Source organism: Schistocerca serialis, chromosome 3 (genome assembly GCF_023864345.2).
Source record: "Schistocerca serialis cubense isolate TAMUIC-IGC-003099 chromosome 3, iqSchSeri2.2, whole genome shotgun sequence".
Taxonomy (NCBI): Eukaryota; Metazoa; Arthropoda; class Insecta; order Orthoptera; family Acrididae; genus Schistocerca; species Schistocerca serialis.
Window position 1 is genome coordinate 192,419,337 of NC_064640.1, and position 72,089 is coordinate 192,491,425.

The window sequence follows — 72,089 nt, forward strand, 5'->3', positions numbered from 1 at the left end:
GCCAGGAGGGTTATGGGAATGTCGGATAAATTCCCACCTATGCAATTCATAAAAGCTGATGTTGGTAGGAAGAATCCAGATGACACAGGCTGTGAAGCAGTCATTAAAATGAAGAATTTTGCAATGGGCAGCATGCCCAGCAACTGGGTGGTCCAACTGTTTCTTGGTCACAATTTGTCATTGGCCCTATTGGCCATTTATGCGGATAGACAGCTTGTCGGTTGTCATGCCCACGTAGAACAAAGCACAGTGGTTGCAGCTTAGCTTGTAGATCACACAACTGGTTTCATAGGTAGCCCTGCCTTTGATGGGATAGGTTCTGCTTGTGACCAGACTAGAGTAAGCGGTGGTGAGAGGATGATGGAACAGGTCTTGCAACTATGCCTATTACAGGGATATGAGCTGTGAGGCAAGGGGTTGGGAGCAGGGCTTGTCTACGGATGGACAAGGATATTGTGTAGGATCGGTGGGCAATGGAATATCACAGTGGCAGTGGTAGGAAGGATAGTGGGTAGGAAATTTATGATTTCAGGGCATGATGAGAGGTAGTTGAAACTCTGGTGAGAATGTGATTCAGTTACTCCAGGCCTGAGTGTTACTGAATCACAAGGGGTATGTTCCACTGTGGCCAGATGGTGCGACTTTGTGAGGTGGTGGGTGTCTGGAGAGATAAGGCATATGAGATTTGTTTCTGTACAAGATAGGGGGCGTAATTATATTCTCTGAAGGCCTCAGTAAGGCCCTGGGTATATTTAAAGAGGGACTGCTTGTCACTACATTTGTGATGGTCGTAGGTGGCTAGGCTGTATGGAAGAGACTTCTTGGTATGGAATGGGTGGCAGCTGTTGACATGAAGGTATCACTGGTGGTGGGTAATTTTGATATGGATGGAGGTACTGCTGTAGCCATCTTTGAGGCAGAGGTCAACATCAGAAAAGGTGGCTTGTTGGGTTAAGGAGAACCAGCTGAAGTGAAAGGGGGAGAAGGTGTTCTGAAGGAATGTGGTTAGGGCAGGGGCGGGCAAATGTTGCACGCGGCTCATGAGCGCACAGCGCTGCCCGTGTGCTGCTCGCGTGCAATCGTCGACTGGGGCAGTGGCGACAGCCGGCAGGTTGCGGCAGTGTAGTACCAGGCTAAGCTGCAGACGTTGATGCGTAGCGACCACTACGTAGTCAACGTTGTATTTCAAGAACCGGAAAATGCAGAGTGAAACAAGGATACGGAGAAGTGGAGATTTGCTATGTTTTAAAAAGTAATGGGAGAATCACTTTTTCTTTGTGCAAAAACGTGAAAATTCAAAATGTTTAATATGTGGCAGTATTCTCGCTGGTCAGAGGAAGTTTAGTATTGAAGGCCATTATAACAAATTTCACAAGGACGAGTACAATTTATTGTCAGATTCTGAGCGGATGGGGAAATTGACTGAGCTTAAGAAGAGCGATCTGACAATACTAGATGAATCTGTCGTAGTTGCTGTGGTCACGAGAGATCTGCGACTTCCTTTCGTCATGTCTCTCATGCAACTGATTTAACATTTTATGGAGCACCGTTTTCAATTTTTCAGGACGACAACAATAATAGCCCAGTGGTACGAGCTTAATATAGCGAGAGCTGGAAAACCATTTGCTGAATTAGTAAGTGTCGGTTAAGAGCAAACATCAGTGGTGAAAATTTAAGTAACTGCTTGCGTTTGTCTGTATGCAGAAATTTTGTTCCACTCCACCTGTGGTAATTAAATAAAACGTACCTTAGGTAATAGGTACTCTTTCAAACCATGATATCCTTCAAGCACTACTAGTACTAATCTTATTCCTACATTCAATAAAGCAAGCCAGGAAACAAAACGCATTGCAGAGGAAGGAGCGGACAGAAGGTATGGTGGGGAGGAGAGATAAGCGGGTGGCCAGGTTGCCCCTTTGTGCACGCAGAACACCTGTTAACTGCACGCGTGCAAGTGCACCGCACACGTGCAGGATTCCTGCCCGCCCCTGGGTTAGGGTATCCTCACCCTCAATCCAGATCACAAACATGTCATCAATGAATCTAAACCAGGGGAGGGTTTGGGATTCTGGGTGTTTAGGAATGATTCCTCCAGATCACCCAAGAATGGGTTGGAATAGGATGGTGCTATGTGGGCGCCAATAGCCGTACCCCAGATTTGTTTGTAGATGATTCCTTCAAAGGAGAAGTAATTGTGTGTGAGATGTAGCTGGTCATTGTAACCAGGAAGGAGGTTGTAGGTTTGGAATCAGTTGGGCACTGGGAAAGGTAGTTTCCAATAGCGACTAGCCGATGGGCATTAGGGATGTTAGTATAAAGGGAGAGGCATCAATTGGTATCTTTTATACAGGAGGGTAGATTTAAGGTGTTGGTCTGCTAGAGCAGAGATTCTCTCAGTGGGGGCCCAGTAATTGGCCACAATGTGGCATTCTGACTGGTTGAGTTTATCAACTTTATAAAGCGTGTAGAAGGCAGGAGTGTGGGGAATGGTAGGATGGTAGTTGTAAGGGGGGATATGGACTTTGTGAAGAGGATCTGGGAGGGGACTGATGATTTGAGGATAGCAGTGGTCATGTTTGTGTGAGCTACATTTGCATGAATGTATCTATTTCAGAAGAAGGCTTTCTGCTTGAATGCTTACGTTTTTAGTTGCCTTTTTGTTGTGCCTGTCTGCAACTCAATTTCTCTGCTATATGGTGAGTAGCAATCTATCCTTTCCACAATATTGTCAACAACATTACAAAGCAGAAATAGTGAGAATTGTACTTGGAGACCGCTATGCACAAACCATTAGCTTCAATATTGAAAGTTATAAGGCCAATAAACTGGTAAGCATTCATGAGAGCAGATTTTAGTGTTCAGAAGATTTAAATATTTAGAAACTATTTAAAAACAGAATCATGATAGCAAATTTATGATACTGGAAATATAGTTGACAAATTTAAGATCTTTATAGATACAATTAAATATCATTTTGATGTAGCATTTCCACTTGCAACTAGGAGGTCAAAAATCATTCACAAAAAAATGGATCATTACAGGTATTAGAAAATCAGCCACAGAAATGATTCCTTTATAGAATAACTAAAATGTGTCCCACAACATCTGAATTTGATAGGTATTTTAAAAACTGTGAAACAATACACAGAAAGGTAATACAAAATGCCGAAATGACGGAAAATGACAGCTACGTGAGAAATGTAGCCAGTAAAATGAAAGCAGTTTGTAATATTGTAAAGAAAGAAACAGGAAGCAACAGAACTAAAATTAGTAGCAGCCAGTTGAATAACAATTCACAAACTATCAGCAAACCAAATGATGGAACTAATATGTTTCACAGTTATTTTGTGAATGTAGCAGAAAATTTTGTAGAGCAAAATGTCACCCATAAACATCACACACAAATGACATGGACAGTTGATGAGGTAGATTACACAATATTTCTCATGTCAATTAATACACAAGAAATACAGCAAGAAATTAAGCTTCTAAAATCAAAACATTCATCAGGAATAGATAACATAGTAGATTTTGTAGTAAAAAAAATTGTAGACTTAATTTCTGAACCACTGACCTATCCTGTGGACCTGCCCTTGTCAACTGACAACTTTCCGACATGCTTTAAAATTGCTGAAGTGAAACCACTACAAAAATAAGGAACTCACTAAGAGGTGTCAAACTACAGATCTGTTTCTTTGCTGTCTGTATTTTCAAAAATTTTAGAGAAACTTTTTTACAAAAATTGTATAATTTCATAAATAAATGTAATATACTAATAGAATCATAACATGGTTTTAGGAAAAATCACTTGACTGAAATAGCAACCTTCTCTTTCAGGTAGTAAAGGCTACAGCAATCAAGTAAAAATGCTGCTATGCTCCTTACTGATTGAAATGTGTACAGTCACTAGGCACAAATGTTTGCCTATGGATTCAAATCTGATAAAACCTTTTCTTTTATGTATGAAATGCTGCAAGCCCTAAATAGGAAGGAACTTACCCTGAGCATATTCCGAGACTTATCTGAAGCATTTGATACAATCAGCTATGATAAATTACTTGGTAAGATTCAGAATTGGGGTTTTAGTGGAGAGCACAGAACTTGATTAAATCATACTTCTATCAAAGAAAACAGCTCACAGAGATAACACATGAACTAAATGGGACAGTCAGTATCCATCAGTCAGATTTATTATTGGTCAAACATGGAGTTCCCCAAGGTTCCATTTTGGGTCCACTACTATTCTTACTATATGTAAATGTACCAATTTGTAGATGACACCACCATCTTAATTTCATTAAGTGATAAATATTCCTTTGAAAACAGCCTTAAGGCCATCACAAAGAGTATAGTAGACTTGAGTAAATGGGACAAAAAATCAGAAAAACATAAAGTAAAAAATTTCTCGGTATATGGATGCAACAGAATATGAAATGTGGTACACAAGTAGACTGCATAAACAGAAAACTGAGCAAAACATGTTTTGTAATAAGAGTACTAAGGAACTGTATATCATATAATAATCTCAGGACCATATATTTTGCTTATGTTCACTTAATATTTAAATATGATGTAATATTTTGAGGAAATTGTGGAGCAAGTTTGAGATCATTTAGATTACAGAAAAAGATTATTAGACTAATGGAAGAGGTAATCAAAAATTATCATGCAAGCCACAATTTAAAAAAAAAATACTACCACTTCCTTGTCTTTAGATAGCATAAAATGTAATTATTATAAAAGAAAAATTAATCAGTAGCAGTTGATGCATCACTCATAATTATTTTTCACACAGATACCTTAAAAGACAAATAAATGATGTAATTTACAATAGACAAATACAGCATTATTACAGAAAGACATACTCCACCCTTGCATCACACTGTACAATGCATTACCAAAATCCACAAAAACAATAATAGATAGAAACAATTTCAAATCAACAGTGGAGGTTTACTTAGTGAAGCACTGCTTCTATATAGTAAGAGAGTATCCAGTGAAACAAACCTCCAGCACCAATTAAGACTCTTTTGTAAAGTGTATACACTAATAGGACACATTCTGAGACATCAAGGGATCATCAATTAATACTGGAGGGAAGTGTGAAGAGTAAAAATCATGAAGGAAGACCACAAAATGAATACAGTAAGCAGATTCAGAAGAATGTAGGTTGCAGCAGTTATTCGGAGATGAAGAGGATTGCACAGGATAGGTTAGCATGGAGAGCTGAATCAAACCAGTCTTCAGACTAAAGACCACAACAGTAACATAGAATAATAAAATACAATGCAATATAACCTTTCGCTAAACTGATGTACGTAAAAATTTCAAAGAACGTGTATACCAATTAAGAAATGGTCCAATACCTTTCGTATGTTGTACAGTCCTAAATTCACAAGACCAATAAATGAATAAAATTGATCTATGATACTGCTACCTATTTATTGTATTTTAATACCTAGAAAACCTTGTTGTTATGGTTGTTTATGATGACGATGAAGAAGAGGAAGAAGAAAAATAATTGAGGAATTTATTTCCACATTCCACAAATACATTTTAAAAAGATAACAGATTGTATACAAATAGTAAATACCTTGCTGAGAAGCACTGAAAAGTATTATGTGTCAGAGTTGGGTATTTTGGTCCACTCTACCTCCTCCAAAATTGGTCAAGCCATCACTACGCTGATTTTGTCTTTGGAATGGAGATGTTCAGATTGTATTCTCTGGTTATTGTAGGTTATTTTCATTCTGACTAACAGTTACTTGGTCTTCAGCAAAGAGCAATGTATGAACATCTACATTAGGAATTTTAAAGTGTTTTATTGCCTGTAACCAAAGTTTGCTTACATCACTGCTCCTGTAGTAGTTCTTAAGTTAAGTTCTGTCAAAGTTGTTTGTGCACTGTTATACAGTTATTAAATTTAGTAGTTTTCAATGGTGACTCATGCTGTTTATGGTGAAATAACAATTTAATAAACTTATGGAAACACCATGCCTGATGGCTTGTTCCCTGTTGAACTGGAAACAGGAGTTAACAGCAGAGGAGGGATGTGTAGGATAATTGAGGTGGACTTGTCACTATCTCTTTTTGGAAAGGAATCTTGTATTACTATAAAGTGCAAATAACCACAAATATAGGAATGGAAGTGTGCTAGTCAGATATTGGAGAAATTATAATTATGTATTAATACCTTCAGATGCTGACAGGCGTTGATATATATCAACGGGAACAGGTGAAAATGTGTACCCCGACTGGGACTCGAACCCGGGATCTCCTCCTTACATGGCAGACGCTCTATCCATCTGAGCCACTGAGGGCACAGAGGATAGTGTGACTGCAGGAACTACCTCATGCACACTTCCCGCAAGACCCACTTTCTCACCTTATATGTCCACACACTACATTCATACTGTCCCTACCCAACACACTCATTATTCATGGAAGACATTCTTACCAAAACCCATAAGAATTCAGGTAATATATGTGCATCCACACAGAAGAGGAAGGTCATGGCTGGTATTGCCAGAACTATAGTGGCTATGTACGCAAAAAACAGTATTCCATTTGCGTCCATAGACATATCAGGACACTGCACTGAACAGATATTTGAATGTTGTGCAGTGGTAGTTGAATTTAGTGAAACTACACTTCTAATTGTTGTTGTTTATAGGTCCCCAAACTCTGACTTAAGAGCATTTCTGCTCAAGCTAGAGAGGGTTCTTGATTCACTTTGTAGGAAGTACCATAAACTAGTTATATGTGGTGACTTCAATATAAATTTTGTATATGAGCAATGTATGAACATCTACATTAGGAATTTTAAAGTGTTTTATTGTCTGTAACCAAAGTTTGCTTACATCACTGCTGCTGTAGTAGCATGGAGAGCTGCATCAAACCAGTTTCAGGACTGAAGAAAACAACAACATATGATGATGCAAGAAAAAGGATGTTGATAGATCTCCTAAATTCATATGATCTGATGCAGACTGTGTTTTTTCCAACTAGGGTGCAGGGGAACAGAAGCACAGCCATAGAAAATATTTTTATTCATTCTTCATTACTAGATGGGCATTCTGTTAGTAAAAGCGTGAATGGCCTTTCAGATCATGATGCACAAATTTTAACACTAATAGGCTTTTGTACTCAAACTAATGTCATATTTAATTACAAACTATGTAGGAAAGTTAATCCAACAGCAATAGGGAGTCTTTTTAAACCTTTTCAAGGAACAAGAGTGGCAGGATGTTTATAGTGCCTATAACGTAGATGATAAATACAATGCTTTCCTTAACACATTTCTCATGATCTTTGAGAGTTGCTTTCATTAGAACATTCTAAATGGGGTACTAGCAGTAATGGGCAGCCCAGGTGGCTGACTAGTGGGATAGGGATATCATGTAGAACAAAGTGGGAATTACATCAAAATGTTAGAAGTAGTCACAATCAAGCTACAGTAGCCCATTTAAATAGTATTGTAAGGTTGGCGAAGCAATAGGGAGTCTTTTTAAACCTTTTCAAGGAACAAGAGTGGCAGGATGTTTATAGTGCCTATAACGTAGATGATTCAGTTTCAGTTTCAGTTTATTGAGCACCCGTTTTATCATGTACAATGATATGGGATTTGTCATATGTTACATACAGAAAAAAATATGAATAACAACATATTATGTAAAAACTATCAGTGAATAATCTGAATTAAATATATGGGCAAAACAATTATAGCTTACATGATATAAATCTGTAACAATATAGGACACAAATAGGTTACATATATTTGGTGTATAATGGACAGCAACAAGAAACAATGATTATAACACTCTATATCGACAGATTAATTAATTTTTGTGTGTACATAAAAGAGTCTACCCCACGACACAAGTTTGTATATGAGTAACTTATAAGATAGGTGAAGGCACGCTATCTTTCTTAAGAATTCATATATTCACTAACACTGTAAAAACTATTACTGATTAACATTCTTTTGAGTTCACTTTTAAAACTGCTCAGCTGCTGAATCCTTTTTATTTTTAAGGGAAGAGCACTATAGAGAATTTTTGGGTGGTATATTGCACTCTTGTTGTATTGGGCTTTCTTATGCACTTCTCTGTGAAATTCATTACTCTGTCTTGTTGTATAGTCATGGAACTCACTGTTTAAAGAAGAAAACTGGGGGTGAGACTTCAGAAAGCATATATTTTCATAGATGTAAATGGATGGAAGAGTCATGATTTTATATTCCTTGAAAATTTCCCTACATGGATCTCTAGGTGCAGCTCCTTTTATGATTCTTATCGCTCGTTATTGAATAATAAAGGAGTGTTTTGCCTGACTTGAATTGCCCCAAAATATGACACCATATCGCAAAAGACTATGCATAAATGCATAATATGTACACAATACTGTTTGATCACTGCAGCAATTTTTGAGCATTCTAAATACATAGCAACATATACTTAACTTTTTAGTGAGCACATCTATATGCTTGTCCCATTTTAGATGCTCATCTAACCAAATTCCTAAGAATTTTGTATTCGGCGTTTGTAGTATATTCTGTTGGCCTAGCTTCACAGTTATATTGGGCTTCATATTATTTGAAACATGTCTGTAATTCATCCATAATGTTTTTCCTTCATTCACAAATAAACTGTTGTCCCTGAACCATTTACTTGCTTCAACTGCTGTTGTTTCAATTTTGCTGTTAAGGTCAGTCTCATTCTGAGCTTTAATAAAGAGACTTGTATCATCAGCAAAAAGTACACAATCAGCTTGTGTTAAATAGTTTGGCAAGTCATTTATAAAGATCAAGAACAACAGGGGTCCCAACACCAATCCTTGGGGCACCCCATAACTAACTTCCTTATAACCAGAAAAGTATGACTTTCCATCATGAACTATTTCTACTTTCTGGGATCTGCCAGATAAATATGACTTAAACCATGCATGAGCAGTACCACGGAGTCCATAGCAACTAAGTTTTTCGAGCAGTAGTTTATGATCAATAACGTCAAAAGCCTTTAATAAATCTAAAAAGACCCCACAATTTACTTCATTATTATCAATGGAATTTAGGACAAGTTTTAGAAAGTTGTATATAGCTGTTTCAGTTGATCTATTCTTTCGAAAGCCATTTTGTTCATCGACCAATATTCCACTTTTTTTTTAGGAAAGTAGAGAGTCTTCCATACATTACTCTTTCTATAATTTTTGAAAAACAAGATAACATTGATAAAGGCCTGTAGTTTTTTACATCATACTGATCACCATTTTTGTATAATGGTTTTATAATTGATTGTTTCAGCTTTCTAGGGAAAGTGCCAGTACTGAAAGATGCATTAATTATATCTACACGAAGAGGAGAAATATATCTGCTGTGTTTAATGATTTTGTCTGGAATGCCATCGGTGCCACAGGATAATTTATTTTTTAGTTTGCTGATGGCATTCTCTACCTCATGTACTGTTACAGGATACAAAAACATTGTTTCGGAATTCAATGTGATGTTATGACTGATGTCTGTACTACTTTGGGTTTGTATGAGGTTTTGAACTACACTTGTAAAATGACAGTTGAATATATTGGCAATTTGTAATGGATCATTTATAGTTTTGTCCTCAGTTTTAATAACAATGTTGTTTCTTACTTTGCTTCTTCCTAAGTTACTATTGATCACTTTCCAAACTGATTTCATTTTTTTGTTCCCATTATTTCTACTGATATATGAATCATTATTTAACTTTTTTGCTGCAGTGATTACTTTCTTGTATAATTTCCTATAACACTTAACACGTTGTTTCAAAGCAGGATTTTGCCTTGCTGATTTACTTAATATTCTGAGTTGCTCTCCAGATTTTCTTATGCCCTGTGTTATCCATGTTTTAATTTTGCCTTTTACTTTCATTTTCTTAAGGGGAAAAGCAATTTCAAAGTTATGTTTGTAATCAGCTAGAAATGACTCAAACTTAATGTCTATACTATCATGTTTATCTAGATCCCAACTTGTATTTTTTAACAAGGAATTAAAAATCCTAATGTTGTCCTCATTAATACATCTCCTGTGGATGTGTTTCTCACTTGGCCTAGAGTTTTTACAGAGTACATTATTTATACTAAGTTTTAGTGCTTTATGATCAGAGAATCCAGTGTCCATCACTTCTACAACATTGTCTAGTTTATGTAAGTCAAGAAATATTTGGTCTATTATTGTTTCAGAGTTCTTTCCATGTCTAGTGTATTCAAAGATAGTTGGTGCTAAATTATGCGAACAAAAGACATTGGTCAATTTTGTAACATTTAAACAGTTGATTTTGAAGTTGACATTGAAATCTCCAAGTACAATAATGCTTTCTGTAGAATGTCTTAACTCCCTAAAAAGACTTTCAACACTGTCCAAAAATTCCATAAAATTACCTGATGGGGAATGGTATACACACACAATAATTATTTTAAGGTCTGTTAGTTTGCAAACGCAATATTCAAATACTTTTTCAATGTTTTTTAGCCTTACTAAACTTGATTTCTTTATATTCAATTCCTTGTCTGACATAAATGCATGTTCCTCCCCCTTTAAAAGTTTCTCTACTGAAGCTACTAACCATTTCATATCCTGTTATTCTGGCAGCAAAAGCTTGAGTTTCTTTTAACCAATGTTCACATACACATAAAACTGAAACATTCTTTAGTTCATCAAGCAATGCTTTCCTTAACACATTTCTCATGATCTTTGAGAGTTGCTTTCATTAGAACATTCTAAATGGGGTACTAGCAGTAATGGGCAGCCCAGGTGGCTGACTAGTGGGATAAGGATATCATCTAGAACAAAGTGGGAATTACATCAAAATGTTAGAAGTAGTCACAATCAAGCTACAGTAGCCCATTTAAATAGTATTGTAAGGTTGGCGAAGAGTTCTTGGGCTTCCAGCCGGGTGGCGGTGCCTTCAGACTGCGACATTTCAATGAGTGACATACTTGTCATCTTCTGGCGAAGTGCCGAGACTTTGTGGATGCCGGTCCTTTTATACCTTTATATATGTCACTCGTTGAAATGACGCAGTTTGAAGACACTGCCACCCGGCTGGAAGCCCGAGAACTCTTCGCCAGCTGTATACACCGGGAAAGCATACATTCACAGTATTGTAAGATGCTTAAAAGTGGTATCAGGAAGGTAAAGAGTATGTGGTATGCAAATAGAATAGCTAATCCACAAGATAAAATTAAAACCATATGGTCATTTGTGAAGGAAGTGTCTGGTCAGCAGCACAAGGTCGATGATATAAAGTCAGTTCACAGTAAAACATTTCTGTTACTGACAAATCAGATATATGTACAGTATTTAATAATCATTTTCTGAGCATTGCTGGTGAATTAAATAAAAATTTAGTTTCTACAGGAATTCATATAACGTTCTAGGCAAATGCCTTTCCGAGATTGATGTCTGAAATACTCCTCTGTGATACAGACAAGAGGGAGATTGAGTCAATAATTAAATCACTGAAGACTTAGGACTCTCACGGTTATGATGGAGTGTCTAGCAGAATATTAAAGTACTGTGCTGCACATGATAGCCCTGTATTTAGCCATATTTGTAATTTTTCCTTTACGAATGGTCAGTTTCCTGAGTGATTAAAGAATTCAGTAGTAAAGCCGCTTCATAAAAAGGTAGAAAGAGATAATGTAGATAATTTTAGACCTATTTCTATGCCATCAGTGATTTCAAAAGTTATTGAAAAGGTTGTGTATTTAAGAATAATTGATCCTTTTATATCACACGATTTGCTATCAAATGTACAGTTCGGGTTTAGAAGTCATTTAACAACTGAAAGTGCTATATTCTCTTTTCTCTGTGAGGTACTGGATGGGCTAAACCAAAGGTTTCGACTGCTTGGCATATTTTGTGATTTAACTAAAACATTTGATTGTGTTGATCACAAAATATTGCTCCAGAAGTTTGACCATTACAAAATACGGTGAGAAGCTCACAATTGGTTCACCTCTTACTTTAGCAGCAGGCAGCAAAAGGTCATTATTCACAATGTTGATAACAGATTTGATGTGGGGTCTGAGTGGGGTACTGTCAAGTGTGGGGTGCCATAAAGATCAGTTGTGGGGTCACTCCTACTCCTTATTTATATGAATGATATGGCCTCTAGTATTACGGGTAAGTCTAAAATATTTCTGTTTGCTGATGACACTAGCTTGGTAGTAAAGGATGTTGTGTGCAACATTGGCTTGGTTTCCAATAGTGCAGTACATGACCTAAGTTCATGGTTTGTAGAAAATAAACTAACGCTAAATCACAGTCAGACTCAGTTTTTACAATTTCTAACACACAATTCAACAAAACCTGACGTTTTAACTTCACAGAATGGACATATGATTAGTGAAACTGAACAGTTCAAATATCTAGGTGTTCAGATAGATAGTAAGCTGTCATGGAGAGCCCACGTTCAGGATCTTGTTCAAAGACTTAATACTGCTATTTTTACTATTAGAATGGTATCAAAAGTGAGTGGTCGTTCGAAACGAAAATTAGTCTACTTTGCTTATTTTCATTCGCTTATGTCATATGTTATTATATTTTGGGGTAACTCTTCCCATTCTAGAAGGATATTTTTGGCTCAGAAATGGGCAATTCGGGCAATAAGTGGTGTGAGTTCACGAACCTTTTGTCGACCTCTGTTCACGAGTCTCTGTATTTTGACATTGGCCTCTCAATATGTATATTCCTTATTGTCATTTCTTGTTACCAATATTAGTTTATTTCCAAGAATAAGCAGCTGTCACTTGGTTAATACTCGGCAGAAATCAAACCTGCATTTGGACTGGACTTCTTTAACTCTTGTGCAAAAAGGTGTGCAATATACTGCTGCATCCATTTTCAATAAGCTGTCACTTGAATTTATAAATCTTAGCAGTAATCCGCATGCTTTCAAATTGAAACTGGCGAGTTTCCTCATGGGTCACTCCTTCTATTCTGTCAAGGAGTTCCTTGAGAGATTAAGCTGATTCTTATTGTATTGCTGACAGCGTTTACTTAAACTTATGGACTGACTTTTTTCAGTTTCATGAACATTTATTTTTATCTGTTATTACTTCTATGTTGTAATTTCATGTACTGACACATTCCATGACCTTGGAGATTTGCTCCTCAATTTGGTCCTATGGAACTTGACGTGTAAATAAAGAACAGACACCATATCCATATAAGTAGATATTGGAGAAGTTCACGAATAGGAAGGATAACAACTTGTACTAAAATGGATGGGAGAAACTTTGGAGTTGAAGATGAAAACATGAACCTTCATGAATCTGTGAGACTGAGGTTAATAGGTTGGGCCACTTGCTTAAGTAATTTAGTACAAGAATATATGATCTCTTATAGATGTCTTTCAATTACAAAGTATGACAGAGAAAAGTTGTATGCACCAGATTGAATACACTCACTGTAGACATGATGAGAGTGAAAGACCAAGAAAGAAATAATGATCTGAGCTGACAGTGTTAGTATGTAATTGGGACCTCCTCATATTCACATTTTGGGGGTACAGGTAGGTGATTTGTAGTGTTCTACAAACAACTTGCTGCAGTAGGAAGTAGGTCACTGGAATTGTCTAAAAGTTTACTGACTGACCATCAATATACTGAATCAACTCAGTTGAAGGTATCACTGACTACTTACTTAGTTAGCTCTTTGAGACGTAGTTAGTGACCAATGATAAATGCTCAGTGAATAGATAAAATGTACACTGGAACAATAGAAGAGTGATACCTCATTAAAAATGGTTGGAAAGTAAGATAGAACTAATACTGTCAGAGTTATGTGGCTAAGACAACTCTCTCCTCACCAGAAGCAGAAAAACAGACTAGATTCAGTGACATGACAGTGGAGTAAACAATGACAGGGGTGGGCACAAAAACAAACTGCAATAGTCTGCAGTGACAGCTGGCTACCAGGGTCTCACCAGCAGAATGGACAACTGCAGATGCTCCTTGTCAGTAGCTTAAGAAACTGAGTCACTGACAAGTTTTCCCTACTCATCTTTGTTAGCCATGGCTAAGAATAAACACTCTCTACATAGAGTAGCTAGGAGGAAATCTGGTTAGAATGGGTCAGTGTAGTTTCTATTCTCTGGATTCACCACAATGTATTGACTGACAGTAAATGAGTAGGTTATTACCTTAATTCTGCATGAGGTCTGCTATCTAACTTTAGAAAATGTAGACACATTTAGGACAAATGTTTATGATACAAGTAACATCTGCCAGGCCTTTGTGGGAACAGAATGAATGTTTGTGCTCACAACTGTGCCTTTACATGTCCAAATAGTGGTCAATGTAGCAAAAGTATAACCATAGTCAAGAAAACAACATTGATCCAATTCACTAGAGTACGTGCAACACAGAGGCACTGGGACATGTTCAGTTAATGTGTCCAGGCCTATTAAAATGGTAACACATGCTAGTGTAATATCCACAATAAGAAATTAACCAGAAAACACTGTTCAGTGCCATTGCTGAATTGGCTAAGAAAAGGATTTAACAATATTGTTACAGGAGATACTGAGTAGCAACATGGTGTAGTGGTTATGATACTAAACTGTTGCATTGAAGGTCATGAATTCAAAACTTGCCTGGAGTGTACAATTTTAATTTCTACATTCAGTTCAAGTACATTCTAGAAGTATCCACAAATGTCAAGAATCATTGTACTGGAATGTTCTGTAGCTGTATATATACTGCATGTGTTCTGGCTGCAGGCAGTTTCCACCGTGCTCTTGTATGTGTAGGTGCTGAATAAACCTTTGTTAAGTGAAGTTAGTGTTTGTCATTCATCTAATTACACCTTCTTCTACATGAAATTATTCTGGTGGAGACCCTGGGTATTGGAACTTATGATAGCGCACATTATCGATGCCACAGTGCCTCCCATCAGGCCATGACAAAGCCGTCGTTTATGTGGCGAGAAACCTGAGTTCAAGCCACATTCAACAAATCGCAATGTATCAGAGACAGAAGAAGAAGAGGATGTTATGATGACAGCAACTGTGTGCCATCACATGAGACTTCCTTCTGGGTTCTCTGACGATGATGGCCAAGGTCCAAACAAGTGGTTGAAGGTCTATGAGCATATAGCCAAATTTAACAAATGGGATGACACCATATGTTTGGATAACGTATTTTTATACTTGGAGGGTACTGCCAAGCAATGGTATGAGAACAAAAAGCAGAAGTTCACAAGCTGGGAAATATTCCAGGTGGAACTGAGCAAGTATTTCGGCGACACACAATTGCAGAAGTGCAAGGCTGAAAATAAATTAAAGTGCAGGATACAGTATCCAGGACAAACTACAGCATCCTACATTCAAGACGTCTTGGAGCTGTGTAAAATAGTGGATCCTAGAATGAAGGAAGAAGATAAGTTTGCACATCTCATGAAGGGTGTTGCTGAGGACATGTATCAAACCCTACTCCTGAAGGAGGTTTCGACAGCAGTCAACTTCATAAAATGGTGCCATTATATCAAGACAATGCATCAAAAAAGAACTACACGCAAGAAGTTTGAAAGGCTTACAAATGCCGTATTGATGTGTGTGATGGAGGAAGGAACTGATTCCACAAGTGTTCTTTGTCAGATAGTGAGAGAGAAAGTTCAGAAGGCACTTGGATTGCACGGTGAGCAAAAAACCGAGGCGCTTCAAGAGGTCATAAGGGAGGAAGTGGAACAGACATTGAATCCAATCTCTCATCTATCATTTCCCTTTAAAACAGTGAAAAAGTCATGACCCAGGTGAAGTTATGTTCCTACAATGCCTCATGAGGTACCTGTTTGGGCACCAAGGAAGATAGATGTCCAGAGGACCCAGGATAACCAACCAGTGAGTTTCCACTACGGACGACCAGGACATGTGGACTGTTGCTGAGAAAGGTGGCGGATATTTGATTATGCCCATGCCTGAAGACAGCAGACTGATCTTAGCCGACACCAACCCCTGGATGACGAAGATGAACAAGAAGATGTGAGTGCAAGACGACGTAGGTCACCATCACCGCAAGCTAGCCGCTGGAGAGGACGCTCCCCAACTCGCCGATCAAGGTCTCCATCACAGTTTAGAAGCTCCAGCCGATCACCTAGCTGCCCCAACCTGGAAAACTAAAGGGTGTGACCTTCCTTGGAGGTGAGGCCGCCGAAGAGAAAAAATCTCCGCCGTCGATCACCACAAAAATGATAGGAAACTATGTTGATATCCTTATGGATGGCCGACCAGCCCAAGCTCTTGTGGACTTTGGAGCACCATATTCAGTCATTTCGGTGAAGTACCGTTGCCAGTTGCAGAAAACCGTATTTGTCGATAGTAAAACATCTCTGCTGAAGGTGGCTAATGGGAAATATGGAAAACCTACAGGAAGATGTACCATTTGTGTGGGTATAAGTGGCCATACACAGCCCTTAGAATTCATCACCTTACAAGAGTGTAGTCATGACGTCATACTCAGATGGAACTTTTTGAAAGCTTCTCAGGTAATTATAGATTGTGGTCGCTCAAAGATTATGCTAGACGAGATGAGATACTGTGGACAGGAAGATGCGCATCCGTGTGTTTGGAAACTATGTGTTCTGGATGAAGTGATCATTCCTGCAGTCAGCACTAGAAAGGTAAATGTCACATGTCATGCCATGCATCAACCCATGGATCTTGTAGTGGAATGTAAGAGAAGCATACCACTCAAGAATAACCTGGTCATCCCAGCCTCTGTCATCTCGTTTAAGAACGGATTCAGTGAATTGTGGATAGTTAACTGTCACTGAGAACTGCAGATCCTTCCAAGATGAATGTGCTGAGCAAACAGTGAGCCGTTAATTGAAGAACAGCTGAGCGTCATAGAAACCTCCCATGCCGAGTCTGTGGGTGAAATTAGCACTACCACTACGAGACAAGCTCGACTATCGCCAGACCCCATGAAGGAACAACAGGAGAAGCTGCTTGCCATTCTTCAAGAGTTCTCTGAATGCTTCAATCCAAATGTGAAGAACAAATTAGACAAATCGACAGTGAAGCACTGGATTAGCACTGGATACCATCAACCAATGAGCCAGAGAACTCGTCAAATAGTTCGCGACAAGGTAGAGAAAATGATGAAGAATGACATCATTCAGCCTTCGCAGAGCCCATGGTCATCACCAGAGGTCCTCATCAGGAAGAAGAATGGCAGTTGTTGCTTTTGTGTTGATTACATTAAGCTTAATAAGATAACTAAAAAGGACGTTTACCCTCTTCCACAAATTGACGATACACTAGATTGTCTGAAGGGGGCTAAGTTTTTCTCAGCCATGGACATGTACTTGGGACACTGGCAAATCGAAGTAGATGAGGCTGATCGTGAGAAAACTGCAATCAGCACCCTGAGTGCTTGTATAAGTTTAAAGTAATGCCTTTTGGTTTGCATAAAGCACCGGCAACTTTTGAACGGATTATGTTCTTATTGCCGTCATTTTATCAAAGACTTTTGTATCAAAGCCAGGCCACTCCAAAAGTTGTTAAAAGCCGATGCTAAATTTATCTGGGGTGGTGCTCAATAAGATTCTTTTGATGTGCTGTGAAAAGCTCTGATGACTGACCCTGTACTTGGTCTGTATGATGAGAGAGCACCTACAAAGTCACCTGAAGTGAAAGATGTGCCTTTGTCATTTAGGTGACATTTGATGAACATGTAAAAAGACTGAGAGCCATTCTTAAGTGTCTCCAACAAGGCAGACTGAAACTTAATCCAAGAAAGTGTCTCTTTGGAGCAAAAGAAATCAAAATACTTGGACACCTTGTGTCAAACGAAAGTGTGCATCCAGACCCAGAAAAGGTGACATCTATAACGGAATTTCCTATTCCTAAAAGTATTAGAGATGTGAGAAGCTTCCTTGGATTATGTTCTTATTGCCGTCATTTTATCAAAGACTTTTGTATCAAAGCCAGGCCACTCCAAAAGTTGTTAAAAGCCGATGCTAAATTTATATGGGGTGGTGCTCAACAAGATTCTTTTGATGTGCTGTGAAAAGCTCTGATGACTGACCCTGTACTTGGTCTGTATGATGAGAGAGCACCTACAAAACTACACACAGATGCCAGTGGGTATGGGATCAGTGCTGTTCTGGTGCAAATTTCGGATGGAAAAGAGAAGGTTGTAGCCTATGCTTCTAGGACACGTACAAAAGCTGAGAGAAACTACTCAACTACAGAAAGAGAATGTCTTGCTGTGATATGGACCATGTTCAAATTTTGACAGTATCTCTATGGAAGGTCATTCACAATTGTTATAGACTATCATTCACTTTGTTGGCTGACAGGTCTCAAGGACCCAACAGGACGACTCACCAGATGGGTACTACGTCTTCAAGAGTATAACATTACCTTAGTGTACAAAAGTGGAAGAAAACACCAAGATGCTGACTGTCTCTCAAGAAACCCTGTGCAAGACCATCAAGACTTTGATGAAGATAATGCTTGTCTCACTGCACTCCAGGATCTCTCTGCTGAGCAGAAGGACACCAAGATATCTCAAATTATGCTTGCCTTAAATTGGTCAGAGGATGTAAAAGGACAATTTAAGGTAGTTAATAGATTACTTTGCAAGAAGAAATTTGACCCGCTTGGAAAGAGGTGGCTTCCAGTGATTCCCAAACACATGTGCTCAAATGTTCTACAGAAATTCCATGATACACCTGAGGACAGACATTTCGGATTTATTAACACCTACGATAGAATCCACAAGAGATTTTTCTGGCCAGGTTTATTTAGGAGTGTCTGTCACCATGTGTTGCACTGTAGAGAGTGCCAGAGGAGAAAGGCAGTTCCTCAGAAACCACCTGACTGACTCATACCAATTCCACCAGCCAAAACGCCTTTCCAGCATGTAGGGATTGACCTCCTTGGACGATTTCCAATGTCTGCTTGTGGCAATAGATGGATTATTGTTTGCACTGATTATCTGTCATGCTATGCCATTGCAAAAGCTGTGAAAAAAGCCGAAGCATCTGAGGCAGCCAAATTAATCATGGAAGACATTATATTAAACTACAGTGCCCCAAGGTCGTTTTTTATGGATCAAGGGAAAGTTTCTCAATCGAATCTTGTGACAGAGATAAACCATTGGTGCAACATTACTCATCACATGATGACTGCCTGCCATCTGCAAACTAACGGACTTACTGAATACCTTAATAAGACCCAGGCTGACATGCTATCAGTGTTCATCAATGTTGAGCAGAGCAACTGGGATGGGGTGCTACATTTCATGACGTTTGCCTACAACAGCACCAAACAAGACACCACAGGATTTATGCCATTTTTCCTGGTGCATGGGCACGAGGCGACTATGATGATGGGCACTGTATTTCTGTTACAGTCTGATGACGTGGATGAGGACTTCAGCGGCCAGGTGTTAACCAGAGCTGAGGAAGCTCTGCAGTTAGCTTGACTCCGCACGCTGCAGGCTCATGAAAATGATCGCCAAAGGTATGACACAAGCCACCACCCTCTTGTCTACCAGCCTGGTGACCTTGTCTGGATCTTCACTCCTGTTCGGAAGGTTGGTCTCTCTGAGAAACTCTTCAGGCGCTACTTCAGTCCTTATAAGGCTGTAAGACAGTTGTTTGATGTTACTTATGAAGTTGAAGATTTCAAGACCATGAAAGATCAGAGATATCATCCACGTCCTTCAAATGAAGCCCTTCAAGGTTCCTGCCATCCAGGGTAAATTAAAAGCTCCAGCGACACGCAGTAACCGGAAAGGTGACAAAAAGTGTAGCGGCAAAAGGAGTTCTAAGAAGATCATTGCCAGTGCAGGCATCAGTCATCAGGAGTCAGGGTATGCAGGATCGATGACTCGTTCCCGGACTAGGACGACGTAATGCCGAGACGCTGTTCTCTTAAGGAAGAAGCAATGAATGAGAAGAAGATGAGTAGCAATGTGGTGTAGTGGTTATTTTACTGAACTGTTGCATTGAGGGTCGTGAGTTCAAAACTTGCCAAGAGTGTACAATTTTAATTTCTACATTCGGTTTGAGTACATTCTAGAAGTATCCACAAATGTCAAGAATCATTGTACTGGAATGTTCTGGCTGGAGGCAGTTCGCTCTGTGCTCTTATCTGTGTAAGTGCTGAATAAACCTTTGTTAAGTGAAGTTAGTGTTCGTCATTCATCTAATTATACCTTCTCCTATGTGACAATATTTCTAAACATGGCCTAACAATGTTATAATTATAACATAGAAGAAAATGGTGCATAACTGATCGCCACACACAGTTTACATTGTTTAACTTCAGTTAACTTCAAGAGAAGACTGTCATGACTTTACACTCTAGTGCACATGCCATACATTATCACCAAAATAACATAAAATAGTAAATGAATAACATGGAAAATACAGTAGAACATAATGTCAAAATAATAAGATAACCGCAACTTAAGTACATAATAAAAAGTTGTATTGCAAACTGACTTGAGCAATAGACTTCCCATAGCGTGATCATATTAATCATGGCATATTTGTACCCTTCACATTTGAATCTTGAACTGGCAGGGCTATTCTTAACCTTTTCCTTCAAAGTGAGTGTGTTGACAACACCTCAGTGTTAATTCTGACATGGTGTTAACTGTTGGTGTGAGTTCTCCTCAAGGGTGCTGCTTTCCCTTGTTCCTTCCAAGTACCTATTATCTGATTATTAAGTGAAAATGGATGTGATGTGATGTCATCATAAGGTCCACTGTTGCATTCATTAGAACTGTTCCCTTATGACTTACCTGCAATGAAGGCCCTTGTGGAGTTGATGAAATTGTCATGCAGCAGCAGTCGCTGGTGACTGACTTACCAGCAGTGACACTGACTTCATGCTCAATACCTTCATACAGATTGCCACAAATATCAATACCATAACTTCTTTTATTTATATTGTTTAACATTCTGTTATTGACCTCTAGAATTTGTGACATAGTCTTAGAAGTGGTTACTACACACATCAAAAAAATTTTTGGATCACCCCTGTTCCCAAAACTCCTTAAGATAGACATTGACTGTGGTTATTGTATCACAGCCGCAGTCCCTTCAACTATTCAGAGATGTCACTAAACCTGGCCAAAGATGTGAACAACCATGCATGAGGAGCACCTATTAGACTGAGGGGCTCTGACAGCCAATCAGTTCCAGTCATTCCGCCAGGAAGAAGGTACACAGCTCATGTTGTCTGCAGTTAACCATGCCATTCACATGGTTCGATCACATCTGCATTGTTACTTTGTGCCAGGAAGGACTCTCGACAAGGAAAGTGTCCAGGCATCTCAGAGTGAACCTAAGTGATGTTGTTCAGACATGGAAGAGATACAGAGACACAGAAACTGTCGATGACATGCCTTGCTCAGGATGCCGAAGGGCTACTACTGCAATGAATGAATGCTAACTATGGATTATGCCTCAGGGGAACCCTGACAGCAATGCCACCATGTTGAATAGTGCTGTTCATGCAGCCACAGGACGTCGTGTTACAACTTAAACTGTGTGCAATAGGCTGCATGATGCACAACTTCACTCCCCACGTCCATGGCGAGGTCCATCTTTGCAGCAATGACACCATGCAGCACGATACAGATGGGTTCAACATGCTGGATGGACCACTCAGGATTGGCATCACATTATCTTCACCGATGAGTGTCACATATGCCTTCAACCAGACAATTGTGGGAGACGTGTTTGGAGGCAACAGGCAACTCAGTCAGGCTGAACAGTTTAAACACATTGTCCAATGAGTACTGCGAGGTGGAGGTTCCCTGCTGTTTTGAGGTGGCATTATGTGGGGCCAACATACACCACTGCTGGTCATGGAAGGTGCTGTAATGGCTGTATGATATGTGAATGCTATCCTGTGACCAATAGCACAACCATATCGGCAGCATATTGGCGAGGCATTCATCTTCATGGATGACAATTCGTGCCCCCATCATGCACATCTTGTGAATGACTTCTTTCAGGATAACAACTGTGCTCGACTAGAGCGGCCAGCATGTTCTCCAGACATGAACCCTATTGAACATACCTGGGATAGACTGAAAAGGGCTGTTTATGGAAGACATGACCCACCAACTAGTCTGAGGTCTACACTGTATCACCGTTGACGGGTGGGATGATATGGACCAACAGTGCCTCAATGAATTTGTGGATAGTATGCCATGATGAATACAGGCATGCATCAATGCAAGACGGAGTGCTACTGGGTATTAGAAGTACCGGTGTGTACATCAATCTGGACCACCACCACCTCTGAAGGTCTCACTGTGTGGTGGTACAACATGCAATGTGTGGTTTTCGACAGCAATAAAAAGTGCAGAAATGATGTTTATGTTGATCTCTACTCCAATTTTCTGTACAGGTTCCAGAACTCTCATAACCGAGGTGATGCAAAGCAATTTTTTGATGTACAGGTACAAGTGAGTCACAAATGTTCAGTGTGTTTCTGTAATAGTTTATCAATAGCCATTAAGGTGATGGATGTACAAGAATTGTAGTGGTAACTTGTTTTGTATTCAGATATACATTTGGTAAATGGATAAACTGAAAATTTCTTATGTAAGGGTAGGTACTCCTATTGGAACAGGCTACATTTTATTGCATATTCTGTTGGTTGGTTGGTTGTTTGGGGAAGGAGACCAGACAGTGAGGTCATCGGTCTCATCGGATTAGGGAAGGATGGGGAAGGAAGTTGGCCATGCCCTTTCAAAGGAACCATCCCGGCATTTGCCTGCAGCGATTTAGGGAAATCACTGAAAACCTAAATCAGGATGGCCGGATGCGGGATTGAACCGTCGTCCTCCCGAATGCGAGTCCAGTGTGCTAGCCACTGCGCCACCTCGCTCGGTTATTCTGTTGAGATGTGAAGTGACTTTTGCTGCCTTAGGTGAGTGAAGCTCACCAACTAAGTGCTCACCAAACCACATACAGCATGAGTAACTGTTATGTGCCCTCAAAGTTCATTACAGTCTGAGTGACATTCTAACCAGCCTGCACCAGGCAGCGGGGGAGGGACATGGGGAGTCAGTAGTGTGTCTTACATGCTGAGTATCTAAATGTGTGTGCGCCAACGTGGGCCAATAATGATTCTGTGATTGTGTAAGGTCAGAGTTCAACTTATTTTCACAAGGTAAGTTTGCAGTTGGATGATATTGTCAATAGCAATGGAGAAGTGTTCCAGAGAAGCAGAGTCTCACAGGAAAAAATAATGCAAATTTGCATTTAATTCAGCATCAAATTTGGTATGCCTTAAATGCACAGTAGAAACATATTGCCATAGTTTCAAAATCAGATAATAATCACAAATAAAGACAAAACACTCATAAACAATATTGTTTTCCCTATTTGTATCCTTGCAAACAACGCATATTGTTGTTAGTAGTCACTCACAGGATGAGTGACAATGTTGTGTTACTGTCAAGGGCTTAAAGCTAAAACAGCAACTTTCACAGTAGTGATTATAAGCAATGAAGTCAAAATTAAGTGTAGTGGTTTGTGTCATTTCCTAAAGCCTTCCAAGAAACAGACATGAACCATGGAATACATGGGCAGCACAGCAAGCAACACTTCTTAAGGGGGCAGTGGATGGTCTGGCTTGTTTCATCTGTAGCGTGCACATATGTGAACTGTTTGGTCTGGCCCACAGGCATTTATTTATTTATTTATTTATTTATCCTGTGGATCACATATTGTACAAAGTACACATGATATAGGACAAGTCATTTTTCTTAACAAATATGTAGTTTGGAGAAAAAAAATAGGCAATGGACTGCCATTTAAAAAAATGTACACAAAATTGTTCGTTGATGAATATAGTAACTTCACATACAGAGAATACAAACAATTTACATGGGGAACTAAGAAACATGTAGGCAATGTAGTGCTACTTTAAATTTACACAAATAATCACTGAGATTACAGAATAGTGAAAATGTCAACTGGAAACACAACAGAAGGACAATGTCATTTAAAAACTACATTAAACATGAAATTAACATTGAGATTTCATAGACAATTAAGTTTTAATACTAATAGAATGTGTACTTGTACATTCAAAAGCGAGTTGAAAAATTTTGGGAAGTGAAACTGAAACATAGTTTTGTATAGTAGAAATTAGGTTATTATTTTGCCTACAGAATGTTTTACTCTAATCACAGTATTTTACAAAGGAACTTTATAATTTTTCATTTCTAGGAATTCTTGTACTGAATAGAAACAGTGCTTTGTCAGAAATGCCTTTAGTTTATTTTTAAATATTGGATCTGGAGCAGTTTTTATTTGTTCTGGAATTTTATTGTGTAATACGACACCCAGATGAGTTATATATTTTTGGTATGAAGATGTCCTTGAAAAAATTTGATGGATATTAGATTGCCCTCTTGTATAATGAGCATGTATATCATTGTTTCGGATTAATTTGCCTGTTCTTGAGAGGTATTCCCTGGTGAATAGGATTGTTTCTTGAATGAATAGGGATGCGATGCTTAGAACATTAAGTTTTATAAATTGACATTTACAGGATTCCAGCTTTTTGAGGCCACAGATTATCCTCAGTGCTCTTTTTTGTAGTTTAAATATATTTGTGCTGTGAGTTGAATTTCCCCAAAAGATGATTCCATAGTGGAGCAATGAGTGGAACTGCGCATGGTATGCTTGCATTAGTGTGGATTTACTTGTTGTAGATTTTAGTATTCTTAGTCCATAGCACAATGATGAGAGTTTCTTTGATAAGTTGTTTATATGTGTGTCCCATTTTAAATTTTGTTGGACCCATAGACCCAAAAATTTTGTTGCATTTACATTTTCAATTTTATCGTTATTTAACTTTACTTGGATAGTTTTTTGACTGGAAGCTGATACATACAGTTTTCCCACTATTAACAACTAAGCAAACATTCTCATTCTTCAGATGGGGGCTGCTGGGCCATTGAGAAAATACGAAACTGAGGCAAGGATTGATGAATTGATGATAGTTGATTTGTTGTGTTTCCTCTTTACGACGGTTAAATAACAAGGGAAATTTTCAACTGCTAGAATGAAAGAGGAAGGTACAATGGGTATACAGTAAACATTAGACTAGTATTAAAGTAGTAGCACAACTAATTTATATAAGATTGTGTGTGGGTCATACTAATGCACAATTCCTCTAAGCCTGCTCTGCAGAGTTCCAGTCGTAACACTGCAGGAAGTGAGGTGCATGGCGAGGTGCAGCAGCATGACAGAAATGCATTGTGCAAGCTACTGCAGTGCCCAGATGTTGTCTATGTTTTGTCTCAATAATGAAGGTACAATGCATTTCAGAAGAATGAGGATTTAATAATTGATCAGGAATACAATGTTGAAACACCAGAACATGACTGATAGGGAACACTCTACTGCTTGGTTAAGGAATATAAATGTACCACAAAATTTTCTGGAAACACAGGTGTGTATGAAGAGAATATAGAGACTAAGGAACAAATAGCATAACTATACAATGCAACAAATAGTAAGATTGATTGAATTTAGGTTTAATAGGAAAATAATAATTGGAAATATATCTGTGGATTAGTACTGTCATTTTCAGCTGGGATTCTGGAAACAGTTCCTCCCCACATGCCCAAAATCGCTGGCTTCATTAAGAACATGTTCCTCTGCCAAATGGGCCTGTTACCAGGTTAGCAGAATCACCCAAAATCCAGCAGAAAATCAGTCATTTGGGGTACCCTTGGAAATTCATACTTAATGTGGTTCACATCAGCACCATTTCAGTAGGGGATCAGTTGAAAAATACTATCAATCCCTTGCCTAACCATTTACTTGATCAAAACAGGGTTCATTATCAACAGGTGACTATCAACTATGCCTTCATTGTTGATTGTTTGAACAACTCATGGCAACTGAGGATTGTACAGTATCTGCTGAAAAAACAAGTAAATGTCTTGCTTCAAACAAGAGGATCAAGAGAATCTGATGGAGGAAAATGAGACAGTCAGATAATAAAGAAATTACTGGTGTAAGGATACCTGCAGTTCCAAAGATGTAATTACTTATACTAACCCATTATTGGCAGGATATATCATTAATAGGTAGACAACAGCATTGAAAGGGTACATTTTTACTCCCATAATTACATGCTAGAGGGTTACTTCCAAAATAGCTCAACGGCTCCAAACTCTTAAGGAGACGGTAAGTTTTGAAGGTCTTCCATTTTTCGGCCTTTTGGCTGAGAACTGTGCCATGGGGGTTGAAGAGCAAGGGTGGCCAAATCCTCTGGAAATTCAGATGATAACACAAGCAAGTACACATTTTGTATTCCCAGTCCAGCACATTCAAGTGTTATCATAACCATGTTTCTGTCAGAGTGGCAGAACCCATAACCTTCCATCGAGCATCAGAGAAGTTTGTCACAGGCTTCATCATAAGTGAACTTGAGATATACAGTGCTGAAGATGATAGATAAGTGGATACCTAGCAGCTATTTTGGGTCGCATAAAAATCTCTGCACTTCATTGACCTTGAGTCTAGAGTACGTAGCGCCGAACTTCAGCTTGATCATGGCTTTCCGATATGAACAGTGTTCTGCAGAATTTCCAGACTGTGGAGCCACTACTATTCAGTCAAGTAGCTCCTCAATTGGCACCACGAGACTGACTGCACACTGTAACAGTCTCCTCACCAAGGCAAAATCCTTCGCAGTACCGGGAAATGGACCCACGTCCTCCACATGGCAGCCATCTACACTAACCACTACGCTATGGAGGTGGACATTAGTGGACAGATTCGTAAAAATGACAGTAATAAACTGGAAATTGGGAACATCTCAACAAAAGAAAGGCATAATCCTACATCCAGTGAACCAACAAGCCAAAAGCCAAAAACACCAAGAGTCCCACTGCTGGAAGAAAAACAGGATTTTTCTCTACTAGATATGCTAGTGCAAAAGGTGATGTATATGGTCAAACAAGAAATAATATATTACCTCTATCTAATTTTAAATTTCTCCATGTGAATGTTCTATCACTGCCCAACAAACCTAATGAAACAGAAATAATGTTAAATGACCTGAATTATACTACTGCCATATGCTTTACCAAACACTGTCTTAAACAAGATATGTTAGAGCTTGTTACAACTTGCAATCATGTTTTGTAGGGAAATATCAAGTCATAGGGGCTTCTGTGTATATGTTAAAGAAAATACTGAATTCAACAGTGTAACTAAATATCATAATCTGTCCAGTGAACAGGTATAGAATTCACTATAGTATAATTACCAAGGCAAAATACAATTATTATTTGTGTGTTCAGGTCAATAGATTGAAACAAAAATGGAGGAACGTTTGGAAGAAATTAAATCTTCCAAGGAAAATTTACTTATATGTGATGTTTTCAACATGGATTTATCAAAATCCAATAAATTCAAAGACAATATAAATTTACTATTATCATCAAGTATAAGCTCAGCTGTAACTCAACCAACTTGTGAAATAGTGACTTCTGCATCTATCATTGGCCAGATTTTGATAAACAGATGTAAAAATGCCTCTTACACACAACTGCTAAACATAGGTTTTAGCGATCGCTACACTCACATTCTTATGATGGATGTTGGAGGAAATCCACAACTCCATGGAATAAGGCACACCATAAAGAATTTCACTACTAAAAGTATAGAATAGTATTGTTTTCCCCACGAAGTGTGAAAACTGGAGTTGTGCATACAGCTGTAACGGTGCCAATGAAAAATATGATAAGTTTGTGGCTACATTTACTCATTATTTTTATTTATTTATTTATTCATTTTTTGAAGTAGCTTTCCACAAGAAAACAATTACATTTAGTTCTATTTAACAAAACATATGCATCACAAAAGGTATAATTATCATCTCAAAATAAGAGGAGATAGTATGAGGACTCCAAGAAAATTACTAGCCCTGATTTTATTACCTACTTCAAAAGATGCAGACACATACTAAACCAAGTTATTTCAGAAACAATCAAAAAATTAGAAAGTGACAAACTAATATGTAATTACAAGAATAAAACTATGGCAACCTGGCAAATCATAAAAAGAGAAATGAGTGCAATGTCTGTTTTCACAATAATATAGAGCCAATTATGAATAGTGAATTGTGGTTCATTTGTCTCATAACATATATGTAACCAAATCATTTGATTCAGGTACAAGAGACACAATAAACTAACTAACACCAAGTAAGTGGCTACTGCTTTCAACAACCATTATGTCTCAAACATACCATAGCACATCAGTTGATAAACACATCATGACAAGCAGCCAGACAATAAGAGAGTACAATGAGATCAAAAAGTTATTACAAGTATGTTATTCCTGTACTCAGCAATACCTGGATTACCTAATAAATATCCAGTGAGTGCTAATGAGATAGCAGATGCTATCACCAAATCTAATGCAACATTTACTGTAGAAACACTAGCAGCCATAGTAAATTTGAGGGTGATGTATTTCAAATAGACAAAAACTGCAAAAGTGACACCTCTGCATAAGAAGGGTGCAAAAGGTGAAAGTGCTAACTATAGGTCAGTTTCAGTTTTATCAGGCTTCAGCAAAATTATGAAAAAATGTTCCTTAGGAGATCAAATGCCTTCTTAAATAAAGAAGTGCTGATAAATGACTCACAACATGGTTTCAGAGCTGGAATATAAAGCCTTTTTAAATGAAATACTATAAACATCATGTATCTGGAATATTTCTTGATCTTAGTAAAGTCTTTGTTAGTGATAATTACATTCTCATGCATAAGTTAAGTAATTGTGGAATTAGAGGCCAGTTTAAAAGGTGGATTCAATTATATGTAGGATGGAACTTAAATAGTGGGAACACTGCTGTGGAGACACTATGCAATCGAATCTACTATTGTCGCTGATAGCATCTACCTGACCTCTGAGCAAATGGACTCGCCCATCACCAGCATCCACACAATCGAGGGAAACCCAGTCACTTGTGAGCGAGCAATCTAATGTAACAGTGTCAATACGTTTTTGAAACAGGAATAATGGAGTTGGATCAAAATTGAATGTGCCAGAGGTCGTACAGCATGACAGTGTCATCAAGGTCTTTAAGAGACGTGCGGGGAATCGACAGTGCCGTACAGAACAGTGGAACATTGGGTAAAAGATATCAATGAAGGTCAGCAGACTGTGGCAGACATGCATTGGGGAGGTTGTCCTAGCATCTCTGAAGAAGAAGTGCAAGCTGTTGCCATGCTAGTGGACAGTGATCGACACCATATGATTCATGAGCCGGCCCATGAAACTGCATTAGCACATACGGCTGTGCTTTGCATCCTGAAGGAACGCCTAGGCATGCTAAAAATTGCATTACGATGGGTTCCGCATGACTTGATGGAAATGCAGAAATGAATGCATTACGATGCTGCTCAGATGCACTTGGAGCGCTATGAGCGTGAAGAAGAGGCTTTCTTACGCTGTACTGTAACACTGGATGAAACATGGGCAACATCGTATGAGCCAAATCTGAAACACCAATCCAAAGAATGGTGTCATTTTGGGTTGCCACAAAAGTTGGAAGTGCATTTGAGCCCCAGTATGGTGAAAGTTATGGTGATTCTCATGTACGACCATGATGGTGTTATGCTAATGCATTACGTTCCTCCATGGCAGACCATCAATGCACAGTATTACTGTTCATTTTTGGAGCATCACCTGCGACCAGCATTGTGAAAGAAGCGATGACACTTTCTGCGCAACCCACCCATCATTTTGCAAGACACTATGTGGGCGCATACAGTGCAAACTGTGGTTGCTCTGTTCGGTTGATTGTCGGGGGAAGTACTGTACCATCCACCATACTCCCCATACTTAAGTCCTTGTGACTTTGATTTGATTCCGAAGATAAAGGAACCAGTTTGTGGCATTTGCTTCAGAACTGTTCCAGAGATTCAACAGGCAGTAGACTGTTCCATTCACACCATCAACAGAACAGACTCTGCTAACAGCATACTATACCTTCCACATCACTGGCAACGGGTTCTACACAACACTGGTGACTACTTTGAAGGATAGTAACAGGTGCAAACACGTAACTCTTTTGTATCAGTTGTGAATAAATAGTTGCCACTATTTAGGTTCAACAATCAATAGCAGATTACAAAATAAAATACATTGACAGTGAAACACAAAAAATTCTTGTTCTTACAAGGAAAAAAGTATGGAGTCCTAAAAGGGTCAGTTCTGAGACCGGAGTCCTAAAAGGGTCAGTTCTGAGCTCTGTACAATTTCTTTTAAATCTAAGGGACTTGGCTGACAAAATAAATGATGAAACCACAATACTCATGACAGATGACATTAACATTCTAATTAAAACACACAGTGAAGAAAATCTGCAGGAAGCTGCAACATCGATTATGCATAGTTTAGCACAGTCATTCAGGACCAGCACACTTGTCAAAAATTCTGAAAAAAACTTTGGCAGTTAACCTTCACATTTCAAAAATCTCCATATTGCCCATCCTGTTTTCATCATTGATGGAATAATGAGTCAAATGTGATTAATAGAAACATTTAGGCATACATATTCAGGAGGATTTAAAGTGTGCTATGCACCTTAACAATCCAAATAAAAATCTAAAAACATGTATGTATGCTGTTACGATTTTCACTCAAAATACAAGATGCTCACTGGCAGTGACAATGTAACATGGCAGTATACATTCACTATTGATGCAAAGAATAAGTTTTTGGAGAAATTCCACAGTTAAAAAAAACTAAATGCAGGGCTTCCTGTAGAGCCCTTCTTAAAGTCTGAAAATACTGTCTCCGTCACACATGTATATCGATGAAGTTTTGGTACTAATTTTTACGAAAGGGATCATCTCAAAAAAAATCTTCAAACATTACTATTGAGAGAGAAGTTCGGGTTGGTTACACCAAACAACACCCATTTAGCAGTAGTTCATTTATTCACCTAAACACATGCAAGGCTCACAAAGAACTGAACATGGCAGAACAGCTCAAAGACAATGCTCAGAGTTCAAAGACGATGCTCAGAGTCCAAAGACGAACGCATATCGATGCTGGTGTCGATCTCATCGCCGCCACATAGCCCCCCCCCCCTCCACAGTACGGAGTACTCTTGAGAGGCCGGGGGGGGGGGGGGTACTAAGATGTCGGCAGGGGTGGTCCGCGGGAGGCAGACCACGGTCAGCTCGACAGCATCGTCAGGGAGCTGTGTGGCTAGATCTCGTGAAGGAAGGTTTGGCCACCGAACCTGGAAGTCGTTGAAGCGAGCCGGGCGTTGTACTGGGTGTGCTGGTTGTGCGGTGACAGGTAGGCCAGCAGTTTGTGGGTGGAACGGAGCAACGACAACGATGTCTCCGGTGGGCGTGGCGAACACATGAAGCATGTCCAGGGCGACGTCGGGCGGGAGGGGAACACATTTCACCAGGTGGTAGGGAATGGTGGAGGTTGTTTCATGAGCACTGGATGAAGAGAAACACACGACAAACAGTGTATAATCAGGCAGTATTATTGAGATGTCGTGGATTATGTCCAGGGGGACAGGCACAAACACCTTGAGCGAGGGCACGTTCAAGATGGGGGGCCATGAGAAACCTCGACAGGGTGAGGCAGGCAGTGGTGGAGAGGTCGAAGGGACCGGCAAAGGGCTCGGTGGCGAGGGCATGATCGTAGGTAAGCTCGACGTGGGGAGCAAGTGGTCACTCAATGGAGTGCATGAGACCGGAGTAGAGGGCGAGGTCGGAGGAGAGCTCGACGATTGGAACTGGAAGTCACTCGATTGAGTGTGTAAGTCCGATGTGGAGGGAGTGGTCGGAGCATTGTGAGCCACGACAGTGAGTGGTGTGGTTGTGGCCTGAAGGGGGGCAGAAGAAGGCTGAACATGAGCAGGCTTAAGTCTGTTGAGAGAGACTGTAACAGATGAATCTTTCATCTGGATGTCATAGGTGTTGGCTGAGCGCCGGAGAACTCGGTACGGGCCAGTATATGGAGGTTGGAGGGGAGCACGGATAGTGTCATCTAGGAGCATGGTGTACTCACAATTGTCCAGAGATTTCGGGACGTGAAACTTAGGGCGGGAATGGCTGACGGGCAGAAGGAAGTGGCGTCTGATGCGGTCAACGAAGGAAGGTAAGTCAGACTGAGGGAGAGAAGTGGAAGGGCTCACAAGTTCGCCAGGGAGAACAATTTTCTGGCCGTATACGAACTCGGTTATCGTGCCTTTGAGGTCTTCCTTATGGATTGTACGAATGCCGAGTAGCACAAGGGGAAGGGCCTCCATCCATAGAGAGACGTGGCATCGAAGAGCCGCCTTGAGAGTGCAGTGCCAGCGCTCAACTAGCCCGTTACTTTGTGGATGATATGCTGTAGTATGGATGCGCCGGATGCCGCAAATGTTACAAATCCCATTGAACAGGGCCCCCTCAAATTGTCTGCCCTGGTCATTCATGATGATAGCTGGACATCCAAAATGCGATACCCATGACTCAACGAAAGCTCGAGCAACAGTTTCTGCTGTCATATTGGGAAGGGGGACAGCCTTGACCCAGCGAGTTGTTCAGTCAGTAGACGAGAGAACATAACAAAAGCCGTTAGAGGGGTAGAGAGGGCCGACAATGTCAATATGAATATGCTGGAAACGCCCTGGAGGGATCAAAAAGGAGGGGGGGGGGGGGGGGGGAAGTGTGCTTGTGTACTTTGCAGCGTTGGCACGTGACGCAGGAGCGTACCCATTGCTGGCAGTCATTGTTGACATTTCTCCACACAAAGCGCTCTGCTACGAGGCTGGCGGACGCACGAACACCGCGGTGGGCTAAATTATGCAATGCGTTGAAGATAGCTCGACAGAGCGTGGTTAGGATGAGAGGGCATAACGTGCCAGTACTGTCGTTGCACCAGATCTCACCAGAAATGCCAGGGAAGGTGGTGCGGATGAAGTGTAGTGAAGAAGTAGAGTCTGAAATCAGGTTTTGTGTTTCCTCATCGGCGGGTTGGAGGTTAGGCAGTTCAGAGAGGTCTAACAGCGAATGGACGGCATCGACTCGTGAAAGGAAATCAGCAACTATATTCTCAGCACCCTTTATGTGTATGACATCAGTGGTGAACTGAGATATGAAGTCCATTCATCTGAAGCGGCGAGGAGGCGGGTCAGCTGGTGGGTTTGTAATGGCCACAGCCAGGGGTTTGTGGCCCGTTAACACATAGAAAGGACGTCCCTCAACGTCAGTCTTAAAATGCTTGATCGCTTTGTAGACTGCGAGCAACTCCCTGTCAAACGCAGAATACTTCCGTTGTGCATTGGTGAGCTTGCGCGAGAAGAACGGCAGAGGCGAAGTTTGGCCGTCGATTGTCTGGCTGAGGACAGCGCCAATGGTAGTATCGCTTGCGTCTGTGGTGATGAAAAGCTGTTTATTGGGATGAGGATGTGCAATGGTGCAAGTCTCGGCAAGAAGATTTTTGAGGGCCGTGAAAGTGTCAGTCACAGCAGGAGTTCATGGAACCGGCCGAGATCCAGAAGTGTTGGTGGCTGCCAAGGCATCTGTCAGTGGAGCCTGAATCTCCACAGCCTGAGGTAGATGTCAATGATAACAATTAACCGTACCCAGAAAGCGCCGGAGCTCTTTGAATGACTAATGTCTGGGTAGGTTTAGTATTGTTTGTACTTCCCCAGGGGGCGGTGAAATGCCATAGGCAGAGACCCGAAAACCAAGAAAAGTGACAGTGGGTTGATGTAGCTGCAATTTGTCCTGGTTGGTCTTGATGCCTGCTGCCACGAGAGTTTTCATAGCAGTTTGCACATGTCGAATGTTGTCCTCGACGGAGGAGCTGAACACAAGAACGTCACCAAGATATGCAAAGCAGAATTTTAGGTCGAATAGCACTTCGTTGATGAAGCGTTGCCAGGTCTGGGTTGCGTTTTTCAGACTGAAGGGCATGAATCGAAACTGAAATAACCTGATTGGGGTGGTGATTGCTGTCTTCTCGATGTCTTCTGGTGCCATGGGGATCCTGTGGTAGGCCCATTTGCAATCAATGACAGAGAACGTAGGTCGCACCTCCGAGGAAACTGGTAAAGTCGGCAATGTTGGGTATGGGGTAGGTGTCCATAATTGTTCGTGCATTTAGTCAACGGTAGTCTACGCACATGCGCCAGGACCCGTCTTTCTTGGGTGTCATATGTATCAACGTAGACCAGCTACTGGCAGAGGGTTCAATGACGCCGGAGCTTAGTAGTTCATAAATCTGATTTTTAAGGTCGGAGAGGCGCTTGGGACAAAGTCGTCATGGTTTACTGGAGACCGGGGGACCTGGCGTGAGGCGATGCTTGTGAATCGTGCCATTGGTGACGACGGAAATGTTGCTGGCGGCGCGGGAGGCGATTTGTTTACAATGTGTGGGGGGCGGGGCAGGGAAGGCGTGGTTGTGGTGTTCGGAGCCACTCGGCGGATCCAACGGGAGCCGAGGCGGCAAAGTGTCCCAGGAGTCGACGTGACAAGATGGCCGCCGGCCCGAAGCAGTGGCACCATGGTCAGGTGAGCTCGGTAGAGCTCGTGAGCCGTTAGTGAGTACATTGTCCGATGGCGCGGCCTGTGGCAGCACGGTCGCGGACGAAACGCTTGGCACGAGTGCCCTGTTTGTGTTGTCAGTGGCGGTCGCACAGCGGCGTGCAGGAGCCGAAGTTGCGTAAGTTTGAGGTGCTGTCCACGAGGGGCGGGGTAGGAGCCGTCAGTTCGGGAACACGTGACACTCATCATGCATGCGCACTTGTGTCCGGCCGAGTGTCAAATGCTGCCATGTTAGGAGGGTGTGGCCATGCGGCACTGTCAGTACATGTTATGGCAGTCTTGACAACACAGTTGCGAGGGAAAGTGGGAGGTAAACATATGGAGGCTCGATTTCTGGGACTGCAAGCAGATTCGTCGCACTTACTGACCCTGCTTTGTCCTTGCTGTAGTGTATGTAATTCCTTTGCTGCATCGGAGAGCTGGAGCTGTGTTTCCTGGAGCTGGAGGGAGAGCTCGAAGTTTTCCTTGTGAAGGCAAGGCACTTGTGCGTGGTTTCTTGTAACATCGTCAACAGAGATGAGTATGTACAGATGAGATGAGCCCGGACCGATGTGTCACGGGGGGGTTTGCTTGACGGAGCACAGGGGAAGTAGGGGAAGTGAGTCTTGGACGGATGATGGAACACGGTGTTTCGCACTAGGTCCAGTGAAAATTTGTGGTGTCGCAAGAAGTCAATGCCTAGTATAGGTTCGTCAATTTCGCACACTAAAGAAGTCCACTCGAGTTTGCAGTTTGCGGAGGGTGAGATGACGTGGGAAGTTGAACCCGAGCATTGTAGTTTAGTTGAATTCACGGCTTGCAGTGAAGTATGATGAGGGAGGGTGTTCGACGATGCTAAGGACGTAGGCAGCAGCGAAACATCGGCGCCTGTGTCCACTAGGAAAAGGTATCCCGACGAAATGTCTTTAATGTAAAGTCGTCCACAATTATCTGGTCGTTCCCGGACAGAATGGAGCACTGGGGGGTGCCTGTCATGTTGTGCGCAGGACGCAGCACCCGGTCCTATCTGCGATTGGCGTTTGGGAAGTAGCAGGGTGGTCTGCAGTTCCGTGCCGCCTCACCAAACCATGTGTGGAAGTAACAGTACAGGTAACGCCGTTGCATTTCCTGCAGAAAGTTCGTTGCCAGTGGCAGTGGCCGAGATTCGGTGGCCGCAGCAGGTTTGGTTGCAGGAGGGGGCGTGACTGGGCAGAGCTGGTGACGTCCCAGTTACTTGTTTACTGCTTCCCGGAGCGAGCGGAATGGTCAGCACAGTACGGCCCCGGCCGCGTCCGGCCGCAGGGTGATGAGCCTGAACCTGAGACTTGTCAGGTAGGCAATGGCTGGCGAAATAGAGCAGTGATGCATCGTGTAGCCTGTCAGCAATTGTTATTCTTTGCTCGACAGGCTCAGGAGACCTTTGAGCCAGAGCAAAGTGGATGTGACGAGATAGTTTATCTGACCAGATGGCGAGGAGAGCTGTGTCAGAGAATAGATCGGCGCTGACCAGGGCACATAGCCGTCTCCAGAGCTGGGAAGGTTTGTCGTTGCCTAGTTTCTCGATGTGGAGCACTTGCCGTATTGCTGCCTCAGTTGAGGGTGCAAGCCGACGTCTGTTTGGCTAGAGTGTACTGGGTAGATGAGCTGGGGCGTCGACCAGGTCAGCAATCAAGTCCTCCTGGTCGTGGAGGTGGGTGATGAGGCACAGAAACCTGGTTGACTCGTTAAGTTTGTAATGGTTGAACACTTCATCCACAATTTTGAACCAGATTGTAACTCTGTCGGGATTAAACAGTGGCAGCATCGGTAGGCATTGTAGAATGTTCGGAAGAACAGGTTGAGTTGAGTTCATCGCGGCACTGCCTGAATCGAGCTGTTGTTGCTGTAGTATTCCAGGAGAGTGTGCCCCCAGGGGATGTGGCAACAATGGCTGTTCGGGTGGTAGCGTGAAAGTGACACAGTGCAGTTGAGCGCAATCCGTAGTGACGCGGAAGGCCGATGCGAGTGAGACGCCGTAATGTGTCGATTGCGGTTGCGGAAGCTCAACACGTTGCGGCTGTGTTCGGACTGACGCGTTGTGGAAGACCGACGTGGATGAGGCACTGTGGTGGGCCTAGGACGGTAGCAGAAGCTCAGCTGGAGCCAGCGAGGGGGCGACAGATGAGAAAAAGTTCAAAGTTTGAGAACGCGTGTTAGTCCATGGAAAGCTCGACGTATGACCAGAGCCGGAGCCACCTGTGTTGCAGGGAGGCTGTGGAGGTGCAGGCTGTCCAGAAGCACAGTGTGGGAAATGATGTCGAACATGGGACAAGGTGTGTGAACGTTCAATGTTCATAGTCACTCCCCTGAAAACGGTGTGCGGATAAGGTGAATGTTGTGGCACAAAACACTGAGGTGTAGCAGTGAGATGGAGGTGGGGGGTCAGGCACAGATAACAAGTAATTGTTCCTGTTGCAGGACGAGGTATCAAAGTAGGAAGGCATGTGCTGATGCTGAACCGAGGCAGGTGCGGGCGTGCTCGGATGCTGAAGAGGTTGACCTCTGGACAAAGCAGTTCCAGTCACGTGGCTGCTATTCACGTGGTACTGCACGGATTTCTGCGTGGCAAATCGTTGTCCTGGTGGTAGTAGGTTGTCCGACGAAGCATTTGCAGAAATCGGCATTGGTCCAGCACTGCACTGGAGATCCGTAAGAGGTAATTGCAGAATTGATGAGGGAAGGCACATGTGGCGTGAACGAAGGCGTTCGATAGCTGGACTCATGCACACTCCTAACCTCACTTATTGTTGCAGGCTTGAAAACGTCTGGCGAAATCGGTGGAATCATCAAGTGAGAGGCATCGTGTTGCAGTCCTGGTGGGTGTACATCGCTCACACCACTATGCATGTCGATCACAAAATCCGGCATCAGGCACTGGGCCAAAGTCATTGTTTGAATGCTGTGTCGATGTAATACACACGAAAATAACCGTCACAGAGGTCACGGACACAGTAAAACGGCGAAAACAGAAGACATTACAACTTGGGGTCACCAGTGAGGGAGAAGTTCGGGTTGGTTACACCAAACAACACCCATTTAGCAGTAGTTCATTTATTCACCTAAACACATTGCAAGGCTCACAAAGAACTGAACATGGTGGAACAGCCCAAAGACAATGCTCAGAGTCCAAAGACGATGCTCACAGAGTCAAAAGACAAATGCATATCGATGATGGTGTCGACCTCATCGGTGCCACACTAGGATTTACATGCATATGAAACTAGGCAGAAGTTAAACCTTCATGTAAACACAGTCTGTAGAAATGTATGCCAAAGAGGAGAAAACTACACTGGATCTGTGTTATGTAACCATATGTCTTCTTACTTAAAATGTATACTTACATTAAATTAATTTAAGGTAAACTTGAAACAGTGCTTGCTTGACCACTCCTCCAACTCTCTCTCTCTCTCTCTCTGAATTTCTGTAACATCATAATAAGTAAACCCTATTTTTATGAAATATTGATAATTATGTATTATGTAATTGGATAGATAAAGGATCTACCCACCAAGTGATGGCTGAGAAACACACATATGGAAGTTAATAAAGTTTACAAGGTTTCAGAACCAGTGGCTCTTTTTTCTGGCAAAAGGAATGAAGAGGAAGGAAGAGGGGTAAAAGGAAAGGACAGATGAGGTTTAGGAAAAGGAGCAGAATTCAGAAAAGTCACCCAGAACCCCAGGTCAGGGGTCTGGTCCAGACTGCGCGAGTCAACGATCATGTGTGTGTGAGGTGTGCTTGCTTGTGTGAATGAATGGTGTGTGTTTCTCTTCCTTTTTCTGACAAAGACTGTGCGTCAAATCTTATGTATAAGTATCTTTTAATTGTTCATTTCTGCAACTTAAAGTGTCATCTTTATGGTAAATAGGTATCTATTTTTTCCTATGTTGTTAAAGAAAAGTAAATGTAGTTGTGCTAAGCTTGGTAATTAGTCATATTCTTCAGACATCCGCCAAGGCAACTTCAAACAGCAACAACATGCCAGACTTCACCTCAAAGAGCTATCCCACCTTCTCCTAAACTAGCTGAACAGTGGTATTTCCCTTCCTATCCCTCTTCAACTCCCTTAACAGCCACACCATAAACAAGATAATAATCACCAATAAAGACAAAACACTCATAACGTTGTTTTCCCTAGCTGTATTCTTGTAAACAGCTCATACTGTTGTTACTAGGCACTCACAGGATGAGTGACAATGTTGTGTTACTGTCACGGTCTTAAAGTTAAATCAGCAACTTACACGCTAGTGATTACAAGCAATGAAGTCAAAATTAAGTGCAGTGGTTTGGGTCATTTCCTAAAGTGTTCCAAGAAACAGGCATGGACTGTGGAATATGTCGGCAATACAAGCAACATTTCTTAAGGGGACAGTGGATGGTCTGGCTTGTGTCATCTGTAGAGTGCACATATGTGAGCTGTTAGATCTGGCCCACAGGCATCCTAAGCAAACATTCTCATTCTTCAGATGGGAGCTGCTGCAGAGTCATCTGCTGGGCCATTGAGAAAACACAAAACTAGGGCAAGGATTGATGAATTGATGATAGTTGATTTGATGAGTTTCGTTTTTACGACAGTTAAATAACAAGGGAAATTTTCAACTGCCAGAATGAAAGAGGAGGGTGTAATGGATATACAGTAAACATTAGACTAGTATTAAAGTAGTAGCACAACTAATTTATATGTGATTGTGTGTGGGTCATACTAATGCACAATTCCTCTAAGCCTGCTATCCATTACAAAGTCAGGTATAGTTTTGAGTTGCTAAGTGACTTCTTCAATTGTTAAGTTCTAATTTCTCTTCTACATAACAGTACTTATCTCAAAGTGCAGCAGAGTAATTCACAAATCCATTACCAATGTCTCTCCTACCTGTTAATACAATAAACCATAACTCATAATCTCAAAAACAAAATGTAAAGCACTTTCATTACTAATCATTATTCTTCATCTGTATATGAATCTATTCAATGAGCATCTTACATGAAAATATGAAAATTTAATGTTATAGTGACCTGAACAAACATACATCCATTACACCCTCCTCTTTCATTCTGGCAGTTGAAAGGAAATCAAGATGGCGGCTAGTGTTGATATGCATAGTATTCATGCGGAAAAAAGTGAAAATTACACCGATAAAAACAGCGTGTGCACGAATTGTAGTGATGAAATCAGAAAGTTAAATGATTGTTTAAGTAGTCTGCAACTAACCATTAATACTCTGATGAGCGAACTAAAAAAACTTACGTCCAGAAAGTGTGAACCTACATCAAACTTGCCTCACAGTAACCACGAAATTCCGGGCAAAGTGAAAAACAAAGTGCCTCATTCTCAACAAAGGTTATTGTATGACCCTAATATCGCGTTTACAAGCAGGTTCAGTGTGCAATCAACCGTGCAAGGTAAGAAACGTTGTGCACGTGATAAAACTAACTTCCGAGCTGAATATGAAACTACAAATACGCGGAGTGATACATCCAAAAGAATGCCTAACAACTCAACTACTGTTATGAATGGAAATGAAACGGAAAGACCTGAACACTTGTGTGACCCAAATATCAAGTATTTGTCCAGCGCTGATACTAAATTGTTTGGCCATAACGACGGTGGACCTTCTAAACAGGCAGAGAAACCTAAATGAAGAAAAGTAGTTTTGATGGCAGACAGTCATGGTCGTGGATTTGCTCGCCTTCTGAACGGTCAGTCCAGTTTACATACAATCGCTTACATAAAGCCTGGTGCTTCTATGTCGGAAGTTTGCAATCATATACGATCCACAGACGTTGCTGACTTATCCTCTGGAGACTTTGTTGTGCTAATTGGTGGGTCAAATGACGTATATAAAAACGAAACCCACAAAGCAAAACAATAACTAAAAAGGTGCTTAGGACAGTTGACACACACAAATGTTTTAGTGCTGAACATTCCACATCGGCATGACTTACCGTCTTGGTCATGCGCAAATAAAGAAATAATCAATGCCAACCAACAAATTTCATTACTTTGCAAACATTTCAGAAATGTAGAACTCGTAAATGTTAATAATATTGGGCGCAGATTCCACACATTACATGGATTGCACGTTAACAACATGGGGAAAAAACTGCTCGTCGGAAAAATTGAAGAAATTATCACCAAGAGGCATCAAACACTCAAAAGCAAAATCATCCTGGATTGGCCCCCCAAATATTCGAAGGAAACAACGCCAGCAAGACCTCACTCACCAACATCAACAACAAAAGAAGGAACTAGGTGCCTCCAATATTCAGGCACAATGAATGCAGTAACAGCTCTACCAATTGCAGACCCAGCTCTAACACCAGCAGCAATATTATCAACAGTAGGTGCAGCAGCTGAACAACTACAAGGGGAGCCAGACACAGAAGAAAATTCTGCTGCAGATGATAACAGAAGAATAGGTTCAATCGGGAAAAGAAAAGCAGTTCTTCCAGCACACCTGAATGATTTTTTATTGACAAGGTAAAGGTAAGTGATCAATTAAATATGCCAAAGTCTAACAATATGCCAAAGCCTAACAAGCTCTTTAATTTCATGTTGATTCATCAAAATGCCCAATCATTGCTAAACAAATTAAGTGAAGTTGAAATTTTATGTACTGATGAGCTAAAAAACGTTTCTGTAGTGTGTATAACTGAACACTGAATGAATGAATGAATGAAATTTTATTGTCGTTTAGCTATTACGGCAATTGACAAAGTCAAGTTACATATATACAAGTTATACAGCATATATACATGGGTTAAAGATCAATATGTGACATAGGTTTTACATAAAATACAATATTTAAAATGAAATAATATGAAAGCATTGCATCATAACTGATTCAGTTAAAGAAATTATGCTGCACTCTCCAAATCGGTACCACTATGATATTTTACAGTCGTAAAATTCCTGAAGTGAGTAGTATGGATTTGCAGCTAACCAACTGAAGAATTTGTCTTTAAATAAATCAAATGGAGCTTCTACCCATTCTAGTGGCAAATTATTAAACATCTTCATACCCACCACTTCGTAGCTGTTCAATGGCTTGGATAATCTGTAGTAAGGTATGTCAAGATTGCTACTATTTCTGGTTCCATGAGAGTGTACATCTGATCTTACATAGGCCGCAGGTACATGGTTTATTAAATTCTTTAACAAATACACCACTCTAGACAGCCTTGCATTAATGTATTTAATATGTGGCTCCCAAGTCAGTTTAGTATCTATAACAATACCTAAGAACTTAACACTATTCTTGAAGTGTTCTGCTGGCGGATCTCTCAAACTAAATACAATCTTTTGAGTTTTACTCTCATTAAGCAGGAACCCATTAGCTCGGAACCAGACTGATGCCTGTAATATTGTGTCATTTGCCACAGTTTGGAGCATATCAATGTCTGAGCTGATATTGAAAAAAGTGGTATCATCTGCATAGAGAATGGAGTGGGTATTTATGTAGGATGTTAGATCGTTTGTCATTAGGATAAATAGCAGAGGTCCTAATACTGAGCCTTGTGGCACACCGCACTTAACTTCAGCTAGCTGTGATCTCTGTTTACCAATACAAACAATTTGTCTACGGTTGCTGAGGAAAGATTCAAAAATGTTGTCAACTTCACTGTTTGTGATTCCGTAATAAACTAGTTTGTTGAGGAGTGAAATATGCTCCACAGAATCGAAGGCTTTGCTAAGATCACAAAAGGTAGCCTGAGCAAAATTTTTTCCTTCATAAGCATTAAGCACTTTTTTAATCAGGGAGTCAATGGCATGGACTGTGGATTTGCCCTTCCTAAAGCCAAATTGTACCGCAGTAATAATGTTATTACATGTCAGATAATCACACAACTGGGAGTTGATGATGGATTCCAAAACTTTAGATAAAATAGGTGTCAGGGATATTGGGCGATAGCTAGATGGGCAATTTTTGTCTCCTTTCTTGTAAATGGGCACTACCCTAGATAATTTTAATACTTCTGGGAATACTACTTCAATTAGACATCTATTTATACATTTAGTAAGAGGATATACTATGTAGCCAATTATTTTTTTAACATATTACAAGAAATACCATATATATCTTCACTATCAGAGGGTCTAAAGTTATTTACAAGTGTTAAAACAACATCTGGTGTGACTTCTGATAAAAGGAATTTATCTTTCAGGGTGTAGTGTACATTATGGTATTTAATGAGATCAGCAACAGTCTCTTGTGGCCTCACAATGCTTTCCCTAATTTGGTTAACAGATTTTGTACAGTAGTTATTAAATTCGTCTGCTGAAATTACTACCTCAACTTTCTGCTTGGTTTTGGCCACTGAATTTATTGTAGTCCATGCTTTTCTGCATTTATTTTTTGATGACTCAATGCTGACTAGGTTATGTTGTTTTTTGGCCTCATTTAAAGCATACTTATATTCCTTTTGTGCTCTTGAGTACCTTTGTTTAGCCATATCAGTTTTCTGAAGTTTGTAAGAATCTCTATACAACAACAGCCATCTTTTCATATTGGCTAGTTGAGTGGTATACCATGGACTCTTATCCCTATGTCTATTATTGTTACTTTTAGGGCTAACTTTATATTTCTATTGAGGGCAGTTGGTCTCTAATATATTTAAGAAATAATGAAAAAATCTATCAAACAATGTATTGGCAGAGCCCTGAGCATTATTGTTAAACAGATGTGACCAGTCATAATTACTGAGTGAGACCATGAAATTAGACAATTTTTCTTGCGTTATTGGTCTTGTGATGACTATTTTAGGCTCTTTAAACTCCTTATACTCCATGTTAGGCCTATCTGTACCTATTTTTATCCAAACTGAGTCATGGTCCGAGAAATCGAAGACAGCTACATCTGAAGACAGTAACTCTCTATTGACATTTGTAAGTATGTTGTCGAGACAAGCGGACTGTCTTGTGGGTTTGCAGTTCGTAAAAAGGAAGTTGAATTGTCGTAACAGGTTTTTAAATTCATTTACAGTGTGCACATCTTTGTTTACATCAAATGCGGCATTGATGTCACCACCAATCACAATACTATATTTCTTCCACTGAGGACTAAGAAAGAAATTTAGTAAAGTCTCAAGTTTTTCTAAAAATATTAATGGACTTCCATCTGGTGATCTATAAAGAGATACAATAACAATTTTTAAATGATCCAGATATATGCCTGTGGCTTCAAAGTGTATCTCACTGCACAAAAATCCTAGATCTAGTTCATTACTACAATTTATTAATCCCTTCTTAATGTAAATTGATACACCCCCATGAATATGTTGCTCTCTGCTAAAACTGTTTGCTAAGTGGAAATCATCTAGTACATGAAAAGATATTTCATTTCCATTACACCAGTGCTCACTTAAGCATAATGCATCAAATAAGTTCTCATTTGCAAAGCCGTTTAAAATTATGTGTTTTCCACTTATACTTTCAATATTGAGATAACCTATCTTGAAAGACAAAGTTGGTGAGTGGTTTTTGTTAATGGGGCATTCATCATTACTGCTATATTTCTCTCTAGTGTTACTGACATTTATTATATTATTCTTATGTTTAATCTGGTCATCCAGTGTGAATCTGGGCAAAGCTGTTGGTCTCAGCCCTTCTCTGTTACCTCTAAAAAAGAGTTTTCCTTAAATCTAAGTGGTATTGACTTAGAGCTCTCGATTTTTGTTATGCCTAACTCATTGGCTAGTTTTATGATTTCATTACTCACATACTTCTTTCCGAGTTGATTCAGATGGAGACCATGAACAGTGTGAAATGTTGTACCTAAGTTAGTTATGTTTACAAAACATACATTTTTAAAGTATTTACAAATTTTCTTCATTTCTTCATTTACTCTTGTCACTTCAACATTCACACACGACCAGGATGGAAGATCATGCCGAAATGGTATTGAAAAGATTAGGATTTTTGTATTTTGTGGTTCCTGCAGTTTCTTCTTTAATGAGGACAAGAAGTCTTTTCCTTCATTTCTTGCTACGTCATTTGATCCAGCCAGAAAAACTGCCGGTTCCATGGCTTCTGCTGGTGAAGAACCTGCTACATCTTTAAATTTTGCACTAGGTTTTATTGTGGCTGACATATGGTAGCTTGAATTGTTCTCAACTATATCCCTTAATTTCCTTCCTTGACTGTCTGCATATAAATGTATTTTCACAGGGCTAGGTCTGCAATTGCGGCTTGCTTTCTTGTGGTTTTCAGTTTCATTACTTCTACTGACAGTTGACGTAATATTTTTACTGCACCCATTATTCACTTCACTTCTATTGACAGTTTCATTACGTCTATTGACAGTTAACGTAATATTTTTACTGCGCCCATTATTCACTTCGCTTCTATTGACAGTTGATGTAATATTGTTGCTACACCTACTACTCACTTCACTTTCATTAACCTTACTTGTGTTAAGCACATTGACTTGTGAGTCTACTTTAATGTTTTTTTCTGTAGCAAAAACACTAAATCTGTTTTCCAAGGGTGGAAAGTTTACACAGACTCTACCGCATTTTGTGACGGGAACAGCCTGCCATTGTCTTTGTAGGCGATCTAATGGCCTACATTGATTGCTTGGTTCTGTGTACACGACACTAACCTCTTCTTGGGAAATTTGTTTAATGAGTTCCTGGTTAATTGCTGCGTATTCCTTCTTCAGTTGTTCGTTTTCTTTGGCCAGAGCTAGGTTCTCTTCAATTACCACTGATAAGATAGCTTGTAAAGTACTATAGTCAGCGTTTACCTCATGTTTATCTTCCTCCATCGGCGCCATATTGTCCTTACTCTTCAGACAGACATTGCATCGCCATTCGCTGTTTTCGTCTGGAAGATTGTCTTCTTCTAACTTTGCACATCGAAAATGTAACCAACCGTCGCACTCATCACACAGAATTCCGTTTTTCACGACTTTACTACAGTTTATGCACTTTATACTAATCAAAATTCTACTTTTCTTGGGAGCTAACTCACTTGTAACCATACTACTTGCCGCCATGTTATGTTAGGCTGCCTAAAGGTGCAATGTCAGTCACAAAACTTGCAGACTTCAATCTTTCTTCATCATTTTCTAGAATTACATCCAGTCATGGAGGGTCATGTATATTTGTTAAAAGTGGCATTGATTATTGTAACATAAAACCCATTGAACTGTTAGCTGAAGAGAAAATTTTTGAAGTATCCGCAGTTGAACTCTCTGCATTAAAATTAATAATCATCTGTGTATATAGGTGCCCTGATGGGAACTTAAATGATTTGTCACCAAATAGAAGCAGCTTTAAATACTATAAAAAACTTCAACAAAACAGTGATCATATGTGGAGATTTTAATATTGATTTTCAAGAAATCTCAAAAGACCAGCAAAGCTTGATGACCCTACTGGAAACATATAACATAAAAGCCACCATAGACTCTCCTACAAGGGTTACACCAACAACGAGCTCAACAATTGATCAGATATTAATCAACACAAATGTAAATCACAATTTCTGTGCCGGAAATCTTAATACTGGCTTCAGTGATCACTATGCACAGTTTATTGCTTTGCACACCCCAAGTGAAACAACTGAGAAAGAGGAACTTGTAAAAGAAGCAAGGAAATTCACTAACAAACAAATAAACCTATTTGTACAGAGACTAAGTGAAGAAACTTGGTATGAAGTGTATACTTGTGAAAATACTAACAAAAAGTTTGAAAATTTCATGGAAATCTTCATGTCATACTTTGAAGCTGCATTTCCATTAAAAAAGCAAAAATGTCAACCTAACTTCAAAAAGAACAAATGGATTACAACAGGTATTAGAATATCTTGTGCAGAGAAAAGAAGATTAAACGATATAGCAAAGACACAGAACATGCCTCATGAATTTCATTTGTACCTGAAGAATTACAAGAGGATCCTCAAAAATGTTGTAAGGAAAGCCAAAACAATGGCAAATGACAAATACATTGAAAACTCAAAAAACAAATCTAAAGCTATATGGGAAGTTATAAAAAATCAAACAACAAGTGAAACTAAACAATATAAAAATGTGAACTTATGTTACAAAGGACAAATGATTTCTTGCCCAACAGAAATTGCAGGGACCTTCAACAAATATTTTGCAAACGTAAGTGAACAGTTGGTGAGTGGACTGGAAGAACACAACAAAATATCACCTCCAACATGCAATAGTGTGAGAAATGTGTCTACATCTTTGTTCCTTTCACCCACAAATTCTGAAGAAATTTTATCAGTTATAAAAACCTTGAAAACAGGGTACTCATGTGGAATTGGTGGAATACCAGATGCAATTATTAAAAAATTTGCAAAGAAAACTAAGCAAAACCTGTTACATGATACGGATCTTAAAAACTTGTTGCAGCAAAGCCAGCCTGTTAAATGTATACTACTCCTATGTGCATTCTGTAATTAAATATGGCATAATCTTCTGGGGCAATACAACAACAAATATTAAACTTTTCAGGATGCAAAAGAGAATACTAAGAATTATTGAAGGGGCAAACAATACGAAATCGTGCAGACCCATATTCAAAAAACTGTCAGTTCTTCCTCTTCCTTGCATTTTTATCTATGAAACACCAGTTTTCATCAAACAATGTATCAATAGACACTCAGATATCTTATTAAAAAATGAAGATATACATGCACACAATACAAGGCAAAAATCTGACCTTCATGTAAAACATGTGAGAACATCATTGTGCCAGAAAGGCACACTACATACTGGGATAAAGATTTTCAATAATCTACCTAAACATGTTAAATCAATAGGTAAACTCTGTAATTTTAAGGCTGAAGTAAAGGCATATTTAATTGATCATTGCTTTTACAGTCTGACAGAATATATAAAAGCCAAACAACAAAAATAAAGATGCATTATTAATATTCTTCTTTGTATGTTGCCTGTAATGTTTGTTGTATTTATGAATCTGTTCTGAATTACTTCAATATCTAGTCCTTAGGATTGCAATACAAACTGTATTTTATCTTGTAAATACCTAACCATGTCCAATATCCTTGTATACATTCTATACATATAGGATTTGAAGGACTAAATAAATAAATAAAATACATAGCTGCGTATCCTCCTTCACATGACCAATGTACCATAGTGTAGTTTGATGAACAATATGCATAATTATCAGAGTATAATTGTGCTCAAAACAGCTAAATAAATCTTCCACTCATAAATAACTGTCTGCTGGAGATATGTATGTAGAATCCACTCCATATTTGTTAACCTTTAAATTGTCACAATTCTAAACAATTAATTAGCTGAGAATGTGGTTTGAAAGATTTGAAAATACATGGCTTATCAAAACAAATCCAATAAGACTCCATTTGTGGTAGCTGATCCAATACCGTGTATCAGTGAGGTAAGATGTGTTGAAGTCTTAAGTGGCTGCACCGAGCAGTTTGCCAGACACATAGCAGAGTACAGATAGTCCACAAATCACAAGAGCAATATATGTGTGTAAGGAAAACCAAGTTCATACTCATAATCAAAGTTCCATCCCCTGCCAAATATATATGTATCCAAACATAGGCCAAACAGATAAGTGTATTTACATAGGTGTGTAAGTGAGAGATAAAGGATAGTCTAATAAAATATGTGACATCACAAATGTGTTACTGTAGAAACAAATTTCAAGTGGCTAGGGCTCTGCATTCGCTACATTCATGATGCAGAAATGAGTGTGCAGCCTCCTGAGGGAATGCAAAATGTGGTACACCATGAAATTTCAAGTAAACCAAACAGTATGTATCAGTCATCAGTTCAGTTTATTTATCTGTATAATTTCAGCAGTGTTACATTCCTAAGCCCATAAAGTTTCCCAGATTTAGTCTGTATGCATTTGGATGTCGATTTTATAAAATTTCAAATGATCCAATGTATATGTCAAAAAACTTCTTAATCTCACTGTTTGTAAACTTTGACTTGGCATAGCTCTTAGTTAAGGGGCTCCGGAACGCCCTATACTTGCAATGTTAAAATAACGCTTATAAATTACATCTTTCCTCACAAAGTATTTGAGGTAGGAAGTTGAACTTTTTACAGATTATTTATTGGAATATGGGCTACAACTTAACACAGGGATTTTACAAAATTTTACTTCAGTTATTAAAGATGATTTTTTTTCAATTGTAATGAAAATTCAAAACATTTTTTTGCAATTTTTTATTTATATATTCAAAAATACACAGTTTTTTGGAAAAAGGCTATGTTAAATTATGCAGAAGGTACTGTGTAACATTTACTGAAAGTTTGAAACAAATATGTTTGGAAGATCCTTAGAAAACATGTAATTAGTATGAGAAAATAAAAGTTTTGGGAATCGAGCGACAAAGATTGGATTAACTTTTTAGTGCATTCCAGGTCCATAGGATGGATTATCTTCATCCTCTGCAAACGCCTCCTCCAGCTTCCTCTTGTTCCTCCTCCTGTTTACTCTTGCTTGTATTTCTAGACTCTTTACAGCCCTGTCTGCAGCCCGAAGGCGTTCTTTGTCTAAAGCAAACATCGCTCGTTGTTGTGTTCGTAGATTTTGGTACCATTTTCTTCAGTTGCAGTTACTGCAACACTGTTCCAAAAGGTGGTCATGTATGAACACTTATCACATTTCAGTTGTATTTCACTAGCAAGTCCTACGTGCTTTATTATGGAGAGTTCCAGACCAACTTCACTACAATGAATACATCTTACACAGTTTGAAAAAATTCCTTTGAGAATCGACATATCAAATATTTCATTCACATCCGATTCGCCCATAAAACATTCATAGTTTTCACTCATTGAACCAAGCTTCTTCTGTGAAGTATTTTCTTTCCCACTTTGACTGCTATGGGCAGGTGTACTTGAGAGGTTAGGTTCACTCACTTGGTTATCGTCTTTATTGTTTACAGTAATAACACATACCTTTGGCTCTCCAACATTTCTCCTTTTCTTAAAGGCCTTCAGGGGATTTCTAATAACTTTACTTTTACTCATTATTATACTTCAACAAAACAGAGACTCAAGAAACAGAATTAATTACGAATATTTTCGAGATAACGACAGAGTAAATAAACATGAAACAATCGACAATCGCACCAGCGATATATATTGAACCATCACAGGTTAGCCACAACACATACTTTATCTCACATCACTAAAATGTACCAGATGAACACGGACGTTAATAATAACACCATTTGACAGCAGTTTAACAGCGCCACAGTGGGTCACGCCCATGTAGAACACATTTCAAAAAAAAATTTAAAAATAGTTGTAGTCTTCGGAATTGAATAAATTATATATCTATTAAAAGGTAATAGTCTGCAGATTCAGAAAACGCAAAAAAGTAAAAATCGAACTTTTCATGATTTTGAGCCTTTCCGGAGCCCCTTAAGACAAGGTCTCCAATCTTGATCACTCTGTTGTGAGGTGTCTGTTTTCGTTGTTGTTACATGGTCTTCCTAACTATGTCTTCTCTCTCAGCTGCAGAAACCACATGATGGAAATTCAACTAATTCATTGATGTGGTAGGGAGGTTTCTTATCATTTAAAATTTCACATGGAAAAAAAAAACTGTTGTGGTGTGTTGCAAACTGTTTACTACACCTTCAAAGCAATCAATATAATCTATCAAGTTTGAGTGATCTTTGCTACAGCAACTTTTGCATAGATGGCCTCTCCTTTATATATCTCTTAGTAGGATTACAAGAAATGAGTATGCATTTTGTGAGATGGCCTCTCCTTTATATATCTTTCAGTAGGATTACATGATGGCGACTAAATAGAAATAAGTATGCATTTTGTGTTATAATCATCAGTAAAATCCTTCCAGGCTTTTGATGTAAATTGACTCTCCTCATCAGAAAGAATAGTACTGGGAAGACGAATAGTGTGAAAACAGTCCTTTATAAATTTGGTTATCATTTTTGTATTAGAAGCTTTCTTCAAAGGATTAAGTTTAATGAATTTCGAATATATATCTATCGTGACAAATATATGAGTATCCTCCGTTTGCTTTAGGTAACTGGCAAAATAGATTTATGCCAACTATGTCCATCTGTTAAAAATTACACTTTGCAAAAAATATCTATGTGTTTGGTTGTTATCTTTGACTCACTGACATCTATGACATGCAGAAAGAAATTGCAATGCTATGGAAGTAAAGATGTTCTGAATTTTTCTGAATCCATTTCAATGAACCACATTAACCAAAGTTTTCATGTACATACTTAATGAGTGCATCAGAATACTGCTCAAGCCAACAAACTTTCCATTTGTCACTATCTGTCTGTATATAGAATAATAAACCTTTTTAAACTTGATAATATAGCTGTACTTTCTCATAATCTTTTTTCCTCTAGTAATTTTAACTAATTTCCAATTATCATCATGATCATGGTTTCTCCTGAAATGACTAAAAATTCCCCTCATATCTTCCTCATCTCTCATGCTCTTCATATATATGATTTTTAAATTTCTCTCTTGATTTCCATTTCCATATTCATAATCATCCTTCACTGTTAATCTAGGCAAAGCATCAGCAAATAACAGTCTCTTTCTCTTTAATGTACTCTACTGTGTAATCAAATTGTTGCAAATAAACTGGCCACCTGGTGATCCTCCCATAATACAAATTATATTCCTGAAGATAATATAGGGCTTTGTGATAAGAATAAACTTTAACTTTGTAATGAAGTAAATAATTCTTAAATTTCTTGAAACCCTATACTATTGCTGAAAGCTCCTTTTTCTGTGATGATGTAATTCTTCTTATATTTATGTAAACCTTTGCTTGAAAATGCAGCTGAATGATGTTCTGTAACCTCATTTACTACGTTTTCCTGAAATAAGTGAACACCCAAACCTGAATCCTGCTGTAAGTCATTAGACAGAATGGCAAAGAAAGATCTGGTCTATGCCGAATTTCACTCTTACTAAGTTGTTCTTTTATCTCATCAAAGGCAGTATGACACTCCTCACTCTATTCTCATATAATATTCTTCTTCAACAGATTGCTTAAGCAAGGTGCATTTAAAGCTTGAGTCTTGACATTTTTTCTATATATAGACCCACAAGATTGAACAATGATTTTAGCTCTCTCATTGACTTAAGCTTAGGAAATTTTGCAGTTGCATGGATTTTCTCATTATTAGGAAAAATTCCCTCCTTTGTTATTCTGTGGCTGAGGAAGCTAATTTGTTTCACTGCAAATCTGCATATATCTAACTTCAAAGTTGGGCCTCCCTATTTCAATTTCCCCTCAATTTCACTTAAAATACTCATATGATCTTTCCAGCTCTTATGGATAGTAAAAAGCCATCTACATAAATAGTTAATTTGGCAACAACTCCCTTCCCCCCCCACCCCCCAAAAAAAATAATCCAACCCCTTAATAAATTCAGTTACAGAAACATTCAACCCAAATGGAACAGTACAATACTGAAAACACTTACCATTATATAAAAATGTAGTATACTTTCTTAAGAGTCAAATTCTAATTCAGTTAGATGAAAACCAGAAGTTAAGTCGAGACTAGTCACTTATTTTACATTCTCAGATTTATTCAGTAACTCATCTATGTTTTCTGGGTGATCAGTCTCTCCCTCCAAGCACATGTTCAAATGTCTGGAGTCCATAACTAGACTAATTCCATCGCCTTGTCTAGAAACTGCCACCAACAGGTTATCATATTGGACACAACTTCTTTCCAGTATCCTCCACTTTTGCATTTTCTGTAACTCCCTTTCAACTGCTTTCCTCTTACAGATGGGCACACTACAAGGCTTCATGAAAAATGGGCCATAAGGTTTCAACTTTAGTTTACCTCGATAATTCTTCACCCTACCTGGTCTCTCATCAAAAATATCATTATATTCCAATAAAAATTTCTAGTTCCTCTTTATCCTCTGTACTTAAAGCTTCTGGTTCCCCTATCTTTTTTGTTGCAAGTTCACTGTAAGAATCACTATTTCCCAATCAAAAAAGCCTTCATCCATCATCTACCATTAAATTCCTCTGCTCCCATGATCTGATTACTATTACTGTTATTTATGGTCTTAGAATCTGTCTCCCCAGAAATTCCCCCCTAAGGACCAGTCATATCATATCATTACAATTAAAACCAACTTTAGGGTTGAGAATCCAATTCATTCCCAGCATTAAACTTTCATTCAAATCCTTAGTCATAATGCATCCCTGCACAAATAAACACCATTTATCCTGAAAAACATTAGAACTTTTCTGGTAATCACTTTACTAATTTTTCCAATAGCACCTTTATTCATGACTCCAGTTACAGGAAATTCTGCAAAATTTTGCCCGTCTTTTATTCTGTCCATATGTTTCTTCAATATTCCACAAATAGGACTTCTAGTGTCAACCAGGCAATTATCCCTCCAATTATCATTCTGAACACAATATATGGTCTCTCCTGTGTATCAAAATTATCACAGTTTTCATCTTCATACAGCAAATCCCCTTCTTTTTTCTCTGAAACCCATACCTTTCTCGTTCTCTACGGAGTCTCCACTTTCCAAAGGCTGTAAGCTTCCCAACTTGTCATTTTGGATGTATGTCCGAATTTCACAATCATTACCAACATTATCCAAATAATCACAATTAACCCTCAAAATCTCATCACTGATCATTTCACTCTGCATACTGACATCAGAACAAGTGGACATTATTTCACTGATATTGACTTGCTACAAGCAGATTATTATGTACTTCTCTATTCTTCATTAAATCGTCATTAATACCTACAATTGTACTTTTATCATACTCTTTCATCCATATTTCCTCTTTAATTTCAACATAAATCATGCTATCTAATTCTTTACAAGCGATAAAATCATTATCATTATCATCACTTCCAACATCAGAAACACCATCAACAGCACCATTACTTAAATCATCTTCAATAACATCACTATTCACAGCACAAGCATCATCAGTATCATCATAATTACTATCTATGCTATCTTCTCCCCCCTCAGGTACACAAATCTCAGTCTCAACACATTCAACCTCAGCACAAATGGGTTCACCACTCTCTTCTACATCTTCATCACTTCGTAATGCCACAAGACCTTACTCACCACAATTATCATCACTAGTATCTTTAATCAAGACTCTGTTACAGCTACAAGATTCATCAAATAAATATGTCAAGACACCATCATCAAGATCAACTTAAGCCTTCTGCTTCCTATTTCCTTCCCCTTTCATTTCCATTAATATACCTTCACATAAGTCCCTCCTAAACTCTGCCCTGTTTATTTAGAGTGAACTACTGTAACCTTGGCTGTGGAACCCCCATTGAACATTACTGCTCGCTCTCCTAAAAATTGTTAGCCTGGTTTTGGTATCTATTTTCTCTCGCCCCAAACCAACAGGCTCCCCACGAGATGAAGTTTAGTTTTCGAATCCATTTCCCATATTTTCAAAATTCTTGTTATTAAACCTTCTATCATTATGTTTCTATTGCCTACTTCTTTGCTTATGACCCCTTTCATCATCCCTTCATCTATCACTTCAATTATTATTTCTCCCATCACCATCTCTGTGTCTGTCATTCTAATGGTTGTTCATCCTATTACTATTATCATGATAATTGTTCCTGTTATCTCTTCTTCCGTCTCTGTCTCCATGATGATCATCCTTGTCTACCATCACGAAATGGTGTACACAGGATGGTCAGTCAGGTGAATGGAATGTAGTCTTTGTCGAGTCGGAAATTCCTCACTAGTGACCACATACCACGTCGATCACACTAAGTTTACATGAAGGGTGCGTGGATGGCTTGCCAAACCCACGTAGAGTCAAATGTGGGGTGGCATCATACAATATCGTTAGCTGGATTCCAGAGTTGGAGAACACTATAATAAATCTTTGCTATCAAATTTTGTGTCTCCGGTATAAGTCCCAACATACAGCTGTGCTCCACGAAAAACACCCTAATATGAGATAGCGAGGGCGATAAATGACTAGCAGGTACCGGTGGGCACAGCATATGTGGAGCCACCTCTGTTAGCAGGATGACAGGAAGACTGTCTGTTAGTGAAAGCCAGAGTCGCCACATTGAGTGAAGCTACAGCACCAACGCTCTATGCTTGATGTGAATGAGTCGAACACCTCTTTTGTGGAAGGGTAAAGAAAGAGTAACAAAACGGATCTTAAAAATGGCACCAGCATTCACCATGTGTCCAAACACTGCCTGTATCCTGGAATCCATAGTGTCTGTCATCGGTAATATGTTGATGTAATGGTTAAGTTGAGAAGCCATGTACACGTTGACATGTTGAGCGTGTTGCAAAATGTCCAACTATCTAAATTTGTTGGGGCAAGCCTTTATGCAGAGTTTTCATAAGACCTTACGATACATAAAGGCCACCGTACATTGTATTTGTCGATGGAGCAATATCCCTAAACATTAGAGCATTGGGTTCTTTGTCAGGGGTACATCCAGCTCTGCTGGCATGCCTCATCCCACCTCCATGTAGCATGATTTCCGGAGGTTGATCACACTTCCTGCCACCACCCCATGCTGTTGGAGCCAGTAAAGTACCATTTGTATTTTGTCAACAGTCCATACTAAGAACATCACATCATTGGCATATGTGCCACATCGAAAGGTCACGGAGCAGAGGCTAAGACCTTCCAAGCATCTCCACAGTCCGTGAAGAGCTGGTTCAAGGTCAATGGTGAATAACATGGCACAAAGAGCACAATCCTGTCTGACAGACCTGTTGACATGGACGGGAGTGAACCGATAGCCATTTATGATAATCCTCATTACCTCCCCATGGGTCAAATGAAGCACAACAGATGTCATCATGTGTGAGATACTGATGTGTTCCATAACAGCATGCAGGAAACGATGTTTGACACAATGGAAAGCATGGTCAAAATCCAGTACAACAAGAGCGCCATGGACATGGCATGTTTGCATCAGTACCACCATATCTCTATATTTGCTGAAAGTCATACACACATTAGTGTCACCTCTGAGACAGGTTTTATCAGTGTGAATGGCTGCTGTTGTCATAGGTTTGAGCCTCTCATGGAGCATGTGTGTCAACAGCTTGTAGTCAGTGTTTAGCATTGTCAACGGTCGAAAATCAAGTGGGCAACAGACTCCTCTGAGTTTGGGCACCAGACTCAAGAGACCCTCAGCGAATCCAGATAGTACTTGAAAATTGTGGTTCAGGAGTTCTCTGTACATCTTGACCCACATTGGGCCTATAAGATCAAAAAACATTTTGTATACTTCAAGACGGATTCCATCAGTGCCTGGCGTCTTGTTAGGAGCACCGCACAACATAGCCTCTTGTAGTTCTTCTAAAGTCACCTCCGATAAGAGTGTAGCATCATCTTGTGGGTTCTGAGAGACTGGTAGGTCAGATAGGACGTCCCTGATTCCTACATCCATGTTGTACTCTCGCTCGTAGAGAAGTGTATATGACTGTGTGAACGCTGGGATGACGTCCATTTGTGTTTCAGCTCGTCTCCATCCTCCATCTCAACCTCCGTAATGAGCTGCCTCTCGTGTCTTCTCCTCTCTTGAACGATATGGTTTTTCTCTGAAACCCATACCTTTCTCGTTCTCTACGGAGTCTCCACTTTCCAAAGGCTGTAAGCTTCCCAACTTGTCATTTTGGATGTATGTCCGAATTTCACAATCATTACCAACATTATCCAAATAATCACAATTAACCCTCAAAATCTCATCACTGATCATTTCACTCTGCATACTGACATCAGAACAAGTGGACATTATTTCACTGATATTGACTTGCTACAAGCAGATTATTATGTACTTCTCTATTCTTCATTAAATCGTCATTAATACCTACAATTGTACTTTTATCATACTCTTTCATCCATATTTCCTCTTTAATTTCAACATAAATCATGCTATCTAATTCTTTACAAGCGATAAAATCATTATCATCATCATCACTTCCAACATCAGAAACACCATCAACAGCACCATTACTTAAATCATCTTCAATAACATCACTATTCACAGCACAAGCATCATCAGTATCATCATAATTACTATCTATGCTATCTTCTCCCCCCTCAGGTACACAAATCTCAGTCTCAACACATTCAACCTCAGCACAAATGGGTTCACCACTCTCTTCTACATCTTCATCACTTCGTAATGCCACAAGACCTTACTCACCACAATTATCATCACTAGTATCTTTAATCAAGACTCTGTTACAGCTACAAGATTCATCAAATAAATATGTCAAGACACCATCATCAAGATCAACTTAAGCCTTCTGCTTCCTATTTCCTTCCCCTTTCATTTCCATTAATATACCTTCACATAAGTCCCTCCTAAACTCTGCCCTGTTTATTTAGAGTGAACTACTGTAACCTTGGCTGTGGAACCTCCATTGAACATTACTGCTCACTCTCCTAAAAATTGTTAGCCTGGTTTTGGTATCTATTTTCTCTCGCCCCAAACCAACAGGCTCCTCACGAGATGAAGTTTAGTTTTCGAATCCATTTCCCATATTTTCAAAATTCTTGTTATTAAACCTTCTATCATTATGTTTCTATTGCCTACTTCTTTGCTTATGACCCCTTTCATCATCCCTTCATCTATCATTTCAATTATTATTTCTCCCATCACCATCTCTGTGTCTGTCATTCTAATGGTTGTTCATCCTATTACTATTATCATGATAATTGTTCCTGTTATCTCTTCTTCCGTCTCTGTCTCCATGATGGTCATCCTTGTCTACCATCACGAAATGGTGTACATAGGATGGTCAGTCAGGTGAATGGAATGTAGTCTTTGTCGGGTCGGAAATTCCTCACTAGTGACCACATACCACGTCGATCACACTAAGTTTACATGAAGGGTGCGTGGATGGCTTGCCAAACCCACGTAGAGTCAAATGTGGGGTGGCATCATACAATATCGTTAGCTGGAATCCAGAGTTGGAGAACACTATAATAAATCTTTGCTATCAAATTTTGTGTCTCCGGTATAAGTCCCAACATACAGCTGTGCTCCACGAAAAACACCCTAATATGAGATAGCGAGGGCGATAAATGACTAGCAGGTACCGGTGGGCACAGCATATGTGGAGCCACCTCTGTTAGCAGGATGACAGGAAGACTGTCTGTTAGTGAAAGCCAGAGTCGCCACATTGAGTGAAGCTACAGCATCAACGCTCTATGCTTGATGTGAATGAGTCGAACACCTCTTTTGTGGAAGGGTAAAGAAAGAGTAACAAAACGGATCTTAAAAATGGCACCAGCATTCACCATGTGTCCAAACACTGCCTGTATCCTGGAATCCATAGTGTCTGTCATCGGTAATATGTTGATGTAATGGTTAAGTTGAGAAGCCATGTACACGTTGACATGTTGAGCGTGTTGCAAAATGTCCAACTATCTAAATTTGTTGGGGCAAGCCTTTATGCAGAGTTTTCATAAGACCTTATGATACATAAAGGCCACCGTACATTGTATTTGTCGATGGAGCAATATCCCTAAACATTAGAGCATTGGGTTCTTTGTCAGGGGTACATCCAGCTCTGCAGGCATGCCTCATCCCACCTCCATGTAGCATGATTTCCGGAGGTTGATCACACTTCCTGCCACCACCCCATGCTGTTGGAGCCAGTAAAGTACCATTTGTATTTTGTCAACAGTCCATACTAAGAACATCACATCATTGGCATATGTGCCACATCGAAAGGTCACGGAGCAGAGGCTAAGACCTTCCAAGCATCTCCACAGTCCGTGAAGAGCTGGTTCAAGGTCAATGGTGAATAACATGGCACAAAGAGCACAATCCTGTCTGACAGACCTGTTGACATGGACGGGAGTGAACCGATAGCCATTTATGATAATCCTCATTACCTCCCCATGGGTCAAATGAAGCACAACAGATGTCATCATGTGTGAGATACTGATGTGTTCCATAACAGCACGCAGGAAACGATGTTTGACACAATGGAAAGCATGGTCAAAATCCAGTACAACAAGAGCGCCATGGACATGGCATGTTTGCATCAGTACCACCATATCTCTATATTTGCTGAAAGTCATACACACACTAGTGTCACCTCTGAGACAGGTTTTATCAGTGTGAATGGCTGCTGTTGTCATAGGTTTGAGCCTCTCATGGAGCATGTGTGTCAACAGCTTGTAGTCAGTGTTTAGCATTGTCAACGGTCGAAAATCAAGTGGGCAACAGACTCCTCTGGGTTTGGTCACCAGACTCAAGAGACCCTCAGCGAATCCAGATAGTACTTGAAAATTGTGTTTCAGGAGTTCTCTGTACATCTTGACCCACATTGGGCCTATAAGATCAAAAAACATTTTGTATACTTCAAGACGGATTCCATCAGTGCCTGGCGTCTTGTTAGGAGCACCGCGCAACATAGCCTCTTGTAGTTCTTCTAAAGTCACCTCCGATAAGAGTGTAGCATCATCTTGTGGGTTCTGAGAGACTGGTAGGTCAGATAGGACGTCCCTGATTCCTACATCCATGTTGTACTCTCGCTCGTAGAGAAGTGTATATGACTGTGTGAACGCTGGGATGACGTCCATTTGTGTTTCAGCTCGTCTCCATCCTCCATCTCAACCTCCGTAATGAGCTGCCTCTCGTGTCTTCTCCTCTCTTGAACGATATGGTAGAGGGAAGGTCATTCTCCACTAATATCATCAGTTGTCCTCACCCGCACCTGCAGACCCGCAAGACGTACAGCAGTGATATGTAGCAACTATGCTTTGATGTGGTGTTCTGCAGAGTGTCGTCCCGGCAATGGTGGTTAAACAGCCAGTTTGTGGAGCGCAGTGTAGTAGAAATCAGTGGTCATGGTATAAGAGTGTGCTCTATCTCGTCCATAGCTGGCTAATATGTTCAGCACAAAGTGGGTTTGACACACCTTAACCACCACTGAAGTATGGAACCGTAGGCAGGTAATTACTAGTGGCATTTGCTCCATGTGGACTCAACTTTGTGTCTGCACTTTATCTTATCAAGAAGGGCCATATTGAGGTGCCATGGACCTCTATTTCATCGAACGTATTGTTGAGGGAGGGTGAGAATACACACATACGCTAGGTGATCCGTGAACACTGCTGGCCACATCTCAGCGCCGACAACTGCCGATCGCAGGCAGTGTCTGATGTAGACTCGATCCAAATGGCTCTCAGAATGACTAGAAAAGTAGGTGTATTCCTTGTGGTCACAGTGTCGTATGACCCAAGTGTCTGACAAAGCCAAGTCCTTTACAAGTGACTGAATTGCTGGGCAGGTGGTATAGTGCGGCGTCTGGTTGGATGGTCTGAGTACACAATTGAAATCTCTGCCTACTACCAAGTGGTTGACAGTGCCCTGGAAGAGCAGAGCTATGTCTTCAGCAAAAAAAGGTGCAGCTTTCTCTCCTTACATCAGTGCCGGCAGGAGCATACAGGTTCACCAGATGAACTGTACCAACCATGAGTGTGACCCGCGGACCGACAATAAATAGGATACATTAGTTGCCATAATACCTTCCCTCAATGGAATAGCCATACCTTCTCCACCCACATCTGAAGGCATAGGGTAGGCATCATATCTGTAGGTATCAATACAAAATCCTGATCAGACTTCTTGAAGGAAAACAACATCCAAATCTGTAGCTCATAGCGTATCTTGCAGCATACTGATTTTTAGAGCAGAAGTAACACCATTGACACTGATTGTGTTTAGGCAGTATGCTTGTTCCATCAAGTCATGGGGGGGGGAAGGGGGGTCCTTGATATTGAGGGGGCGGGGGGGGGGGACCTTGGTATTACAGGTGGGCGTTAGTTGTGATATGCAGCATCTTGTGGGTGTAGAAATGGGAAGCAACAGGCGTACCAGCCTAGGCATCTGTCATCGTCAATGTAGACACTGCCAACAGCTTCAGTACATTGTCAGGGTTCTGCATCTCCATGTCCTGCACGCGGTATCCCAGGAACATCAATACCACTGGATCTTGAGAGGCAGACAAAGTCAGTGGTGCATCCCTGGGGTCGGAGCTTTGGTGATTTCCTGCATCCCCACGTGTGCAGACACACAGGTAGTGGGTGAAGATGTCGAACCATGTGGTGCATTAGTATCAGCCTTGTCAGATTGGTTTATCAGCTTATGCACCTCATCATCCTTCGGTGCTGTTTCGGGCTGTTCTACTGCTTTGGTTGTTATGCGCTGTTTGTGATGGCGCTTTGGTGACTTTTATTTATACTGTCTCACCTCTGTGTCTGGCACAGGGCAGGAGGAGGATGTGGAATCCTGTTCTTCAACTTCCACTGCATCATTGGCTTGTCACTGTAGCAGTGTGCCTGGGCTTTATGAGAGGGCAACAGAGATATTGGTGCTGCATGATGCTGTGGGCTCCTGAGGAACTATTTCAGGGACCTCCAAGGCTTGCACCAATACAGAAGGGTCATCATATACAGCTGGCATCTCCTGTCTCACTACTGCAACATACGTAATTGGCATAGAAGTCACTATCGATGGTCAAATCTGATCGGCTGAGGGCATCTGCATGAGGCAGCGTTGCAGGCATTCGGTATGCATGTGTCCTACCTGTCCACATTCAGGGCAGGTCCTCGGCTGACAATCATAAATAATTATTTCCTGGCAACCAGCAACTATGAGATAAAAATTGAATACGGACCTGTCGCACCCTATTAAGGAGAGTGTGAGGTTTGAAAGTCTTCCATTTTTTGGCCATATGGCCGAGAACTGTGCCATGGGGTTGAAGAGCACGGGTGACCGAATCATCTGGAAATTAAGATGGTAACTCATACATGTGCACATTGTATTCTCAGTCCAGCACATTCAAGTGTTACCACAACCATGTTTCCGTCAGAGTGGCAGAACCTATAACCTTCCATCGAGCATCAGAGAAGTTTGTCAGAGGCTTCATCATCAGTGAATTTAAGATATACAATCTGTGTACTTCATTGACCTTGAGTCTAGAGTACGTAGCGCCAAACTTCAGCTTGATCATGGCTTTCCGATATGAACAGTGTTCTGCAGAATTTCCAGACTGTGGAGCCACAATTACTCAGTCAAGTAGCTCCTCAATTGGCACCACGAGACTGACTGCACACTGTAACAGTCTCCTCACCAAGGCAAAATCCTTCGCAGTACCGGGAAATGGACCCACGTCCTCCACATGGCAGCCATCTACACTAACCACTACGCTACGGTGGTGGACATTAGTGGACAGATTCGTAAAAATGACAGTAATAAAGTGGAAATTGGAAACATCTCAACAAAAGAAAGGCATAATCCTACATCCAGTGAACCAACAAGCCAAAAGCCAAAAACACCAAGAGTCCCACTGCTGGAAGAAAAACAGGATTTTTCTCTACTAGATATGCTAGTGCAAAAGGTGATGTATATGGTCAAGCAAGAAATAATGTATTACCTCTGTCTAATTTTAAATTTCTCCATGTGAATGTTCTATCACTGCCCAACAAACTTAATGAAACAGAAATAATGTTAAATGACCTGAATTATACTTCTGCCATATGCTTTACCAAACACTCTCTTAAAAAGATATGTTAGAGCTTGTTACAACTTGCAATCATGTTTTGTAGGGAAATATCAAGTCATAGGGGCTTCTGTGTATATGTTAAAGAAAATACTGAATTCAACAGTGTAACTAAATGTCATAATCTGTCCAGTGAAACAGATATAGAATTCTCTATAGTATAATTACCAAGGCAAAATACAATTATTATTTGTGTGTTCAGGTCAATAGATTGAAACAAAAATGGAGGAACTTCTGGAAGAAATTAAATCTTCCAAGGAAAATTTACTTATATGTGATGTTTTCAACACGGATTTATCAAAATCCAATAAATTCAAAGACAATATAAATTTACAATTGTCATCAAATATAAGCTCAGCTGTAACTCAACCAACTTGTGAAATAGTAACTTCTGCATCTATCATTGGCCAGATCTTGATAAACAGGTGTAAAAATGCCTCTTACACACAAGTGCTAAACATAGGTTTTAGCGATCGCTACACTCACATTCTTACGACGGATCTTAGAGGAAATCCAAAACTCCATGGTATAAGGTACACTGTAAAAAATTTCAATAATAAAGGTATAGAATATTATTATTTTCCCCACGAAGTGTGAAAACTGGAGTTGTGCATACAGCTGTAACGGTGCCAATGAAAAATATGATAAGTTTGTGGCCACATTTACTCATTATTTTTATTTATTTATTTATTCATTTTTTGAAGTAGCTTTCCACAAGAAAACAACTACATTTAGTTCTATTTAACAAAACATGTGCGTCACAAAAGGTATAATTATCATCTCAAAACAAGAGGAGATAGTATGAGGACTCCAAGAAAATTACTAGTCCTGATTTTATTACCTACTTCAAAAGATGCAGACACATACTAAACCAAGTTATTTCAGAAACAATCAAAAAATTAGAAAGTGACAAACTAATATGTAATTACAAGAATAAAACTATGGCAACCTGGCAAATCATAAAAAGAGAAATGAGTGCAACGTCTGTTTTCACAATAATATAGAGCCAATTATGAATAGTGAATTGTGGTTCATTTGTCTCATAACATATATGTAACCAAATCATTTGATTCAGGTACAAGAGACACAATAAACTAACCAACACCAAGTAAGTGGCTACTGCTTTCAACAACCATTATGTCTCAAACATACCATAGCACAGCAGTTGATAAACGCATCACGACAAGCAGCCAGACAATAAGAGAGTACAATGAGATCAAAAAGTTATTACAAGTATATTATTCCTGTACTCAGCAATACCTGGATTACCAAATAAATATCCAGTGAGTGCTAATGAGATAGCAGATGCTATCACCAAATCTAATGCAACATTTACTGTAGAAACACTAGCAGCCATAGTAAATTTGAGGGTGATGGATTTCAGATAGACTAAAAATTGCTAAAGTGACTCCGCTGCACAAGAAGGGTGCAAAGGGTGAAATTGCTAACTATAGGCCAGTTTCAGTTTTATCAGGCTTCCGCAAAATTATGAAAACTGTTCCTTAGGAGGTCAAATGCCTTCTTAAATAAAGAAGTGCTGGTAAATGGCTCACAACATGTTTTCAGAGCTGGAATATAAAGCCAGTTAGCGATTTTTGCCTTTTTAAATGAAATACTGTAAACATCATGTATCTAGAATATTTCTTGGCATCTGGGTTATTTCCCTCCACGGACTGTAAATTTTTCCTCACCTGGCTCACTGTTTATATTACTGCTGCTCATGTGGATATATGACAATACAACTTATCACTGTGTTGGTTTAAGTGATAATGAAAGAATGGGTATGGGCTCACAATTGTAAAACAACAATGTAATGTTACAAGACTATGTTACTTGTGGGTGGTGCACTTTAGACATAGGCACACCCATTCGAGTGTTAAATGGATCTGATTATGAAAGAACATCAGTTGGCTTCACAAATGTCACCTATGTGAATTCTACCAAATAAACCTATTGGTTTTCAGTGTTACTTGAATGAAAAAGTAAATGTGTCCCTTATATGCAACTGAAATTCTGAAAATTACTCACAAGCTTTTATCTAAATGAATACAATGACTGTTGGCTTGATAGTTATTGAGAAACTCATGTATCAACTAAAGCAATGTTGGACTTGGGACTGATGATTGCAGTGGTCTAAGAAAATGCAAACCAAGAGTTGTGCTATGACACCGGTGTATTGAGTGTGGCTCTGTGGTACAGGATGAGGGTTGAGCTTCTGTCAACATCAACTCTGGACTCCACCTGTCTGCTTAGATGTGTGCTGAAGGCATACACTATGGGTGTGCACGGGATGCAAAAACCTGTTTGTCTCCTAGAAAATGCCTAGATTTTGGAGTGAACTGTACACCCTGCTATTCCTTCCTGCAAAAGAGGCCGTGCCCACCGATTTCAGAATATGAGCACTTAGCCGGCCACTGGTGAGGTATCATCCTGCACAAAAATGCCACCAAGAAAAACACTCTGCAATAGAATGCCAATGACTTTTTTTGATTCTCGCTTCTTCAAAAAAGCTCTCACTTCTGCCCTATGTCTGTGAAGTCACAAACATTATTACGAATATTAAATTTTCACATCCAGCAACTAGCCCCACATCAGAAGTCCTCTGAACGTGTGCCTGAGGCTAGGCTCTTATTTTTCTGCAAGCTGTGTTTCCTTAAGAAAGTATAAGATTGTTACCTCCTGAACACACTCTTCAGAACTTGAGAAAGTGTTGGCTTCCTGATGACAGAGTCCCTTCCCTGGTCTCAGTTCAGCTGCAGGACAGGGCTCAGTCGTAAATGCACATGACTGGCCCAGTGTGGCAATTTTTGTGCAGTTGATGCCAGGGGGCTGCTTTTTTCATAATGTCAGTCACTGCCTTGTCTGTTCCAGACTCAGCATGCTTCTCATTCCCATGTGCACACAGAAAGCACAGAGGAAAACAAGGAAAACATGCATAATGTTAAATGTATTTAACCTGAAGTTGATCAGAAGTCAGTACATACAGTCACTGTAATCAATTTCACTTTAATAAAACATTATTACCATATTCTGCTCCGTCATTATCCTCTAATTACAATGTTGTTCTCAAATTAAATAACAAGGGTCATACAAAATGGCTTGCCATGTTTCATAACAACCCCCTAATTATAAATATTTTTTTTACCAGAGGTGAGCTTCTTAAGATTGACAGAGGGGTAGCAACAAGGAAAATTTTGCTACTCACAATCCATTTGATTTTGCAATAATGTCAGGTTGGCTGAAGAGACTGTCAGCATTAACAAATGTAAATAGTGTAGAAAAAGTAACCCTGAGAACCACAACATGTAAATAAAAACAAATTGACAAACAGAGACAATCACATACAGCCTTAAGGATACTATTCTAACTATTAATTAGTGCTGGACCAAATGCTGAAGGCAGGTCATGTTAAATAATTGAATATACACAACAGCAAATAAGTATGCATGTACTAAGTGATCAAACACAAGAACCTCTTTATTAAAGGCGGAAACAAAATTACATTATAAGATTGTATGGAAAATACATATCATCCACTAAACATGTTGATATTAACCATGTTTTTAAATATGAAAAGAACTTACAAATGTGATCATCACACAAATCCACAAGAGGAGTTTATAAAAATGCAGTACATTTGTACACAATGATGGACAGAACAAGGTGAGTAACAATGAAAAACGTAAAATATTATAATTCCAATATTGTTTTTTAAATGTACCCATGTTTTCAAATACTTGGGCAGTTCATTTGATACTAAATGAAATGTTAAATATAATGTTTCAACTTACTAAATAGTTTTTCTGTGAAAACATGGTGTGAGTACTAGATCTAATGTGTCAATGCCAATCAAAATTAATGCAAGTCTTTATGTATGATCATGGAATTCTTACGAATGAGCACATCTAAACTTCTCAAATCAACAATTAATTGATAAGACATGTGGCAGCAAATAAACAGAACAAATTAAATGATAATAAATGCTCAAAACATTGACATCAAACATGAGTGTCTATATAATTAACACAAATCACTGAATTTGAACCTGATCATGGCGTAGTATTATTTTAGATCATCACAATCACCTGGGGTTCAGTTTGTCACATGAGTATTTTGGGGGTTCATTGACACACAATGTACAGTGTGTAATGAATCAGGATTTAACAGTACTTTTGCTCATTTAACAAACTATGTTTTAGCAAACTACAACTTCTCTCTGTCTGTTAAAGAAATCCAATGAAGCAGTTAGGCAGTAACTTTTTTTTAGCTCAAACACCAATTAACTGAAAAATCTAATTCAATACAAAGAATTATAAAACGTTATAACAAGTCGAAGAGTAAAGCAGATTGTCCGTGCACTCGTCACCACAGATTAATGCTGTGCTTCACTGTGCATTCACAGATGTTCTTCTGGCAACTCCCACAAAGACCCTCTCCCCCTTCCCCTGGTAGAGAGGAGCTCCGGAAATGTAGAGGTATTTATATAACACCTGATGCCCAGCTCTCATGCATACTGAAGGTGTTGCTTGAACTTCTTCAACCTCCAGTGCTAGCAGTGATGGTACCACTTCCCCACTTCCTCTTGTGGTGCCGAGACAGTGTCGTCCATGTTCAGCATGTGCATCCTCATCAGTCGGTAACATACATTGAAGCGACAAAGTAACTGCTATAGTTATGCTTATTCAAATACCTACAGAGATATGAAAACAGGCAAAATATGGCGCTGAGGTCAGAAACGCCTATATAAGATAACAAGTGTCTGGTGCAGTTGTCAGAGCAGTTACTGGTGCTACAATGGAAGGTAATCAAGATTTAAGTGAGTTCGAACGTGGTGTTATAGTCCGTGCATGACTGATAGGACATAGCATCTTCAAGGTAATGATGAAGTGGGGATTTTCGCATACGACCATATCAGAAGTTTACCGTGAATGTCAGGAATCCAGTACAACATCAAACCTCCAACATCGGTGTGTCCAGAAAAATATCCTGAAATAATGATATCAACAACGACTGAAGAGAATCATTTGCCGCCTGGGGCAGCCTGAGGTCTAAGGCGCCTAGCCACGGTTCGCGCGACTCCCCCCGTCGGAGGTTCGAGTCCTCCCTTGTGCGTGGGTGTGTGTGTGTCGTCATTAGCGTAGTTTAAGTTAGATTAAGTAGCCTATGGACTGATGACCTCAGCACTTTGGTCCCTTAGAACTTATCACAGATTTAAAAATTTAAAAAATTTAAAGAATTGTTAAACGTGACAGAAGTGCTACCCTTCCGCAGTTTGCTGCAGATTTCAATGATGGCCCATCAACAAGTGTCAGCTTGTGAACCATTCAAAGAAACATCATCGATATGGGCTTTAGAGCCAAAGGCCCATTCGTGTACCCTTGATGGCTGCACGACACAAAGCTTTACACCTTGCCTGGGCCCATCAGCACCGTCATTGGACTGTTGATGACTAGAAACATGTCGCCTGGTCGGATGAGCCTCGTTTCAAATTGTATCGAGTGGATGGATATGTACGCGTATGGGGTCAACCTCAGGAATCCATGCACCCTGCATGGCAGTAGGGGACTGTTCAAGCTGGTGGAGGCTCTGTAATGACGTGAAGCATATGCATTTGGAGTGATGTGGGATCCCTGATACGTCTAGATACGACTGTGACAGGTGACACGTACGTAAGCATCCTGTTGATCAGCTGCATCCATTCATGCCCATTCTGCATTCCAACGGAATTGGGCAATTCCAGCAGGACAATGCGACACCTCACACGTCCAGAATTACTGCAGAGGGCACCAAGAACACTCTTCTGAGTTGAAATTCTTCCGCTGGCCACCAGGCTCCCCAGACATGAACATTATTGAGCATATCTGGGATGCCTTGCAACATGCTGTTCAGAAGAGATCTCCATCCCCTCGTACTCTTACGGATTTATGGACAACCCTTATGATTCATGGTATCAATTCCCTCCAGCACCACTTAAGACATTAGTCAAGTCCATGCCATGTCGTGTTGTGGCACTTCTGCGTGGTCGTGGGGGCCCTACACGATATTAGACTGGTGTACCAGTTTCTTTGGCGCTTCAGTGTATGTGCAGGTTTGACCCGTTCCAGTGATACCACTTGGCTCTTCCCATTTTGATCTATATGCATGGTACGTCCATCTCGGGAGAGCACTCTGTAGGGCCCAGAATATGGGGGTTGCAGTGGTGACTTGACATCGTCTGTCCATAGCATGATATGTGCACATGACTGTACATCTTTGTACACGAACTTAGTCACCGCCCCATGTCTTGAGACAGTGGATGGGAGAAGTCTGGCCATACGCTTGTGCACCGTTTGAAGTACATAAGGCAGTTCGGTCTGTCGTGCCCCAGTTTGATCAGCGAAGAATTCTGCGGGCAGTCGTAAGGGTTCACTGTAAACCAACTCTGCAGTGGACGCTCCTAAATTCCCTTTTAATGCTGTACGAAGAGCCAACAAAACCAGTGGCAAAGTTGACGACCAAGATTGTGCGTGGCACATTAATGCAGTTTTCAACATTCTATGCCAGAGTTCCACCATTCCATTGCTTATTGGGTGGTAAGCCGTGGTATGATGACGGTGGAAACCGCAGCGTCGATTTGAATTAACGCCCCTGGTCTGTGGTGAGATGCAAAAGGCAGCCCAAACGTGCGATCCACGATTTTCCGTTTCCACGGAAATGGCCGATAATGGAATCGCCTCCGCCCATCTGGTGAAGCGGTCCACTGCAGTGAGGAGGGAATAGTATCCTTCCGACGGCAATAGAAGTCTAACAATGTCCAGGTGCGCATGTTCTAATGATGTCCAGGTTCACATGTGTGAAACGTTTCGTAGTAAGTGGGAAGTCACCTACTACTTTGTGCATGTGTCTACGACTTTGGCACTCTGAGAATCTAAGCACGTTTTTGCCATATTACGGCAGTCCGTCTTTATACTGGGTTACAGGAATCTGTCCGTCAGGAGTTTGACACTGGCGTTTATTCCTGGACGAACCGTGTCATGGACGTGTCAAATATTTGCCGTCGCAATTTCTCAGGTACAAAAGGTCTCGGTTTTCCCTCTCGCACCGAACTCGGAAACGTTCACCAGCGGTTTTGTATTTGCCACAGACGTATCCCGGATGTACTGTCTGTGCAAATTTTAAATGTACATATGCATATAAACAGCAATATTAATAATGAAGGGTACCTAAATGAAGAGATTATTAGAAATCAATTATTTTCAATTAATGCCCAAATTTTGGATTTTTATAATTTCTCTCCTTTGAGACCGTTTTAACGTGAACTTACTTCTGATGTCTTTGGTTATATTCATCTTCTTCCGCCACAAATATTTATCTGTTGACCGTGTCTATAACAGTTCTTAATCGGGCTTCTTTTTCCGAATGCAGGCCGCTTGAAGACCTGACATTGATATGATGCGCGGAAGAAAAAAAAACTTTCGTGGTTTTGCACAAATAATAATTAAAATTCAAACAACCCAAATGGCTATCACACACATCTTACAAAAATACGTCTTCTCCCCTGGAGAACTATAGACAGAGTCTCTCTCTTAATGGAAAAAAATATTGAAGGGAATTTTTTATCATTTGTTATCCGCCTTCCGGCGTAGCAAAATATTTCTTTATCGGCGCTTACGCCGGCCGCGCTAGTGATTATTATCATTGGTTTTAAATTTTTTTCGTAGCTTTTTGGGGCTTTTCCTTATGTACCTATACATGTCGCAACGAAATTCGACGCTTTATTGGCCTGTGTCTTGCGCAGCAGCTAGCGCCTTGTAGTCAGTAGCCTGAGGGATCGATTCCAACCGAGACAGGAAATCCGCCACGCCGTTCTCAACTCCTTTTATATGCAGCGAGTCTGTCGGGAATTGGGCGATGAATTCAAGTTGTCTAAACTGTCACGGTGAGCAGCTATCCTTGTTCCTACTGAAGGCGAAAGTAATCGGCTTAAGGTCTGTGAAAAGCGTGAATGGTCTGGCTTCCGCTTGTGGCCGGAAGTGTCTGACGGCTTGGTAAACTGCCAGCAATTCCATATCGTAAGTTTTCCATTTAACTTTTGACGACGTAAGCTTACGGGAGAAGAAGCCCAGGGGCTGCCAGTGGCCTGCCACAGGCTGGTGTACAGCTGCTTGCTGGCTAGCATGCACAACAATTGCCAGTCGCGCCTGAGGAACCTGGTGTGCCAACATGATTGCCTGACGTAGACACGCCTCGATCTTATCGAACGCCATCAACATCTCTGGTGTCTACTGCAAAGGTCGTTTGCCCACTACGTCCTTGACGGCTAGTGCTGACGTCAAAGATGCCTGGATGGCCGCCGCGTTAGGCAGAAGTTGTCTGTAGAAATTGACTGCTCCAAGGAACGGGCGTAGTTGGTGATAGTCGATGGGGCGAACCATCTCTTCGATAGCGGCGTGTTTACCTTGTAGTGGGCTGATACCGGCTGCTATCACTGAATATCCCAAGAATGACACCTAAAGTCATCGAAGTAAACAGTTTGATTCATTGACCAAAATGCCATATGCAGCAACGTGTTGGTAAACAGTCTTTAGATGCAGATCGTGCAATTTCTCGGACGCCGAAAAGACAAGGATGTCATCGAGGTATGAGAAACAGTGCGGTAAATCTCTCAGTACTTGTCGACAAACCGTTGCCAAGTTTGTGCCGCATTTTTCATACCAAACAGCATACGGACGTATTCGAACAAGCCGAATGGTGTCCTGACAGTGGTCTTCGGTATATCAGCAGGTGCGACTGGTATCTGGTAATATGCTTTCTGGCAATCAATGACACTAAAAATGGTTGCGCCTGCCAGTCCGTGTGTAAAATCCCTAATAAGTGGTATCGGGAATGGTGAGGGTATTGAGTAGCCTCTACGTGGTCTCCAGGTCCCGTCTTTCTTCTTTACTAGATGAAGTGGCGATGATCATGGGCTTTTGTATCTATGAGCGCAATAGTTCTTCGAATTCTACCTTCGCTGCGGCAGATTATCAGTTAGTTAAGTGTGGCATCACCGCCTCTCTGTCATCGAACGTAGGAAGAGAACCTCTTCCTATGTAAGGTGTCAGGCAAATCCAACACCTTCCATGAAAACCCTGATATGATAAGCAAATCCGGCAGTATGTCACATAGTTCCAAATAAATCCTGACATTAAAATAACCAAAGTAATAGGATCAACGAGTGGGCAAATGGAATACCACAGACTAACACAAGAATGCCTAAATGCATGTCATACCTTCCCACCGTGAAACAGACGCAGTTCTGAGGGAAGAAACGAGAACAGAAGCCGAGGGCAGAACCGTGTTAAGCTAGAAGGCCCTACGATAAGGGACGGACACCCACATCGCCAGCCAACCACCAGGACCACCCCCCAGAACAGTATAGATCTTACGATAACACTAAAAGGGCCACACCAGCTGCAAGTTTTAGCGTGAGACCTTTTCGCGTCTCTGTTACGTTGCAAATATTAAAAACATTGCCCCACCACGAAAAGTATAACGTTTCTCATAGGATAGACAGAATAGACAGATGAAAACACAGCCAGATAGTTTTTTTTAAACCAACTTCGGTAAATTGTCATAATTAGATGAATTGCTCATGATAATGCTGTGGAACTAATGAACCCAAAAACAGGCAAAACCTTAGGACTTCACCATGTGAACCATATCAAAAAATTTGAAGATTAATTTTATTACTGGTAAATAATTAGCACAATATTTCATGTTTATGTTGCAGATAAGATCGTCAGGAGAAAGAAGAATGAAGAGAGAGGAAGGTGAAAAAAAAGAAAGTAGTTTCAATAAAAACAAAAACAAAAATAACACCAATAGTACCATAAATTAAGGTGAAGGGATAAAGCGTTGATAGTCTAACAGCATGA